This window comes from Gavia stellata, chromosome 3 (assembly GCF_030936135.1).
Source record: "Gavia stellata isolate bGavSte3 chromosome 3, bGavSte3.hap2, whole genome shotgun sequence".
Lineage (NCBI taxonomy): Eukaryota > Metazoa > Chordata > Aves > Gaviiformes > Gaviidae > Gavia > Gavia stellata.
The window spans coordinates 48,650,580-48,710,636 of NC_082596.1; the positions used below are offsets into that span (position 1 = coordinate 48,650,580).

General features: G+C 39.6%; 1 protein-coding gene across 1 annotated transcript; it reads left to right on the top strand.

Annotated features, from left to right (window-relative positions):
• Positions 1-4,653: 4,653 nt before the first annotated feature.
• Positions 4,654-29,503, top strand: LOC104254898 (opsin-5). Its single transcript, XM_059815875.1, has 5 exons — positions 4,654-4,741; positions 8,239-8,401; positions 10,032-10,159; positions 10,706-11,040; positions 28,892-29,503. The coding sequence occupies exons 1-5, from the start codon at positions 4,654-4,656 to the stop codon at positions 29,501-29,503; spliced, it is 1,326 nt and encodes a 441-aa protein (XP_059671858.1).
• The last annotated feature ends 30,554 nt before the right edge of the window (positions 29,504-60,057 follow it).

Consider the following 60,057-nt stretch of genomic DNA (forward strand, 5'->3'; position numbering starts at 1 on the left):
GGAGTCTTTCATGCATTGTGAAATCATCAAAATTGCTGTGTGTATCTTCTGTTGGCTTAAATTTTTTTGTCACTGTTACTGAGGAGTAAACCTTTTTTAAAAAAGGGAAGATTTCTAAGTTTTTTTTTAACTGGGGCATAGTAGTTTGGCTTTATATCCCATATTTAATGGACAGAGGCAATTAAGAAGAGTGCAGAACCCATTTCAAAAAAGCTTCATATAGGACTAAATACAATCCTTCTTTAGTATAAAAATATAATTATATTTGAAAGTGCAATTGGAAATTATTCTGCTTCTAGTTCCTTAGTCATATGTTGATGTCACTAACCTGATTTGAAGTGAAATAGTATCTACCAGTTATCACAAATACTTTACATTTAATGTTGAGTTATTAGACTGTATTCATTTATTGGTTTTACCTCCTTCTACCCTGCTGCTCCATCTGCTGCATGCTTTTCCTACTAGGCTATTTTCTACCTCCCTTTTCAAGCTAATATATACAGAGTAGGGAAAGAGCAAAGCATTGAATACTAGGGGAAATGTTATTTGGGGAAGATGGAAGAACTGAAGTCAGTAGAAGACTATCTGAAGGGAGAAAATGAGAGATTTATGACATATATTCACAGTGACCGTAATTTAACTAAGAGAGTGGCTTTTAAACCAATTTATTGAAACTGATACCTTGAATGTAGATGTCCAGACAAAAAAAAAAAAGTCAGTGCAACTTGTAGCTATTTGCCATGTTAGAGAGCATTTAGTGGTTTTTGAAACATCAACATGCAGTTCTTTTCTATTCCAGTTCCTCTTTGAAGATGGCTTTATTCATCTTTTCTAAAAGTGATGCTTTTGAATCATAAATCAATTAAATATTGTTTGTTTTTAAAGCTGCTCTTTATGTAACCCACTCAGAGCTGTTGACTACTGATGTGCAAAATTAATCACTGTACTTAACTCTAAAATTACTACAAATGTCTGCAAAAAGGAAGATACTTGGAAACTGCTTAGGTGGCAGGTTTCTGGGAACTCATGATTAAAATGGCTTCACTGGTCCTGAGAAGGCACAATTTTAGTTAAAAATTACTGTAAAAGAATAGCAAGAAATATTTACAGTGCTCAGAAAAATGTGTATTTCCAAACACTGCAAATACGAACTATTGGAACTGGCTGTTCAGGTGATTATCAAAATGTTGTTTAATGGAGGCATTTATTATTATTATTAACAAGGTTAGGGTTATTATTACTTGATCATGACTTCCCTTATCTGTTTTTATTTTATTGTTTTGATAACACACAGAAGGCTGAAACACTTATTCTTACAATTCCTGTTAGAGCACAGAGCTGGTACACTGGCTTGACACATGCGCTGGTGCTGGAGATATGTCAGAGAGGAGCTGAGTAGAGTGGGCTCTAGGGACTACAGTTTCCATAACAGAAAGAGTGAAATAGGCTATGACAACCTTGAAGTGATTTACATTTACAGTGGCAGGTGAAAACTGTGGTATTACTGGAACAGGGGTAAAGTAAATGAGACAAGCAAGAACCACATTGTCAGTGGCACAAAAAAACATCTTGACATTTCTGAGTGAGACCTGTTTTATCTACTCAGAAAAGTGGGGGCCACTCTTATCAAAACCAAATTAGGAGCAGGGTTGGATGCTTTTTGGATGAGGGACACTGCATATATTGGGAACATCAGCCCAGTTTTGTCATGTCTGAACAACTCTTTTGAAGTATGGAAGTTGTGGCTTAAATGCTTCTCTGCCTGAGTCCAGCCAGGACTGGGCACTTGGAATAAAACTCCCCTTTATCTCAGCATGGGATTTCATTCTCCAAAATTTATTCCAAAGACCATAAGGATGAAACTCAAGAGAGTCTACCTCTGGCAAGTGAGCAGACAGCTTTGGAAAAGCAGGAGCTCAAGTAGATTTTCAGAACTCATGGCCAGCTGAAGAACTGCATTTTCTAGGGTAAAATGTTTCTCCTTTTAGCAAATATGAAATTTGCTTTTGATAGGAGACGGCACTGAAAATGGAGCACTAACATCTCAAATGAGCTCAGTCTTTCCTTGTGAATAGATTGCCTCAGGGAAAAAACAGATGAATGTCCTGTCACTATTTTTGTTGCAGTCTCTTGAGGGCACTCACATGCTGCAGCACTGGCCTGCAGCAGGAAAATGCTAGAGCTGAGGCTTCTGATGTGAAATCCTGCTATTACTGCTTCTGCTTAATGAATAGAACACGTACTGGGAAAAGGATTAAAACATAAATACTATTAGTGCTATGCACCGGGCTTGAAATTCCTCCTGAGAGAACACCTGGTGATCAAACATGTAGCTCCTTTGGTTTCAGTGGAGGTGTCCTCGATTATAGCAGCTGAGGAAAGAGGGTTTTATGTAGAAACAACTGATGGACCACTGGGAGAATAAGCAGTTTATAGGAAGCTGTAGGGAAAACGGACAAGCTGAATTTAGATACTCTGCCTCATTACACCGAAAGAAAGAAATGCAGCTACTAGATTATTATTTAATGTGGATACACACCAGTTAGCTAAAACGCAGTGGATTTAAGTGCTACGTCAGCTGGCAACTTTAGCTGTTTGCTAAGGTGACTTCATTTCTCTGGGTGCTTTTTCTTTGACATTTCCCGTGTTGCCCCCAAGCCAAACATCTAAGGCTGTGCTGCTGCTTCATTGTGAGCTGCTGTTGTGCTGGGGATGGAGCGAGAGCCTGTTGCTGTCTGCAGCGATCAAGCAGGAGACAGGAGCTTTCCCTTTGCAAAAAGAAACTCAATGGAAGCAAAGAGAAAATGAGAAATGACTGGCAGTGGAAATGTATTTACCATTATCCAAGACAAAGGCCTGTGAATATATCTGGGGGATTTTGCTGAGCTTTTGCCATCATATTTTTGAGGTAACTTCAGTTTGCCAAGAACAGCTCCAGATAAGCTCTCTAATACTGGTTAAGAAAATGCAGCAACAGCATCTGTGAGAGGAGGAAAAACAAACAAACAAAAAGATTAGCCTTAGCTAGATTGATTTCTTTCTTTCTGACTATGCTAGAAGACAGCTCCACCTGAAGTCTTTGCCCTTAAATTGTATGATGCGTTAAACCTTGTATGTTAGAGCGTCTATGTATCTGGGTTTGGTTCTAGCAGGTGTATTGCAATTTTACCACATGTTACTGTCCTCACTTTGATCCTGTACTCATCCACGTGGGCAGTAAGGTCTGGATTGCGTCACAGGGCTGGCCCCATAGCAGGCTCCTTGAATACAGGAATGATAGAGGACAGTAAGTGGTAACTCTATCATTTTTCTGAGTTACATCAGTATGTATCTCAGACCAACATGAAGACAGTTGACAGAAGCTCTTTTTCATTAATGTAACTCTCTTCACAAAGGATTTTGCTAGGAAAAGCTGAGCAATATTGCATTGACTTGACTTGTCACACAGTTTGTCTCCTTGCTGAAGACTTTATACTAATACCAGTAGTTATGTTCAGAGTTGACACATAGGATACCTGAAATACAGACCTTTTTAAATTTAATAACCCACTTCCTGAAATTTCAGAGTTCAATCTGTTGTAGTTTAAGGGAATTGGCAGGTACTATACACTAAAGGAAGGACTGTTGATTTACTCTCAGCCCTTTACTCTCTTATATACTTTGCCAATTTCTGGGCTGGAGAAATGCAAATTTCTATAGACAGGTTTACAAATACGCTCAGTGAGACAGATTCAGAAAGGGGGATGGTGGGGATGGGAAATACAAGTTGAATGCTTGTGGAAGGCAGAAAGAAAGAGAGAATTTATTTGGCTCACCCCTATGTAAAGTTACGAGTTCAATGGTATAAATAAATTTTAGAATTAAGTGCACATACATTATTGTCTACACTTAATAGTTATTCTGATGCTCTTACTACATTTCTCTCAATTTTTTTGGTTTGTTTTAGGTTTATATTTGCAGTTCTGTGTCCCTTGTTTTTAAGATTTCCTACCTTGGTTCCTCTGGTTGTTGTAAAGTGGTGATGAGTAATATTCTGGAACCAAACCTTATTGAACAAAGTCAAGTTTTCAAAATTTAATGCACCCTTGCTCACCAATTGCATTTGTAATGTTGTGACATTCTCATATTTGGATGAGTCCCTCAAATTAATAGAAATTGGTTTACCTCAGCATCAGCTCTAGGTTGCAATTTCATCTGTATATTACACAGAATCATAGAATGGTTGAGCTTGGAAGGGACCTCTGGTCCAACTCCCCTCCTCAAGCAAGGCCACTGCGAGACAGTTGCCCAGGACCGTGTCAAGATGTTTTTTAATATATCTAAGGATGGAGACTCCATAACCTCCCTGGGCAACATGTACCAGGGCTTGGTCACCCTTATGGTGAAAAAGTTTCCTGATGTTCAGAGGGAATCTCCTGTATTTCAGTTTGTGTCCATTGTCTCTGGTCATGGCACTGGGCACCGCTGAAAAGAGCCTAGCTCCATCCTCTGTGCATCTTCTGTTCAGATAAATGAATTGTTAATTCAGAAAATAAAATAAAATTAAATTCTCCCTGTCCTTTCCCCACAGAACAGCTTATAGCCTTGCAGAGAGCTCACAGATATCTGCTTGGATACTGAATTTCTAATACCATGTCCTGTTTTGTTTTTCAGATGGGCCCATCTTTTGGTAACTCAACATTCCAGTCCAAAATAACAGAATCAGCTGATATTGTTGTTGGAATATGTTATATGGTATTTGGTAAGTATGATTTTATGGTACGTATATTTATAGAGCTTTGGCCATATTTGATGTGGTAAGGAGACTCCACTGTAAAAGTCAAGTTTGTTTCTGACACAGCTGAACTTCTGTATATTCATAAATAAGGGGAAAAAAGCACAAGTTTTTTAACTTGTGATTTACGTTAGGTACAAAAACTTTATTCAGTATTAGGAATATAAAGCTGGGTGGGAATGCTGTTTTTTGAGGCCCTGGCAATTCTTGGCACCCACATGATCGTGATCATTGTTAAGTCTAAACAGGAAAGCATCTCTTCCATACATCATTGCAAACCATAAAACAACATATCCTGACCAAAAACATATCCTACCAAAAGCCAAAATTATAACATGTCTGGGAAAGGTGCTGAAAAGATCAGGTTTAAGTCCAAAGTCCAGTCACTGTCCTAGAAAGTTGGATTTCTGGGAAGGGGGCTATGCTGTTAGAGAGGAGGCAAATTTATCCTCCCTAGTCCTGGTATGACTGAGGAGAAATATCCCTGTCCAGTCTAAAGGTACTAGTCAGTGTAACCATGAGCCAGACATCTGCGAGAGCAATGGCCACCCTGGCTAAGTGCAGTCAGTAGGTACAACTGATGTCTGGTACTTCAGAAGATGGTGAAAAAGAAAAATGTAGAAGCCAAATGCATGTCCTAACAGAAATTTTCCTTCCCTAAGGCAACCAATACTAGCCCTGAAGTATGGGATTAATGCAAAATAAATATAGCACCAACAAAGAGTGAACCCGTGTCTTTAGTCCTGTCAATGAATATTTGCATCCTAATGGATTCAAAGACTAACATGTATTTCAACATGTTTTCTCAATGTTTTGATTGAAAAATTTAAATGAATGTAAGCCCTATTTATTTTAGAATGTAGCTGTATATGGGTAGCTGAGTTTGAGAGGAGACTTATAGCCTGGCTGGACAATGCATATCAATTTAGAGACAAGTCCTTGCAGTATTTGTGCTCCTGAATTCGCAGAGCTGGTTCAGCTAACAATAAGGTAATTTCTCATCAGAAACCTCATGCTGTTTTTCTACTGCCAGATGGACTTGAAATTTTCTGGTGTAGCTTTATTTCTGGTTTTGGTGTTTTCTGTATGTTATCAACAACAAATAAGACATAGACCTCTTTACTGACAACACTGCTGATAAAATAGTGAAAATTGCATCTGTGTCTGTCCCATGTTCTCCTCTCCCATCTTTGTTCAGCTAGTCATACAGCATAGTGTTGCGTCATAACTGCCTTTTTAACTTTCTCTTCCTGGATCCCATGATAATCAGTTGTGCTCGGATCACTGAGTCTCTTTTCAAGGATGTATCCTCAGTATCTACTGTGTCAGTCATGCCAATGCTGTTGAAGAGCCCTGCTTAGAAAACAGATGCAGTATGTTCACAAGGCCATAGAAAACCGAGCTTAGAGTGATCCTGATAGAGCATGTAGTCCATTTGCTGACCCCTTATACCATTCCTGACCAAAATTTGTCAAGCCTCCTCTGAAAAACTTTCCATGAACTCACTAAGCAGTTTATTCCAGTGTTTGCTAATATGAGGAGGAATGTGAAACATGGAAAAGAGGTTTCCAGTAAGTGGCATTTTGTAAAAGTTGCACAAAGTATTTGAAAGAAAAATTATATGCTTAAAAAGGAAAAAAAATTGTTTTAGATGAAACCTCCTTCCATCTCTTCCTCCAGGAATTTCACAATGGAAATATATGTGAACAAGGATGGCTTTGACCATACAGTCAAACAGATCCCAAAGTGACTATGATGTCAATTGGTGCATGCTAAAAAACTGTATATGGACTGTATATTCCAGACAAGAATAGACACCATAGGAAATAAAAGCAAAAAATAAAATTGAGTTTTTGCTAAGGAAAAGTGTGATGATTGATTCTCCTGTAGTATAAGCACTGAAGATATTTGGTATAACTGATATCTCTGATGTGGCTACAATTTTTATGTTCTGGTTAAAATTATATCTTACTAGGAACAGTTAGAGAGCATATTCTGATAGTCGGATAATCTGTGCTCCTTGACCTCAGCCAGCCTGATTCTGCTTGGATAATGTTCATTTTAGAAATACCAAGTGATAATCAGATTGAAATGTAATTGAAACATTGAAAAACATTAAAATGCGGAAAGAAAATGGAAATTATAATTTTAAACAAAATTATTGCTTTTTATTGTGTTTCATTGTTGTATTTTTGAAGTCTTGGAAGAAAAATGTTTGGAACAAAATTGTTGCACATTTGCAGGAGCGGAATTCAAGGAGAATATCTTTTTTCTCTCCAGAAGTTTTTAAATTACAAAGATCTTAAAAGTCCTTAAGGAGATCAGTGATGGAAAGGAATTCAGTATCATGCTAGTCTGCCATTTCCTTATGAGAAAATACCGTAATCTGTAGAACATTTGAGAAAATTATGTATGTTTTTTCCCTATGAGAGTGTGACTAAATAAAGCATATTCTCTTACGGGTATAAATCAAAGCCTATGTTGGTTTGCAGCCTCTATGCAACTTGTTAACCTCAATTTCTATATCAATATTTACCTATATTCTATAGGTAAAGTGTCGCTTTTTCCAAAGCTATGCAGGAACAGGCAGTGAGGTCCACAAAAGCACTTGGTCTTTCTTCAACAGCCTGATTTCACACGTTGTTAATTAAGGGATCCTCCCATTCATTAGTCATTCTCATGTCCATGGCCCTCTGAAGCTTTTATGTTTGAAGGTGTTGTTCCTGTGTGTCTATAAAAGGCTGCCTAAAACTCTGGTTTTTGATTGTTGTCTGACCTTCTAAAATGATGGTCACCTAACTCTTATCTAACTTTGTGTATCCATCATAGGTTTTGATCCTGTTAGTTTAAAGGTAGAGAGCAAATTGCTTGTCTTCTACTAGACTACTTGCAGCCTTCTTAAGTTTCTTGGCAGGTCTCATAGTAAAACCAGCATTCCCAGACAAAATAGTTTTATCTACATGCAGTAGAGACGTTACTTAAATACATTTTTCTCTTTCATGCATAATTCAACGTTCTTGCTATATTGCCTATTATTACTAGGAACTATAACAGGCATCTCAGAAAATGCCTCAAAGGGAAAGGAAGAAGGGTTAGTGAATGGAGAGCTCTAGATTGGGAACTGGGAAAACGTGTGCAGTGCCAGACAGATATTGTCTCTGGTTTAATTAATGCCAGCTTCCTACAGGAAAGATTTTTTGGCAGGTCAGTTAATTTAATGGATAAAATTATTCATTAGATCTTTGTAGATAGTTTGACGGACAAAAAAGGAAGAAACCAGGAAAAATGATAAAAAATTAAAAAAAAAAGAAATATAAAGAAGAGAAACCTACAAATATAAAAAAGAGACAAGTTTATCTGATAAATGCTAGCTATGATGATGGCACATTATTCCTGTGCAGGAAAAAAAATTTTAAAAAGGATGGCTGACAGTAACTGTTTCTTTGTATTGTGTTTCTCTGCAGGAATATGCTCCTTGTGTGGGAACGGTGTTCTCCTATATGTCTCCTACAAGAAAAAGAATTTGTTGAAACCAGCAGAATACTTCATTATTAACCTTGCCATCAGTGACCTTGGTATGACTCTGACATTGTACCCTGTAGCTGTAACCTCCAGCCTTTCACACAGGTTTGTTCACTATGCACACCATATTTAACATCCTCTGCAGGCTCTGTAGGTCTGTGTCAGTGATGAAGACCAAATTACTCTGCCACTTTGCTTGCCATAAAAGTGGGAATTAATTAGGGGGATTGAGAGAAGTATGCTCTGTAACAGCAGCTTTATGGACTGCTGGTGTTAATTAGCATCTGTGTCTATTTGAGGTCACTATCTTTTTGATTTCTGCAGGGCTGAGAAGATTTTTTTCCAAACATCCACTTCCTACTGCATTTATTCTCTGTGGCTAGTATTATTCAGGTGATGGTGAAATGTTTCATTTTTTAGCGGATGGACAGTGAAATTTGGTACCATGAAAAGAAAGTCCTGAATTTACTTATGATCTCCAAAAGTATTGGTAGTAATGATGCATAGAAATGTAATGTCTGGATTAATTTTTAAGCCAACACTCTGAATTTAGAGCTTCTTTCTTCCTTCCCCACTTCTCTCCTCTTTATCCACCTGAATTCAATCTCATATCATTGTGCAAGATCTATTTTTTGTGATCTTCTTTTAAAGTTTGGGAGGCTTGGCAGGCTCATTACTAGACCTCAGACAGTATTTGTGCAACCCAGGCAGTATGAAAGTGTTTGAGAGAAGGGAACTAGATAGAAAAGGTGAAGGAAGATCAGAACTGGCTGTCAGGAGCTGTTCTGCATGATTTGGGATAGGATGGTATTTGTAATGTTTTGGTCTATCCCAGTTATTGCAGAATGTCCCACAACTGCACAGATGTGAATATGCAGTGCTGATTTGGCTTCCCAAAACACTTTACTGAGAAACCTAGGAATGTGTGTTTAATAACGTAATTAAGTAGAATATATTTAACAAAAGAGACGGAGAGCACCTCACCCAATATAACCCCTGGGTAATTTTTTCTTTTTCAGTTAACCAAAATGAAAAAAATGTATTTGGTTTGATGTGAAAAAATCTCTCTCTGTCCTTCTCCCATCTATTTTTCTCTCATTTTGGCATCAAAATAAAAAATAAGAGAAAAAAATAGAGTAATTACTCAGTTTTTACCACATTAGTTTCTGTGTTAAAATATTCCTAAATATATTGACGAACGGAGATGATGTCTTCAAAATCTAGAATAGGGCTTTTGATAACTGCTACTGCAAATACTGCCGGTGTCTGAATAGAAAGGGAGGAGGTATAGTGATTCACATCATGTTTTTGTTCTTCTGGAAAACCTTCATAAGAGAACGTGTTGATTTTGATGAAAACTAGTTTTAAAAATATACATAAAGATAGCAGAAATAATAATAAGCTGTACTATTTTATGACCCTGGCCTACTAGTGGCAAGCATTTCAATTTTTCTTTTCAGAATGATTGTCATTAAGATATACTGCTTTGTTTTATAAAAATAAAAAGGCTTAAATGTGAAATCATAAAAATAAAGCAGGACATGATTACTTTACTGGCTGTAAGGTTTTCAAACAAGAATATCTTTTGTAGTTGATCATTAACCACCAAATAATTTAATCATGCAGTATTATTGAATTTTTAAGGCTACAACTGTAAAACTATTTTTACCATTTAGTATTACATTTAAGAAAGAAGGATGGCATCTAAGAATTAACTGTCTTGGTTATTTGCCAGGTGGCTGTATGGGAAACAGATTTGCTTGTTCTATGCATTTTGTGGGGTGCTGTTTGGGATCTGCAGTCTCTCAACACTGACATTAAAGAGCACCGTGTGCTGCCTCAAAATTTGTTTTCCAGCTTATGGTAAGCTAATGGTTCTGTCTTAAATGACTCCATTTTTCATGTGAACATGGACCACCATTTCTGGGTTGCATATCCTAGAGAGTATTTTTGTAGAAGAGATCTTTTACATCCAGTCAAACAATTCTTATTTCTGTGATCATTGATAATTAACTATAGGGCTAGATATATGCAATTGATTATTTTTAAGCTCTTTTAAGTCAGGGTGATAATTTGGAAACACGGAATAAGAGTTCTGATCTGAAAGCAAGGCTGGCCTGAATAAACTATTTTTTTCAGAGTTTATTGCTACATTTTGATAGAGATTTCTTCATAGAAATTTATGTTGTGCTAAGTATCCTACATGTATCAGAGAATTCAGCTACCTAATTTTTTTGCAAATCATTGCGAACCATGTCCTATTCTTACAAACGTTCAATATGATATAATATTTTGAACACCTATTAAAGTTGTTCTTCTTAATTACCCTTCTCAGCTGCCTGAATATGGGAAACTCCATGCACACATGGTGACCGTGCTGATCTTCACTGATTGTTTTGTGTCTTCCAGGGAACAGGTTCAAGAGAGAACATGGACAAATCTTGATAGCCTGTGCTTGGACTTATGCAGCAATTTTTGCCTTTTCTCCCCTAGCTCACTGGGGAGAATATGGAGTGGAGCCCTATGGCACAGCCTGCTGCATTGACTGGCATTCCACCAACGTAAATGCCGTGGCCATGTCTTACACTGTAGTCCTCTTCGTTTTCTGTTTTATTGTCCCTTGTGGAGTAATTGTCACTTCCTACTCTCTTATTCTGATAACTGTGAAAGAATCCAGGAAAGCAGTGGAACAGCACGTCTCTGGCCCCACCAGGATGAGCAATGCGCAAACCATTACTGTCAAGGTATTTGAAAGTTAGCCTTTGGCAAGCTGTTTTTGGCACAGCTGGGCAGCACCATTTAAGGACGAAGAAAGTTCCTGAGAAGGGAATAAAGATGGAAAAGAAAATTGGTCCTTACTGCATTTTTATTTCAGACAACAGTATTGTCTTGTGCAGGTTTGCTCCATGGCAATGAATTGCTAAGCATACAAATTGTAGCTGTGTTGTTTCCGGAGGGTGATAATTACACTGACAGAGCTTCATTACTTGTGAAAATTAAAATTTCAGACTTCTGATCAAAAGGAAGGTTAAAAATTGGAGAACTACATACAAGTGAGTTTGTGTCTCATGCTCTTGAGCCATTGCTTATGAAAGCCAGTTTGGTTTTGAGTGAGTGAATTCTGTTTGCCCAGCTACAGACATCTGAGGAGATCCAGGCTTAAGCTTTGTATCATTAAAGATTTTAAATAGTCGTGTAGAGATCAAATTCTCTTGTTTATAACTGAACAAAGGACAAAAGTCACAGAAAAGTGTTTTTCTGTAAATACGTTTTGAACCAAAACTTCTAAGGGTTTGTGCTTATACAGTAAAAATAAACCTGTGGTCACAGTATTTGTTGTGGAAATTGTTTTCTGCTGCCAATTATGTCCCTGTCCTTTCCAGAAGATCAGCATCTATTTTTTTAATATACCAAAAAGTAAAAAGAGGAACTTCGCAGCTAACATTAGGTGTGCTTCACTCCTTAGATAACGTACCTCTTGGAAGACGTGAGTGTTACCTCTTGACTCTGTTAATTATCTCCAGTGAGAAAATCTTTGTTTTTTCTGGATTTCAATGAATGCTTCTCTCATTTCTCTAGTTATTTGTTTGACATGTCCTTCTAAGCATCTTCCTCACCACCCTTCAATTTTCTGCTTGGAGTCATCTTTGGTCCTTATCTTCTCTCTCTCTGTTCAGGAATATAGACACTCTCATTTGCAAATACAATTGGATATCTCACAGATCTGCTTCTGTATAGATGATCTGCTTTCTCTTTTTCATGCTAACAAAATTGGTCTCTCTCTGACATCTCTCTTCAGATTACCAAGTGCAGAGTAGCTGTAGTAGACATCTTAATCTGCCCTGTCTCTCCGTCTGAGTATCTTGGTTTTGACCACCATGGGAAACACCATCCTCCTGTCTACTGCATGGTCTTGTAACCTAAATATCTTCCTCATCCAAACAGTTTAAGAACTAAAGACTGATGTCCACATCTTACCTACCCCTTCTTTGTAATAACTCTTAGATGGAATATTTCCCAACTAACGCTCTTAAGTATATTCCTGCCCCACTCCTGGATATTCAGTAGACATTCATTTTCTTAAGTCTTTCATTTGACTACAGGATACTATCCTTTAACTCTTTAATTAATTTTTAAGACTCTTCATAGCTTATCCTAATTGACTTCTATACTCCAGCAAGACCAAGATGCTGGTTACACTGTATGCTTAAAACACTCAGAAATGTGCATGCATGTTAAATGCTACTTGTCATTCTTATGAGTTCCTTCTAATAAACACTGGCAAAATGAAAATAATATCTCCTTCAAAAATTCCTTTGTGATGTTAATACAAAAAGTCATGCTGGTATATCATAGAGATTGATATTGGTTGGGCTGCTGGAACACTAGCAGAACTGCTTATCATGTTCTGACAAGTATTTCTTCTTTTTGTTCTCTGATTTTTTTCCCCTCAAAATTGCTCTGATCATCACTGTTACATTGTAAACTCGTTGAGTTACTCTGAGACTACTTATCTGCAGAGAATATCACCCTGGAGTAATAATACAAACAACAACTAGTTATACATGATAATCCCTTGGAGATACCTGCTAAGAGGATGGCTTAAGTCAAACTCATAAAAGCAGAGAGGAGAGAAGAGACATTTTTGTTGTTTTTTTTTTTTTTTCTTAAGAAACTCTGCTAAGACAATTCAACCCAAATATGTCAATTTTGTGGTGTACTTGGAATGATTATTTGTTGAACTGTAGTTCTTCCTGCTGGATTTGAGCTGCAATACAGCCTACCTTGTAGCGCCTGTCAAATTAGAGACAATTTATAGCCTGTTCTTCCTCCGGCCTTTTCCATCCTACCTCTGATATCAGGTCACTGTAACTTAGGAGTCCTGGTCAGTTTTGAACTATGCCTCTATCGTCTAATCCAGCTTCAGCTGAAGTGCTTGGACATTGCTTCCATCTTGAAAAGCTAAATCTGGAAAATGACTTGGGCACTTAAAGTGGCACTTAGACACTTAAGAATCCAGCTAAGCCCAGAAGTATGGTTATGGAAGCTCTTACTTGGCAGCTGCCTATGCCTCGAGGCTCCAAGAAAATGCCACAGGTTGTTCTGTAAGCGTAAGGGTTTCCCAAGTTCCTGCAGTTTGCTTTACTCTGTACTGCCCTGCACACTAAGCGGCTATCTCTTTCCTAAACCATATTAACATAACCAGGCCATAGTGTTCAATTCAGGCTCACTTTAGTCTATTTGTTTATTAGTAATTGAATATTTTTATAAAAAAACCCCAATAAAATACAGATAACATTTGCTATCACTAATCTACTTCCCATATTAAAAGATCTGTCTGTAGTGTTTTTTCCTGTGCTATTTTAGAATGACAATAGCAAGACTTTTAGAAAATGTAATGGGAGCTGTATAGTGCTATTAGTGCTTTTGCACTTGTGAATTTGCAAGGTTGGCTAACTACTGATATTGCTTTTATTATTATATAGTGCCATAAAAATCAATTATAATGCATACAGAGGACACCATTGTTCTCATGTGATCTCTTCACATGTGCATGGGTTTGCCAGTTTCTGGAGAAAACATGCTCTGAGCATATAGATAAGACAGATAAATATTATGAATGCAAGTGGAGATGTAGAAAATTGTCTTTTCTCAGGAGTTCCTTGGAATTAAGCCATTTCAGAAATGCATCCTAGTTCCCCCTAGATGTTGCAGGACCAAAACCACCATGAGTGTAACTTCATGTCTCATCAAATATTTGTCCAAATACCATCTCTGAATTGTCTGCAGTACATTCAATTTAAATCATGAGGGGTAAGCCTTTGGCCTGGGAGATTGTGTTCAGTTTTTGTTCTGATTCAGACTTCGTGTATGACCTTGGACACAAATCCTGGTACTCAACTTGTATTTCTTTGTGGCTGTAATTGCGGTACCTCTCAAGTACCTGATTTAAAACACTGAGGTATCATTTTGCTGAAAATGAGAAGGTTGAGTAATTCACATCTCTCTTCTAATACTGTTTATTGAAGAAACTGATTTTGTTCTTAGTATGGAATGGAATAATTTCCAAATCTGCACACTATGGAGGTTAATTGGTCTTAAATTGGGTTTCTACAATGCATGGACATAGTGCTTGGGTTTTTTTAATCCTCATTAAATTGTTTTGTGTTAAATGAATAAGAATTTTACCACCAACATTAATCGAGGATGTCGCACTGCTCTGAAACTGGAAGTATTATATATCCACTGGTACAAGCAATATTGAAAGCTGTGGCTAATTACAGGTGAGAAGATCTATGAGCATAATAGGAAATATAATGGAAATCAAATTGGATAAAGGTTACTCTTCAAAGACGACCTACAGTTTAGAATACAAGATGCTAAATCTGAATAATTCATTGTGATCGGTAAATCTACTCCTGAAGTGAAAGAAGAATTACAGCTGTTCAATGCTTTTCTTGATTTTGTCCACTTTAAACAGATGCTTCAGTTGTAAGGCACAGCAACATTGCCATTTGCTGCAGGCATTTCAAAGCCATTTGGAGACTAGTGGTCCATGTGCTGTTTCTAAATGCGTGTGAAGGGAGAGAATCTGCATGAAGACACAGTCAATGCCAAACTTACATTACTTACTTATACTGTTGACTGTATGAGATGTATTGATTTGAGGTGGAGGCAATCAGCTTTTTGGCAAGTGTGGAAGAATCTGGTTGACTGATAAAGAACATGTTGGACATGTCTTACTTGCTGTGGAAGAATACAGACATTTCATTTGGGGCAAATGTGAAATTGAGATTCTGTTACTTTAATACAGATGATCACATTTATGGTTGGCTTTTACTTTTGTGCAGCATAAACATTTAGAATAGTGAAAAGTGAAAGAAGAATTGTTTTTAGATTCCTGTGTGAGCATGGCTTAGACCAGAAAAACTCTTCCATAATGCTTTAGACCTTTCAGTAAAGTTGCATTCATTTTTGTGTGGTCTCATTTGACTAGCTGATTGATAGTCATCATCGCTACATCCTAGGCTGTCCAGATGTGCAGGTCCTACAAAGTTGCCAGGCATCTTGGACAAAAATACATTTTTTTTTTTTTTAATCTGGAAAAGGTTTACAGAGGAAAAAGAGGACAGATCAAGGGTATGAGGTAACCTCTAGCCATCCCAAGTTCATCAGACTTCTGTTACAGCCTGATGCATACCATTTTAATTCCTTCCCTCCTGGTGTAGGAATAATAGCATCAGTTCTTGTCTGTTGCTTTTCAGACTTTGCCAATATTGCTTTGGAATATTTTGCAAGATACAATTGCAACATGCCTTGGCTTTACAGGTCAGTAAACTACCAGTCTGCAGGGTGTTTAGCTGGCTCGTTTCATGATTTCTATGTACAGTAAAACTCTGCAAGAGGGGAAATTATGGCCAATATTTCCCTTACCAATGAGAACCAGAGCAAGGTTAAACTACCAAACTAAGGCCACCAGTGTAGTCATAATGAGTTGCAAGACTCAAATTCAGGAATCACTCTTGCTTTGCCTGGTGCTTAGCCCATTAGCCTCTGCTTCTTGCATATTTCTGTCTCCAGGCTTTGGTATGGTACTTATGGTGACCTGAATACTCAGCAAAGTTTGCACAGACAGTCTGCAGTTCTCTGATAGAGGCTTCTGCTCTTGCAGGCTTTTGAAAAAAGAGCTAGATGAGCCTTGCCAGAGGCTGGTCCCTGAGATCGGGTGTGTGAGTCTTGCAGTCTTCAAGGATCCAGAAGCTGAGTTTGGGGTCCATGTTACTTGACTTTAACATAAATTCAGTAAGGAGAACGGATAGGTGATTTGTAGGAACCTGTCTTCATCTTTGTGAGCCACTGTGGGGGACAGGCAGCATCTTGGCAGATGGTGGTGGATGAACTAGCAGATCTTAGGTGATGAAGGGCTGCATCAAGGGACACGAGCCATTTCTTCCATCATGCTCCATGCCAACTGAGCTAGTTGGCTCAGAGGGGTAGCATCCTCAGTCTTGTTCAGACATTACTGTAGTGACTGTGCTTCTCAGAAACTTTGGAGTAGCAGTGGTTTCTCTATGGCACAATGTTTATTAGACCTTGCTCTGGGGTGAACAGCTCCCTGGTGTCCTAGGAGGACACTAAAGAAAACAATGGTGGCCTCTTAGTACTGGTTTCTATATTTTGATGAAAAATGGTCTTCGAAAAGGAGACTGAAACCATAGTATCAGAATAAAAGAGGTAAAACTATCAAACCATGGAAACACTAACAATATGTTTATGTTCTCCTACTATCATATCAGTGACCCAGATCAATGAGAAGGCTTTGTTCCCAGCTTTCATAATTGCACTGGGTTCTCCTTGGTTTCTGAGAATGAAGCTGTGATAGCTGTTTGTGCAGGCCTCTGGCCTAAGATACACTGATGAGATCCTCAGTGAAATTTAGGAACTCCTCTGGCACTTCAGCAGAGAGGGGTGGGTGCTGGGCACTCCTGGGATGGGCTGGCTCCCATGGGTCATTGAGGTTTACTGGGATTTTGCCCCATGTGTGATGCATGTGTACTTGTGGATGCTGACTGTGAACAAAACTTTGCTTTTGCAAATCATGACACATCATAGAAAAAGTTGTGCTGACGATACAAGGGAGGGCAGAAAACAGCTTTGAATACACTCTGTAGGTGTAAACCCCCACAAGGAAATCTGACCCTAAATCTAGCACTGGAATTCTTCCTCCAAGGGAGCCTGTGTGCTTTAGGTGGCCCGAGGGTGGGACAAGGGGAGGTTGTGTTTAGTTTTGTAAGTATTATTTCATTCATCAGGATGCATATAATGATCCCATTTACATGACAACCAAGGTAGTCCATGATGCAAGGAGAATGGATTGCACTAAAGATACATAGCGGATGTACACATTTTAAATAAAATGTTTATGCTACCTTAGAGCATTGTTTCTACTTAGACCTACAGGCAATATATAGTAGTGCCCGAGTACAGGAGAGGGCATATCCATTTATGCATACTTTTTGTAAGCTGTGCGCTAATCATGGGACTCACTTTAAAATAAATAGGCAGCTACCAAAAAATTTTGGACAGTAGCAATTAGATAGCATTAAAAATATTTTTTGCCATATTTTAGCAAGACAGCTGAAGAAGAATTACCTTTATCTTGCACAACTCAGCACCATTAAGCTGAGCAGATACAAAGAGATGCTGTGTCTAAGTATGTAGAAAAGAATGTTAACAAAATAATGCCAGATTGCTTAAAAAATGCTCCCAAAGTCTATTCCAAAGTCTTGAGAGCAGAGTAATCATTAGAAATAGGCCCATTGACCTGTTTTAGAGCAGACACCAATATGAATCAGGTGTTTTTTCTGAACCACAGTACTGTAACTGTAGTTTACTGGTTTTACTTTTTTTACTCTTTTGTGCTTTGTTGAATGAAAGGAGGAGTAAATTTCATGACATGAATTTTCAAAGCTTAGCTTGTGAATTTGTAATTTCTTTTACTTCTTCCTCTGTTTTAGCAATGCATTGGTTCACTGGCTTATTATTTTGCAGAAGAACAAAGTAGAGGTTGTAATAGTCCCTTAAGGCATAAAAAAATCAGTGGAATTAATTTGCTGCTTATAACCATGCATTTGGACTAAGTCTCACAGATTTTGAAAATAGTTGCATTTACCCTGTCAGAGACAATCTGTAGGAAAAACTTTCTATTCTCAGCAGAATAGCTTCACCCACAGCAATTCCTTTAAAAGTGAAAGGAAAGAAGAAAGTATCATTTTATTGGCTTTGTCATAGCTTTATCTAATTACCTTCTCAGAGCCCATTTCTCCTTCTTTGCAGCCTCTGGGAACTGAGAATCCGTTAAGACTGCTGCAATAAGCATATTGCATAAATAAATGGAGAAAAGTTAAGCACTTGCTGCAAATATTCTTTTCTGTTTTGCAGACAAAAATGAATTTGGCTGCCAAAGTAAGCAAAAGGTTCTACAGAAGAGATAAATGATGGACCATATATGATTCACAGGAAGGACAACATGCAGTCATCTCAATTTAAATGACATTGTCTCAGGAAGGCTTGATTCCTCTAATTCATTAATGCTGAAGACATCCTATTCAAAAACTTTTCGCAATATATTTCTTAAGCAGCAGCAAATGTAATTCTAACTTTCTATTCTAAACTCTCTTTATTATTACAGTGAAGTATCCTTTATTAATAATTTTGTACCAGGAACATCCGTCTGCCGGCAAGGTTCTGTGTTGTACATAGAGATACTTCAAGTCCAGATATGCAAGATGCTGAATACACTGAAATGCTGCTTCCCTGCCTGTTCCTAGCATTGGCCTCATGTATGTTGGGTGGACTTGCCCTGACAGCATGCAGGTTTACCTCATCTGTGCCTACAGGCTACAATCATTCTGCTCTTTGTAAAAGATCTGCAGGGACACAGGGTTTTGTAAGTCCATGGCGTAACTCAAAAGTATCTTTCTTGAACTTGACCAGCAACTCTCTTTTTCATGCCTTCTGTACATTGTTCCTTCTTACTGATACTCTTGATAATCCTGACAATCTTAAGCAATAATGTTGTAGTCTCCATACAGGTATATAATGATCAGTTGAAAGTGAGTATTTTTTAGTCAGTTTATTATCTAGATAGAAGAATTTGCTAAATCTTCTTTCCTATAGCGAACGTGTTGATATAGCAAACATTCATCCAAGTCCCAAGGGAGTTCATTGTAGTGAGGGTAAAGTCTAGTCAAAAAAATATTACACAACTCTCATAATATATTCTCAAATTCTGTGCATATTTCTGGACAATATTATTCTTCTGTAGATGAAATTTTTAAACATAGAGGTTGGCTGTTACATTGAGGCTACTGCATTATATTTGGAGACCTAAACAGGACTTCTTCAGGCTGGTTGAATATCTGCAGCTCGTACGATTTAGTGAAATTTGCAGATAATTGACACACTGTCAGCTGTCAAGTCTGAAATTGTAGGCAGGCAGAAAAAAAATAGTGACATATGCACTGTGCTGTAAATGGCAAGGACTGTATAATCTAAAGCATCTACATGGTCTCCATTAAAGCTTGCTGAAATTACACACTACATGACAGATATATAGATAATTCAGTATTTAAATATTTTCTAACTAAAAAGCAAGCCCACTATATAATTATCATACTGTTATCTAAACATGGTATCTATTAGAAGTTTGCAGTTATAGCTCTATGCTGGGCTATAACAAGGTAAGAAAATGATCAGCAATGACTCCTAATGTCTTAACATTCATAATTTTTTACCTATATTGAAATCTTCACTTGTTATTTGAAATACTGGTTGATGTAAACCAGTCTTGAATCCTTAGGACCGCCTAGTGTCACAGGTGTAAGGTACATATCTGTTTCCTTGAATTTTAGAGTATATGAAAATAATTTTGTTGTGGAAACAAATGTCACTAGAATGCAAAGGAACCGGTATTGTTAGATGCTGTAGGAGTGCAGGCCCAGAAAACTGGGAATCCAGATGTCTTCCTATCAAATTAGGAAGCAAAAGGCAGCAGATAAAAGCAGACGTATCTGAGGAGTTGTAGCAGGAAATGGTGGCAATTTCTATATTGTCAAAGAAAAGAAGGCCAAGGATCACAAGCACTGGCCCACTGGTTGACCTGTTGCTTAGTTGTTAGCATGCTCCCTTGTGTGGTTTTTACCCATGCCTGGGCATAGGCCAGGGGATTAGTGGAAACCAGGGATTGTTCCTAAAAGGTGATATGGGCAAGACTGTGACATATTTGTCTTGTACCAGTTCCCTCTAACACAGTTGTGGTGGGTTGGCCCTGGCTGGACACCAGGTGCCCACCATAGCCGCTCTATCACTCCACTCCTCAGCGGGACAGGGGAGAGAAAATATAATGAAAGGCTCGTGGGTTGAGATAAGGACAGGGAGACCACTCTCCATTACCATCATGAGCAAAACAGACTTGACTTGGGGAAATTAGTTTAATTTATTATCAATCAAAATCAGAGTAAGATAATGAGAAATAAAACCAAATCTTAAAAACACCTTCTCCCCCACCCCTCCCTTCTTCTGAGGCTCAACTTCATTCCTGAATTCTCCACCTCCTCCTCTCCAGCAGCGCAGGGGGATGGGAAATGGGGGTTGCGGTCAGTTCATCACATGTTGTTTCTGCTGCTTCTTCCTCAGCGGAAGGACTCCTCACACTCTTCCCCTGCTCCAGCGTGGGGTCCCTCCCACAGGAGACAGTCCTCCTCGAAATTCTCCAATGTGAGTCCTTCCCACGGGCTGCAGTTCTCCAGGAACTGCTCCAGCATGGGTCCTTTCCACGGGGTGCAGTCCTTCAGGAACAGACTGCTCCAGCGCGGGCAAGTCCTGCCAGCAAACCTGCTCCAGTGTGGGCTCCTCTCTCCACGGGTCCACAGGTCCTGACAGGAGCCTGCTCCAACTTGGGCTTCCCACGGGGTCACAGCCTCCTTTGGGCATCCACCTGCTCCAGCGTGGGGTCCTCCACGGGCTGCAGGTGGATATCTGCTCCACTGTGGATCTCCATGGGCTGCAGGGGACAGCCTGCCTCACCATGGTCTTCACCATGGGCTGTGGGGGAATCTCTGCTCTGGTGCCTGGAGCACCTCCTCCCCCTCCTTCTTCACTGCCCTTGGTGTCTGCAGAGCTGTTTCTCTCACATATTCTCACTCCTCTCTTCTCTGGCTGCAAACGCGCAGTTGTTTTTCCGCCTTCTTAAATATGTTATCCCAGAGGCGCTGCCACTGTCGCTGATTAGCTCAGCCTTGGCCAGGGGCAGGTCCGTCCCGCAGGTGGCTGCCATTGGCTTTATCAGACATTGGGGAAGCTTCTAGCAGCTTCTCACAGAAGCCACCCCTGTAGCCCCCCTGCTACCAAAACCTTGCCACGCAAACCCAGTTTGCTAGTATTATCCCAGCAGCATCTGCACTCTAACACAATCCTAACACCTCTTGCTAGGGCATGCAACAAATACTATCCTTCATGCAATAAAACCACTTTGAACTGAAAAAAAGTACACCGCAATAATTATGTCTTAAGCCCACCAAGACACCACAAGGGAATGCTGGTGAGACCCAAGGCCCAACACTATGCAGTGTGGAGGTGACTAGTCTGTGCTAGATCCAGACAGTGGTCCCTGATTTTATTATATTTAGCAGTTTAGCCAATGAGACTATAAAACCCAGTCTTCGTGTCCTGGGTACTTCTTCTGGTACTGTGTGTTAGATACAGCCCCTTTTTAACATGGCTGGAGTGCTGGGGAGAGGTTCTGGGGGTCAATTTTTCTTTGCAAGCTGCTCCTGGCTGAGTAGCACTGTGCAGGAGAAAGTTTTATGTCTGCGTAGTTTAAGTAGGAAAATGAGTGCTAATACCTTCATTTTTCCTGTGAGAGAACTGCCAGAGTCAGGCAGCCTATTGGCCTGTTACCCCCCCTACCATGACAGTGCCCCATCCTGTCCCCAAGCCTGCAGTGCTCCTTTTGCTGCAGTCTGGTACTAAATGAATGATGATGACAGATTAGATTGACTTTTCGTATGCTGATGCTTTTATACCATGCTTAATAGGATCTTAACATGTTCTAGTGATTGTCAACCTTAATTCCTCTGTTCAGCGTCTGTGTTGTCAAATCTTTTTGCTTTACTAAGGACATAAATTTGCTCAGTGAGACTTCTGGCTTCTGATTAAATCTGGAGTAGTGGGCTGCAGTTTGGGATGAAAATTGCTCCAAAGAAGGGCAACGAAGCTGGTGAAGGGTCCAGAGAACAAGTCTTTTGAGGAGTAGCTGAGGGAACTGGGGTTCCTTAGCATGGAAAAAAGGATGCTCAGGGAAGACCTTATCGTTCTATACAGCTACCTGAAAGGAGGTTGTAGCGAGCTGGGTGTCGATCTCTTCTCCCAAGTAACAAACGATAGGACAAGAGGAAATGGCCTCAAGTTGCACCAGGGGTGGTTTAGATTGGATATTAGGAAAAATTTCTTCACTGAAAGGGTTTTCAAGCATTGGAACAGGCTGCCCAGGGAAGCGGTTGAATCACCATCCCTGGAGGTATTTGAAAGACATGTAAATGTGGCACTTAGGGACATGGTTTAGTAGTGGACTTGGCAGTGTTAGGTTAATGGTTGGATTTGATGATCTTAAAGGTCTTTTCCAACCTAAACGATTCTATGGTTCTAGGAAAGTATTATTTTGAAAACTCCTATGATTCACAACATTTCTAGATTTCATGTTATCTAATGCAAGCAGTCCAGCCTGCCAAGATAATTCCTCAGGATACAAAAATGCATGAGGCTCGGGGTGACACACTGATGCCATTTTTGCAGTAAGCATGCTCTGCATCTGTTTATACTGACCAGGACAAAGTGGATCCAACCTGTGGGAACTGTTCTCAGAAAGATGAGCAATGATTCAGACTTGCAGCACTGAGGACCAGAAGCTTACATGTTAGTTCACTTTTAGAAAATGCTGTTGAGGCGTATTATATGTTTGGGTTTTTTGAACATGGCTGACCAATTCATACTAGGACTACCTACAAAGCTTTTAAAATCCTTTCAGCCAAAATGAGTTGCTAGATACCTGCCCGGAACATGACTTCGCAATAATGCTTCACACCAGTTATTAAATGTATAAACAAATAGACTTTTTTGTAATGCATGTGCTCTCATTCTTCATGTACTTTCTCTTAACTATAATGAGTAATGCTTTACAATATGGGTAGTTTAATGCAAATTACCTTGGTGACTGTGTTAAGGGAAAGATGAGAGCAAAAAATGAGGAGAATGACTGGTGCATTCTGTGCTGGTTCCTGTAGAGTAGAAGTGCAAATCTGGAAATCTGTTTCTAGATGTTGGTAGTTCTCCATAGGCCAGAAGACACTGTTATTTGGAAGCAGATTGGAAGTGACAAATACTTTCCGTGTTGGGGGAGGTGGAAAAACGTGAGTAGTTTCAGAATTGGATTTGCTGAATGTATTAAGCATGGTTGGTGTGTTGTGTTTCTGTTCTAATTTTTATAAACTTGAGGGACAGATCGAGAAATCTGGACTGGACATGCAAAAATACACATTCCTTTGTGAGCATGATTAGAGATGCATGAGAAAAAGTAATTTTGTTGGTTTTTTTTAACAAGTTTAGATACTCCAGAGGATTTTGCATGTACAATTACATGGTATATATGCATAATTTTAGTATGCATGTACACAAATGCATATATGCTTTTGCATGTGGAAATGAGTAATTTTCTATTGAAAATATGGGGCAAAATAGCTCCTTAAGTTAGACATCTGCAAGTTAGAAATAGAAGTCAGACAACAAGGATTCAAATAAGATATTTCTGTTGCAATAATTTTTTGAATAAGAAACATAGTCATCAAGTGGTTCATGTTTTTCAACTAGTTTTCAAAATATATTATTTGATAAAAATCTGTTTTTCACTTACTTTAAGCCAGTATCTTTTCCAAGCATTGTGCGTTCTTACTAAAGAAACTTAAGGTAGTTCTAAGAGGGAAGTTGTGAAAGATTTGTACATGTGCATAGTTTCCACTTATTTCATGGGAACAGGTAACACGACTTTGTTTCTGGTAGGCTGACACCAAGCTACTGCTGCCTCTTTGTGCCTGGGTGATGGGCTGAGTGTCATTGCATGAGTGATATTCTCACCACTGGTTCAGTCCTGTAAAGCATCATTTACTTAAACGTGTCAACAAGCTGATTCACTCTGTCTTATTCAATACGTACTCCAATAAAGATCTAGTTTGAAATAGTCGAATCAGAGCCTTAGCTTGTGCCAACAGCCAGGGCTTGTTCCAGTCTGCATGGGTGAACTGACATACACCAGCTGAAGATCTAACTACAAAGATGACTTAATGGTGCAAGTGTAGAACATCTATCTTCTTTTTCTATTTTCCTGTAATGTAAAAATATCCTCTGTAACTTCTGTTCTTTATTGTGAAGCTCTTCTTATAAACCATAATATTTTCCCCACATTCCAGCTCAATTGTAATTCCCCAAGAGAGATTTTTGCCTGTAAATTTCTGAGCAGTGACACCTACTGTTATATTTGGTATGTGAACAATATCCTTGTGCTTGATTTACAGACACAAAGAATTTTTTTTCATTTGTAATTGTGTTTATTTGCTTCTCCAAAAGATATTTTTAAGAAGGTTTTTGTATGTAGGATTTGCCTACACACAAGGGCAAAGTCTAAAAAGATTGTTGAAAACTCCTCTGTGCCAAATCATATTGTTCACAAGCTATGATAGCGTCCTGTCTAAGCTAAGAGGCAGCGTAATGGTGAATCACTTCTTGCCTTACCTTGGGAAATTATTTTATCACTATATGCCTACATTTATATGAATTTTTTACATTTTATGAAATGACTTATACTTGTCAAACTATGTAAGTTATGTCAAACTTCCCAGTCAGAATGGGTGCTGGGTGTATAGGGGACACTATGTATCCTGTGATAGTATTTTTCTTATGTCCCTGTATGAAGGACAGGACTGTAGGGATTCTTCTGGTCAGTGAGATCTTTGAGTGGAAATACAAATAATTAAAATAAAAATCTGGCTTGCAAGATGTGGGAAGAAGGCATTGCCTTTTATTTATACTACTGGAGAGCAACAACAGGACACTTGATGGTCACTTTGGTAAGAAAATGTGTTAGAAATTTCCATGGATATGTGCAGTTATGAAAAGATAGCTCATAGAGCTGAAACTGTTTTTCTCTCTATTTCCATAATAAAATAAAGACATTACAGAGAGTCTATTATAGTTCATTAAAATCATCTTCCCATTAACACTAAGAGACTTTGGATTGTAAATCTTTGATCGTACTTGCTACAGACTGTAATGAGTTACGTAGTGCCTTTTGGAATAGTTTCCATAACAACTAAAATTTTTATGCTTTTACATGAGGCCTGCACCTATTTTCCTAAGTCACATTATCACACTGTTCCTTAATCAGCCACACAACTTTATACTGGATTTCCTTGTGTTCTGTACAGGCTCAGTTTGCTGTTACTGCAATTTTAGCAGCTGTGTATTATAGGCTAAGGCTAAAATTAGGCAATGTGCTCTTTTTTGCTTTAATGAGAGATGCTGGGCTCAAGTCTAGAGTGAAATTATGAAAGGGCTTGGCTGTAGTCCAGCATGCCTGTTGTCCTCCTTGGGTCTTACTGTGTAGTGATGCACAGGTCACTGCTGCCTCAGGTGGTATCACCTTCACAGGAGGAAATCCAAGGCCAGAACTGACATCTGTCCATCAAGTATCACATAAAGATAATTGAATCAATCACACAGTGATGTAATGAAATGGGGTAGTTGACCCATCTCATAGTGTGCAAGTCATATTCACTTATGAACAGTTCTCCTTGGTGTACATAGTTGATGTGTGTCCTTTGTGAGTTAATAAAATGAAATAGAAGAATGTATGTACAGATCAGTTATTCTGAAAAACGGTTTATGGGGTAAAATGAACTCATCATTGGAAATAACCTACCTGAGGCAGAAGTAAAGTTTTTTTCTGACATATTCACAGAATTCTAGTTGGTTATTGAGGCTTGAATTACAGAACCGATGTTGCTTAGTTGCTATCCTGCTACCTACATATTTAGGTAACCTTTGGCCACTGTATTTTGCACTGAATTAAGAAAGTTTTTTGGAAATCATCGGCAAAGTTGAAATACGAACCAGCAGGAAAAAAGGAATGTTCACTCACAAGCACTCTGTCCCTTACAGTGAAAGAGCTTGTGGAAAAGATTACCTTGCTTTCAAAACTTTTGTTACTATCTTTGACCAGTTTATATGGAGGCAATTGAAATCCCTTATTATGGCTGACTTGTTATGCTTTGTTGCCTATTTCCACTGGAACAGTGTACATTCAATAATCTTTTTCTGATCATTTTGGGAAAACTGACTACTGCAACTTGCATGTGTAGTATTTCAGAAGTAGCTAAGATACGGTTATACAAATACACCATGTCTCCAAGAATGTGTACTAATGGACATGTCTTTGAAGGCATAGTGTGTCTATGCAATGTTCTCCCATTTGTTGTCCTTATGCAGTTCTGCTGTTGTTCTTGTTTACCCACAAAAATGCAAAGGTGTCCTTTGGTTTGGCCCTTTGGTGAATTTCTTGTGAATGTTCACAAAGTTGCCCCATATCTGCCTCATTAAAATTCTCCTCTGTTGTTGTGCATATGAAAATCTTCATGTTCTTTGCCATCTTGTGTTGGCATCACTGATTAGCCCACTCCTCGTATCTGTCTTCTTGGAACCATGTTGGTAATTTTGTTGATCTTAAGGAGATGGATGTACTTCATCAAGCACCTGGCTTGAAACTTCTTACCATAGGCAGAGAGTGTTAAGTCCTTTCAAGCTCTGTTGTATTAAACTCCAGAATTCTCAATATGTGGCATGACAATATAAATAATAATAAAAAAAATAGTAAGTCTCTTTCTACATTCATGTATGTATATGTACAGTTCATATGCTTAAATATCTCAAAGGGGGTTCCTTTTGCTTGATTGTACTCCACTAAAAGTTATTTGTCTTAAGTACATCCTCAAAATTCTCAGTGACAAAGACCTGAGAACAATCCGTCACATCTATTTTAGACATAGATTTATGTATGATATCAATTACTTTCAGGAGATATGTCTCTCTTTCCTTTGACATTATAAAGAACCTAGAATGGCTTCGATTTAGCCTGTAAGTTTTTGGATAGCTCAAGTTATGCAAGATTAATCCCCTTCTTGCTCTAGAAACTGTGTTGATGCAGTTTGGGAAGTTGGCTGAGAGCTTCTTGAAAATATGTGCCAAATGTATTTCCATAGGAACAATGTAAAGCCTATCGCAATCCCAAAGATTAATTGCTACCATAAATAAGCCATCTGGGAAATGCACCAATTGATTCTAATGTCCATTTCCTCTTAATGTGATTCTAAATGGCCAAGGCATATTACTTGCCACAGAGACTGCTTTTAGTTTCAGTCCTGAATAATGGCCATGGACAGTTGAGGATTACAAAATCCATGCATATGGCAGAAGCATATCCATAGACAGAGCCAGACCTTCAGCTGACATACAGAAATAGAATGCTATGGAAACAAAGAAAAATTAACTTCACCTCATCTTGTGGATTTGCCTCTTCATCATTTCTTAACTAGTCTCACTCTGTCAAAATACCTTGTTTCTCAATTCTGTAAAAATACCTTGTATCTCAGTTCTGCCAAATGGCTTTAACTTTGGACTTCATGTGAGCTCTAACAGGTGAGAGCTCTAAATGGTTATCACCCATAAATGAGAAATTTCTCCTGTGCCACTATTATTATAGTGGATGGCTTTCTAAAGACATACACAAATTCCTAAACAGATTTTAGCCTAATAGAAAAAACAGTTAAATGCCACAGACATTCCTCATAAAACTCGTGGTATATATTTCTTGGCATTCACTGTGCATTTCTTCTTGCAAAATAAAATTTGTGAGACTATTAAACTTAGGGAGAAAATAATAGCATTTGGAGGAGCTCTCTATGCCTTGAAAGAGTCTAATGCATGTTCTTCTGGTGTTAGTGCTCAGGGCCTCTTTCATTCTCTCTCTGAACACAACAATGTCATCTCTCTTAATAAAAAACCCTATGATTTTTGCAACCCGGAATCTATAGCCAGAGCCTCACAGAGAGAAGTGGTGGATTTGCATTAACTGAGCTAGTTAGCAGCTCTGTACTCCCACTTGCAGAGGGCAGCTCAGGCAGGTGGCACAATTAGCAGCTGAAAACAAAAGTACTTTCCTTATATCTTTTCTTCTGTACCTTGGATACTACTCTAAATTGAATGGATTCTCTACTGTTTTCCTTATTTGGAAATACATAGTTTTGGCACGAAAGGACTTGCGAAGCTTATTCAAGAGCATGAATGCATTTTATGTATCTCTGTGATAATTTATACAAAAAATCTGGTTTTGTTTGTGTTTGTTTGTTTTGGTTTTTTTTAAAGGTCTATCAAAGCTTTCTTCATAGAGTTTGTTAGGACAAACAATTGTGCAGTAGGAGTTAACTTAAATTCATTAATTTGATTCACCTTCAGGATTAATCTGGTTTTCTACTGTCAGATGCCCGTGCGTGGCTCCAGTTGAGCACCAGCAGTAAAATCATAGAAAACATTCTGTAGCCAGGAAAACCAGTATTACTAATGAATTAGACAGTAGATAGGAATGGCTTTGCAATCCAGACAAGCGTTTCCCCAGAATGGTATCTTTTTCTTTAGGTTGGCTTCCTTTTTGGTCTAAGAAGAGTTTTCATAGCACTTTAGTGAAGAGGAGGAGAAATGTAGGAGCTGATACATTTTAACTCTGAAAGTTTCAGGTAGAAGTAAGTTTCAGACAGAATTAAGTTGCTAGGAAAATACGCATTTGGAGAGCAGTTGAGGTATGATGGAAGACTTAGGGAGACTTTTAACAAGGGGGTTTAATCAGGTGGTATTTTTATGCATATACTATTTTGATGGCTATTTTTCTCATGCATGCAATTTTTTAACTCACTGTTTTCTCTTTTTCTCTGCAAGCTGAGTGTTGCTGTGTGCATTGGATTTTTTGCTGCCTGGAGCCCTTACGCCATCATTGCCATGTGGGCAGCTTTTGGATCAATAGATAAGATTCCTCCATTAGCCTTTGCTGTGCCAGCTGTCTTTGCAAAGTCCTCCACGCTGTACAATCCAGTTATCTATCTCCTTCTGAAGCCCAATTTCAGAAACACCATCGCCAAAGATTTCACAGTTCTTCAACAGTTATGCATCAGGAGTTGTTTTTGTGTCAAGGCACCGCAGAACTACAGATCAACTTTGAACACCAGCCTGAGAACATTTAAGGGCAAAAATGAATCCAGCTGTAATTCTCTGCCAGCTGTGGAAGAATGTTCTTCTTTCCCCCGTGAAAAGCACAGTGATACTTTAGAGTGCTTTCAAAGCTATCCAAAATGCTGCCAGGAGAGGCTAAGCACTATGGACTGCCCTCCTCAAGAAACTGCGTCCTTGGAAAGCAACCCCCAAGCAAAAGTGAGGCAGGCCAGTAAGAAGTCAGTAAAGGTGGTTGTGCAGGGAGAAAAAAGCACTGAAATCAGTACATTGGAAATCACCTTGGAAGCAGTACCTGTGCATTGTACATTTACAGACCTCTAGAGCTGCTTGCATGAAGCCCTCTGACATTACTGTTGTTCTACTTGGTTTATGAATGTAACTTTTTCTAAAGAGTCCTGCTACTACCCCATTTTCTAGACTATTTTCCTGTTTTTTCTCATACTTTTTGATGGGACACGTGCTACAGCATGGACATGCTATAAATGCTGTATGACTCTTGCCATGCCAACTTAAGTACGTTGTGCGAACTGTGTTCACATTTTGAACTATGTCAGACAAATCCTCTCTGCATTTCATAACATCCTCTTATTCCGTTTTCAAGAAAATACACTAACCATTGAGAGGTTTTTCACAAAGCATTATTGTCCTTTCTAGACTAGGTACATTTTACATTTTGTCTGTTCAAAAGAAATAAGTCAATGTAGAGTTTGAAAAGGACAAGCTCATGCTGGTTTAATTGTTATAGCAACTGAAAAGGTAAATGCTAACCAAAATGCCAGTTTTCCAAGAAGCAATGATGAATGACCGCATATGTTGCATTTACTGGGAGGGATAGGTGATTTTGTTGCTTACTTTGAGATGAACAGGCATGTTCTCACCTCGTTCCACATGAATGAAATCAAAATATTTTTGGTAATTCAAGATAGTATGTAACTTTTGTTTACCTTTTGGTGTAATTTTAGACCTTGCCTGAGGACATTGTTTATTATTCCCAGTTTCCTGTATAGGACCTTGAATTAGGAAAGTGAAGAACTGGTCCAGAAATACCATAAGGGGCAAGAATCTCTGCTGGTGCAAACCACTGAAACCTGTGGTGAAAACTACCCCATGTCAAGATCCCAATCCTCCAAGAATTCTTGAATTTGGCTTACAAGGACAATGTTGTAGAGTAAGAATAGGTGCAGCTCTTCTTTCCCTTGTTCTTGGGCTCCTTTTTTCTCCCTTGGAAGAGGAAGGAAAAGAAAATGAAGGGGTATTGGAGAAAGGGCTTTTGAAATGGTTGCTTCTATTGATTAGGGAGGATTTGGTTAAACTGCTGCTCTGTTTCACAGCTTGCCAGCAAGAAGCACCACAGCCTCTGCTGCTGCCGTGAAAGCAAGGGTACACTGGAAGTGCCAGGCTCTCATTTTGTCCAGGCAACAGCCAAAATGACCATAGCTTTGTTACTAGAAGTAATCATAGCTTTGTTTTCCAGCTGGGGTTACTTTGGGTGATAAGGCAGTCCTCCTCCCAAGGACTTTGCCATCTGCAGAGCCAGTTCATCCTCCATTCTCCAGGAGACACTACTAAAGCCTCAGGGGAATACCTGTATCTTTATAATAATAATGATTCATCAGCAACGCATTTTGCTGCTGTTTCTGTGGTGACATGAACAAAATATACCTGGTTGCAAAAGGGACAGCTATGTTAAACTCTGTGAAAGTCTCCAGTTAGCCACTTGAAGGGATTTTCAGTTGCTATAGAGTGCATTTGGCATATTTACTCGGGACATAGAGTTTTCTATCCTGTTTTTAAACTGCTGTCACTGTCCCACACCCCACACCCCGCCCCGGCCAAGCCTCCTTATCCTCAATGTTTTTATATATGAACAATCATTAAGATACTTTTTATTGGATTTCCATGATGCATGTATGTTTAAAATACATGACCTAATGAAGAATACAAAACATTTACAGGGCATTACAGAAGAGAAACCTTCCCCAAGGTACAAGATACTGTGTCTCTTCAGGAACTCCAAAAAAGCAATCAGAAAAGGCAGCTGGACTTTGAATGCTCAGAAAGTCCTTCCGGTGCACGTTTTCTCCAAGACTTCCTGAGACACGTGGGTCAGCAGCACAGCATGAACAGGAACCTAGTTCTGCAGGGCTGCAATTACTGCGACTGCTGTCTCTGACTTCAGATGAGGTGGGATTAGGTTTTGAGGAACTTTAGGCAATGCTGACCTTTTCAGATGGTGAATCAGTGAAAAACAGGAGTGGAAGCTACGTTCAGAGGTTATCTGGTCCTTCCCGCTCCAGGTCCCATTGACATCAGTGCACAAAGCTGAGTATGGGAATAAATCTCTGGAGGACCCACTGACAAAGGCATGTGTTTGGGGTTTTTTAACCGGCGTATCATTGCAAAGCCTAAAAAAGTCACGCTAACAAAAGACAACAAATTATAATCTGCATCATGTGTCAGTGGCAGAAATGGTACGGAAAACTGGTGAGGTTGCTGGTGTAGCATAGCATGGAAGACATAGCAGGACCTGCTTGCCTGCTGTGCTTTTTGAAGGGGAAACAGCATTTCTCTAAAACTCAGTTGCTCAGAAAGGTCACTGATCTAAGCCTGCTCCTGACCAGAGGGGACCGAAAGTCGTTCCCACCTGGTGGGAGGGTTGGTGATGCAGATAGGCGCAGCTCACATGCTAACAGATAACTTGACTTCATTGCACACACATAGCTTAGCAAAGACCTAGCACTAAAAGTGTGCAAAAAAATCCTTCTTTGCTTGGACTGAAGGGATGAAGGGGCTCAGCTGGCTGAGCTGAGGAGAGCAGGGTAGAGCTGGTGGCTCTGGGCTGGGTATGGTTAATCCTTGGGCCAGAACAGCAGGAATTGGAAGTGTGTGTGCCTGCGCTCCTCAGTCACAGCACCCTCGCTCCCCTTCTGTATTTACCTCTTGCATTAATTTATGGCTTTGTCTTACAGAGGATGGTAAGTTTTGGGGTGGGAAATGCTTTCTCCTGTGCATGCAAAAAATTTCAAACCAGGTGGGAGACACCAAGTCTCACTGCCACAGGAGAGCTGAGGAGCTTGCCTGGAAGCAGTGTGGAGAGGCTCGTGCTGCTCTTGGCTTTGCTCTGTATCCACTGTGGACAGGCAATGTGTGCTGTAGGCAGTTGATACCATGTATTTTGGGAACATTATGCTTGCTGTTTAAGCCATTTCATGTGCTGGGCAGTGATGTCCTTGCAGTGGAACGAGAGTCTGTCAGAGGTTGTAGAAAGCAAGTGAACTAGCTGGCTACATCCCATCTCAGCCAGAAGAGCTGGAAATAGGTCTTCGTGACTTTTCTGCTATCTTCTTGCTCCTCCTGTGGCACTTTTCTTCCTTCACACTGTGTTCTTTCCTGCTGTGCTCTCTCATTCCTCTCTGCTGTGCTCTTTGCCTTCCCTCAGCTTTCTATTTCTTTTCCCAACCTTTCTTTCTCTCCTCCCCACTCCCCAGCACTCAGAGCACCTCTGGGGAGCTCTACAGTAGGTACCTGGCACTCTCATTACACCCAAAAGAGCAGTAAAAAGCTGTGAACTACCCAGTTTCTGTGTGCAATGTCAAACCTTTGTGATTGATGGCTTTTGCTTTTCCAGTCACTATCAGAATTGAGCTGGTCTGTGGAGGGCAGAAGCACATGCTACATGTTTCATTTTTTTCTTGTTGACTCTCTGGCTTTATTTTAGCAAGGTACCAAGAAAGCTTTTCTCCAGCACACCTGACAAGATGACATGTTCTTGCAATGGGTTTGGAAGGGAGACTGGGATATCCCCATTATTTTCTCCCCTTTAGACAAAAATACTATCTGTAGAGAGAAGCAGTAAAGCCATTACTGCAGTACATTCTTCTTATGCTGTGGTTCCCCTGTAAGAGAAATATGCCTTTTCCTAGAGATGGGCTTTTGACAAAGAACTCAGTGACATTCCTCCTGTCATGTCATGGGTAAAGGACACCTGGAAAGAAAAGCCAAGAAGAGACGCTCTTTGGATAGGAAAGCTATGATTGGCATGCTACAAGTTTAATGACCCTAGGAAGGCTAGAAATAGACTCTTCAGATACAATCAACTGCATAAGGAAGCAGGATCTGTATTTTGGACCAGTTCTATGTGCTTAGGCAGTGCAAGCAGTGCACTGATGAGACACAAAATCAAAGCATTACATCCCTGAAGGGGACTGCAGAAGGGCGCTTCACCCACCAAAAAAAGACCATAATGTGTGGGATATGATTTTCAGTGAATTGCAAAATGCAGCTGTGAGATAGGTGAGAGCATTGAATGGTTTTGGGTGGGTGGGTGGGTGGGTGGGGGGAAACACTGCTGGAAGTGTCAAAACTGTTTGATACAGCAATTTTGAAGTGAAAAGCTTCGATTTTCTTGGTCTGGAATCATAAGGGTGTTTTGGTACCATTCAGAAGGTGTCAAAGCAGATGAACCCTTCGTCCTTGGGTGATATCCGGCTGCCAAGGGCACCTGGGAGGGTGGTGGGGGCAGCCGCACGGTGGCCCTGCCAACCAGTGGCCCACAGCCTGTACCACCCTTGGGGAGGCTGGCAGGGGAAGGCTTAAAACTGCAGTATCTGCTGCATGCCCCCTCCTTGGCAGGACACCTCACAGGCCCTGAGACCACAGCTAGCCATAACCTTCCCCAGGGAGCTGAAGAATGCCCCAGTGCAGCCCTTCGGTAAGACCCACAGAGACCATTGGACTCCTGGAGATTTAGAGGTGATGCTCCTCTGCTGGAGAACCGCTCCTCTGCCAGCATGCCAGCCTTGAGGAGAAGCAGGCAGTTGCCCAGGCCAGCAGAGCTGAAGAGCCAGCTGGTGAGCTGGGCTTCTCCCTGGTCCATGGTCTTAGGGCAATCAATATATTTTGTTCCAGATGTAAAATATTTGGGATCAATCCTGTCCTTCTTGCACTGTGGTGATTGCATTGTTATTGCCAATTACACTTTTCAGTTACTCATGGATTTTAATCTTATTGTTTTATGAACTGCAACTAATTAATCCTCTCATTCCTCTCAGCTCAACAGACACTACTGAGAATTGTCTGCATTTTTGTTTCAGATGAAGGACCACAGCAGAGATTTCAGGAGACTTGTCAGTGTAATTAGAAGAGTCAAGGTGCTGGAAATTGGTCTCCCATCACTTGGAATCTGGGAACAGCTCTGGGTACGCATCTGTTATTTGGAGGAGTCACACCATAAAATTAATACGTGTGAGCTGAAATGAGGATGAGTCTTGTTGTCTTTTGTTTGATGTGTCTCACTTTCTGAAGAGGGTCAGGGCCAACCTATTCCATTGACAGAGAGACACTGGCAGACACTGTCTGCCAGTCAGTTGTTGAGATTTAGTTCAGAGAGACTGGCAGAAGTCATCCTGAGTGCTAAAACATTTTTCTTTTCAATTATCTTATTTCTCTGCTATGACACTCTGCTTCCTATCAGGCTTCATGCTGAGACAAGGCTGTTGCTGAATGCTGATTACCTGCTGTTCAGGGAAAATGATGTTTTTTCTACAGGCAATTTTTCCAATTCTGCATGCATGAACACAGACAGCTTCTCTATGGACTGTGGTCACAGTCAGTGTACTCTCTGATGTACAGAAGATGTACAACAGAAATTACTATGCTGGTTTAAAATACTAGCTAAGGCCACAGCTTAAAAATGCTTTGCTTTTTATTCACTGTCCAGTCCATGGTTCCCCCATTGCAGCTCACCATGGTTAGGTTTTAAACAGCTTTCTACGTCAAGCCAACCACAAATGGCCTGATTATCTGGGGAGGGGGTTCCTTCAATATGCCCTGGCTGTACCTCCAGTAGAGAGGCAGAGCCTTTCTTTCCAGAAAGCTGGAAGACAAAAAACCCATTTAAATACTTTTGTAGGGAAAGTTTGGTCCAGGCCCAAGGTATCAGGAAGCATTCTGCACAGCTTGACGTAGGTGATTTCTCATCCCAAAATATTTTATTCCTTTCAGTTCTTACCTGTGTTGGATTAAGTTCCACTCCTGATTGCAAGTGGATTTTCTCCCTTCATTTTTTCCTACAAAATCCACAGTCCTGAGTCAGGATATCTATGGTGGCAAAACTGCACAATGTTTTTTTTCAGTTTTCTTGAAGAAGTGATATTGCAACACCGTCTCTGAATGTGGATTTTCTGGGTGAATTTCACCTGCCTTGCCAGCTGGCCGCTTTGTGAGGCAGTGGGAATCCTACAGCAGCTTTACGCTCCCACAGTGCCCGCACCAGAGCGCTGCCTGCTTGGCAGATCAAAATAAACAACACTCCCAGCTAAACCCAATTTGACCAGGCCAATGAAACCAAGGTGTTAACCAAACCATAAGGCAGAGTGATTTCCCAGAAGGTACACTATTAGGTCCTATTTTCTTTTCAGTCTGGTCCCTGCCCAGCCCAGCTGAATGGGAGCTGATTTTTCTCTGCTTCTTTCATTTATTAGCTCCCTACCTACATTTGAGGTCTTGCTGTTGCAGCTCACTCTACACTGGCACACTGCTGTGTTGGCCCAAATGCATTTGTTGGTGCCAACTTCCTGGTATCAGTATTCAATGGATTTAGCTAAAAAAAGAAAAAACAGAACTGAAAGAAAGGAAGGATGTTGTGACTGTACAGACTGTACTGTCTGACACAGGACAGACTCATTGTGGCTTATGTTACAAAGCTTATTTCCCTTTCTTGTAACACTGTGCCTCTTCTGGATGTTTTCAGTGAATGTTTCCATAGTGAACATAATTATCACCTTATTTTAAAAAGCTGTATAGGCTACGATATATGAGGGTGGTGACAGCTGGTTAGAAAGGTGAAGCAAAATGTAGAGCTGCTGAGTGTAATACACTAAAAACTGCAACAAGACTGAAAAAAGGAAAACCGTTTTAGTTATGTATTCACTATTTATCTAGTCTTAAAAACAAAAGGTAAAAGAACATGTTTTTCCCTAGGGAATTGCTTTGGCAATACGACTTGCTATTCAGTGTTTGTTAGAGAAGTGAAGACAATGTCTTTTCTTTCAGCATGGATGGAGGATTTAAAACCTTCCTCCTGTTAGGTGGGCTGTCACATATAAAGAAGGAATATGTGAGATCTGCAAGGAGATCAACAGGAATTTTGTCTTGGCAAGGACTGCAGACTCTGCCTAAGCTGAGGACAAAAAAACCTCTGCCTTTATGATCTGCCACAAAAGCTTGATTCAACTCTTGTCTTTTCTAAGTCTTTAACAATGTGTTTCTGATTTGAAAGCCTGAGAGTTCTATGTGCCTAGACAATCCCAATATTTGCATGCTGGGAAGACTAGAAGACTTGGCTAGTTCATTTCAGTGGTAAAGAAGAGGAACGTGTCCTCATTCACTGCCCAGGTCTTACAGAGTGCAGATGAGGGCTGTTATCTGCACCTTGATGCCTGTACATTTACCCTGCCTCTGAGACATGTTCCTGAATTTGTTACCTTCTGTGGAGTGACTGTTTCAGGCCACTACGTTAAATAAACACGGATTTGGTGTGCAGTTCTTAGGTGTGTGAATAGATGTTGTGTATGGGGTGACTTAATTTACTCTGGAGATTTCAAAGCTTATTATCATAGGCCCATTGGAGTTTAAATCACCTACACAGTTCAGACCTCTGTAGAACCATATTTTCTGCATCATTCTGCCTACCACAATTAGTAATTGAGGGTTATACTGCAGAGAATCCAAAGAGGCTGAATTGTAAGTCATTAGCAATGTTAATTATTTTTATTTCCACTAGACTGCAAAGGATATGTTGACATTTTAGAAGCGAAGAAAGGGAAGGAACATTTTCCTCTATTATGCTGTACTGGCTTTAGGCCATCGTAATTCCTCTGGCAGTAAAGCAGGGTGGGAGAGAGGGCTCAGAGGTGTGCATTTTCACCGATCCATCACAGTCATTTAGTCTAGTACACAGGAATAGTGCAAGGCTCCAGCATCAGGATCTACTTAGCACAGGAAGGGAGGGCTGCCTTTTTGGCCCTCTGAGTATGCTGATCCTCCTTAGTTTGGAGAGAGCCTGGAGCATCTTGGCAGCTTGTCTGCATTATGTTGGCTGGCTCTGCCCCTTGCAGGACTCCTGGCCACTTGAAGATTGGCTTGAGTTGGCCAATGTTTAAAGCAACCAAATTATTTTGAAAACATTATTTTGAAAAATTAATGTCTTCAGTCATGCTTTTTATTGAAATATGAAAGTTAAAAAATTGGAAGTTTTCAGTTTCTAGTTGCCTGTAATCAAATCCTTAAGTATTTTCTAACATAGACATTTTAATAAAAAATTTGTATATATTGTTGCCAAAAGAGGAAAACTATTTTTCAAAATTTTAAGGTTTTTTTAGGAGTTAGAAATTTTTTCCTTGGACATTTTAAGCAGCTTTACAGAGGAAATTGCCTAAATGGACTCTAGAGACTCTCTCTGTTGTGAAAGCAGGTCCCCAACAGCCTGATGCCAGAGAGGAACTATGGTAATTCCATGCACAATGTGGCTTGCATGATGCAGAACAAAAAATTCTCCAGATAGTCTCCACCAGGTGAGCTATTAGTCTAGGTAGTATAGCTGAAGCCCAGCTGCTCTAAAAAACCACATTTTCCTTGGGAAAGCTGGTGGCCTCCCTCTGCCACTGCAGTGTGCCCTCAAGTAATAGCTTTTAATTGTCTTTGGAGCAAATAAAACCAATGACAATTATCTACCACAAACCTCATTCTCAAAATGCTTTGGAATCATGCTGAATTTTACTACCAGGTACTAAATTAGTATAATTAAAATACAGTTTAAAGTTCTTATTAAATAATTCACTACCTGTGTGAAACTGTTCACAGAACATACAGGTATTTGCATCTTCTGGGAAAACTTAACAGAGGGAGATGGAATAGAAATGTACACAACCTGAGCTGATGTGGTAGGGTGCTGCATGCACTGTAAAATGTAGAGTACCTAAGTTTGCTGAAACTGCAGCTGTTGAACCACTTCTGTGGCATAGACAATGTGTAACTCCACTCTTACTTCTTTGAAACCTTAATTTGGAATTTATTTGTGCTAGGTGACTTTGATGTCTCTTAAACCCTGCACTGAAGATTATCACTTGGAAGTCATGGGGTGGTTTTACTAGTACAAAATTCAGCTTTGCTGGTATAACAATGTCTGGCCTAGCAACACTTTGTGTACCGATACTACTGTAGAAGGAAATTGCCATTAGCATGGATACAGCCTCTGGCTGGAGGTCCAGTGAGTGCCTCTCTGCTACTATTCAGTGGCAGCCTTGGGAGTGCAAAGGATCACAATACGCTCTCAGATCCAGCTGTCATCTGCCCATATTTCTTTGATGGTTACTCACAGAAACGCCTGTGCAGAGCTTGCAGGCGGCCAAGCTGAGCGGTTCTGGGAGCATTCAGACTGTCTAGTACCCCACTACTGGTGCACCCTAATGCAAGAGCAAATGTTCCAACATGCAGCATTTTGCATGCTCTATGAGACACCATGCATCTAGGTTTCCCTTACACCTTGCTCAAAAAGCAATATGGGCATTCCCAGGGCACTAAGCTCTTTACAAAGCAGACTTTTCTCAATACACTGTTAAATGTGGAAGTTAGAAGCTAACGGATGTCCAGACTACTTTGTATGTTTAACATCTTGAACATTGGATGTTCTCTTGTAGTGAAAAAGAACCTCCTCAGACACTGTTTTTTCACTGTTAGCTATACAAGAATCTAGGCTAAAACACTGGGGGAAGGTTGGAGAGGGGAATGCATGCAGCTCCCCTGGTTCCCTCATGGGATAAATCCCTCATTCCTGTAAGAGGGTCAGGAGGAAAATAATGGGGCAGTGCACCATTTGAGATGCCTCTACACACACATGAGAAATGAGAAGAAACTGGAATGAAAGGCATGACATAACTGGATCACAGAGAGGCGGTACAATCAATCTGCAGGACTAGGTTATTGGCATAAAAAGCTGATGGTCTTTGAGGAAGGAATGACAGAAAAATAAGGGAGGAGAGTTATGCTTGCTCTATGTCAAGATTGAAAAGATCTAATTTGTATCTCAGAAAGAAAAGGCTTGTTGAACGGCATTGAATGAAGGTAAATGGAAAATGAACATGTATGAGATTGTGGTAAGCACCTGGCTACAAATCGCCTATTTGGGAAGAAGTGGAAGGTGTTTGATTTGGTTTGAACTCATAAACCCACAGCACTAAGTGAATTAAAGGACTTGAACTAGTTGAATAACTACTGCGAGATAAAGAGAGACAGGCAGACTTATTAAAAAATGTAATAGAACACAGTTTTCAGAACAATCTGAACATAAAGTCTTGTTCAAACTATGGAGGATATTGTATGAGGTTGAGCTATTTTCTTGAGTAATAAGCAGGAATTGATTAAGGTACCACAGTGGAAGGAAGTGTAGGTTAAAAATATCAATTTTTTTTTTTTTTTGTTACAAAATTTGACAGAGGAGTAGTAATAGAATAAGGAGAATGGATTTCAAAAAAGCAACACATCCATGAGGCTGGCAGGGATATTTTTGGGATAAATCTGAACCTGACAGACCTGAAAATTAAAAAGATATTGTTTCAGAAGTGAAAGCAAGCTGTGTTTATGAAGGAATAATTCAAGAATGTAAAGAAAGTGGAGATGCACAGTAGACCTCAGACAGTAAGACACAAACAAATACAAAAGATTCTGTCAGAAGTGGAAGAGAAACAAAGGAAGTACTGGTCCTCAGCAAAAAGAAAAGAACAGATAAGAGGGGAAGCAAAGAATGTGGAAGAATTCAATTATTTTTTCGCTTCAGTCTTCGCAAAAATTTAACGCAATCGAACACTTAACTAAATGGTTATAGAAGGGAGATATGTTCACAAGAGGCTGAAGAGCAGAATCAAGTACATTTAGCTAATGTAGATGTGGCACAGTTTATTGGCAAAAGAATATTAAAAAGCATCTTATAAGGGAACTAAAAGAAGCAGCCAATGTAGTTTGTGAACGACTAGCACTTATCTGGAGAATTAATAGAGGACAGGTGAAGTCTTGGAGGACTGGAAAAGGATCAACATTCTGCCTTTTTAAAAGACAGAAGGTCCATAGCTTTCTGGATTTTTAGGCAGCTGAACTTTGATCACTGGAAAGATTCTGCTTGTTATTAAGTTTGATTTGCAAGATGATAAAATGGGTTTACTGAGAACAGAACATAATAAAACAGTTTAACTTCTTGACAAGGTGTCTGGCCTGGTGAATTAGAAAAATGTGACTGATGGACTCTGACTTGACTTAGTAGAGTTTTTGGCAGTGTATTCCATGACATTCTTAAATGGAGGCATTCTTAAAAGCAGGCAATATAAATAAACATGGTAGTCACCAAAACTTATGATCACTGTACGGAAGAATATAGTTCTTAAAGAGAAATAGTGAATTTATGTCAAACTGGGAAGGTATTTCAAACATGGAAAGACCTGTCAAAATATTTTGACATTTTGAGTATTTTCGTAACCAGGTTGTACACCAGTTACGGATGACACGGTGTTGGGAAAGCTATCAGCCCTGTGGAGATGTTAACTGAGTTTGTGACTCCTCTGAAGTCTGACAAAAGAGTAAATTGGTAAGATGCCACCAGTAGGAGATGTTCTTTGCCAGTTAAATTGTCTCATTGCCTTTATAAAATATGTGCATTACAGCTTTGAAACATCACAGTTAAATCTAGATTAATTTCTATAGTCAAACTTGTACTTTTTTTCCCCCAGAGAATGAAACACGCATTCTTCGATATCCTCTAAAACTTACTTTATCCAAAAGGTCAGTGGCCATGAATAAAGTTTCCGGCCCAGGACATTTGCTTATCAATCTGGACTGAATTTTGTCCTAATTGCTTTTTGCTAATTGTTCTACTTTTTCCTTATGCTCAATGTTCCCTTATAGCATGATTTTAATGGGCTGCTCTTCAAATGAAGAGCTATTTCATATGGGTTTTCTGATGGTTTTTATCCAACTACTTTACATTTAAATATATTATCAAGACCATGAAAACAGCCAATCTACCTCTTTAGCATTCTGCTAGGTAGTGTCAAACAGCTCATAGCTTGATAATTAATATTAATATGTAGGAGGGCTACAGGTGGCTTATTCAAGAACAGATATTCATACCAGAGATGAAAATGAATGACGGAGCAAGTAAGATGTTAATTTCCCTTCATGGTAGTTTTCCAGAATGCATTCCCAATAACTGTGTAATTCTCAGTGAAATAAAATGGCTTATTTTTACTGGAGTTGGGGACTAGAAAATTATGAGGACTTCAGGTCCAAGGCCATTCAAATAGTTGGTTTACCTGGAAATAAAAAATCGGAAAGCTTCCAGTCTCTCAGCAATTCAGTACCTTGCCAAGTACGTTGACAGGAAAGAAGGTGGAATACAAAAGATGTCTTGAAATCCCTTTTTCACTGGTAACCTGCCTGACTTTTAACCTTGAAGTTAATCAAAGTTGACAGTCCTCCATAAGGTACTTTTTGATTTTTAAAAAATACAGCTGTAGAATATTTAATTGGAATTTTGCAGAAGAGCAGTAGCTAGCAAGGAACATAGGAAGTCATCTCATTTCCACTGTGTTCATTGCACTACGCCTTTGTCTGAGACTTCTGATGTACAAGCTGAAGTGAATAGAGAATCAGTTCATCTGAAAGTCCCATTGCCCTGTTCCAGGGGTGAGAAGATCTAGGACTCAGACTCTGCTAGAAGCATAATAAGCAGATACAGTACACAGACAAAAGTTCAAAAAATTGGGTGTAAAAGTGAGTCTTTCACAAGCAAGGGAATTATCAAACTAAATAGAGGTGCATTTTTTTCTTTCCCATGTCCCATATGAATTTTTGAGAATTTATTAAAAATAGGTGGTTGGATACTGCCTAGCTCTTCTTCTATACCAGAACTTTTAATGTGAGAAGAACAGCATACTCTACTGTAGTACCGCGGTGGCTGGTGTAAGGAAACAGGAGAGAGTAAATTCTCTGGGGCAAGGCAGACTTTATTTTATATGTACTGTCCATGGATTAACAAATCCAAAACATCTGAGTGCTGAAGAGGAAAGGAATTGTTCAGGTTGATTCAAGGCAGCGCATTTTACGTGAAAAGAGATTTTACTATGCTGTCTTGAAACACCCCTAACAGTGAGGTTGAGTGACTTAGCAGAAATGCATTTGAAGAAAACAGGCAGTTCTTTGCATGAATCTTTCCTAACTAATCAGAATACTTGCAAGTGAGCTGGAAGATTACATGTGGAAAGCTTAGCTAGGTAGGATTTTATTCAACTATAGCAAGCTGGAAAAGACAAGAAAAGTGTAACCAACTCTCTTTTCCCTCCCTCTCGCCTCAGATTTTTTATGAGGCTGAGGGGTCAGAGCAAGGCCAGTTCGGCAGACTACACCTTCCCAAACTCCAATTTCCCTGATCTAACTAACAGATTAAAAAGGATGGTGGTGTTTTGTGTGAAAGCTTATTTTCCTCCTGGTTTTTCCTTTCTCTTTTTCCATCTGATTCCTTAAGAGATTAAAAAACCATCAAACCACCCCTCAAGATCGATTCGGCATAACAGATTCTGTGCGTTAGCTCAGGTTTAAATTAAAACCTCTACAATACACGCGAAAGGATTTGCCAAGGTTGCACAAACTCACCTTTGCATTTATGTACAGCACCTTCCAGTTTTAAAATGTGTCTGTTCCGTTATATGACTAAAGTGAACATGACCAAGGACACCCAATAATCTCCCAGTCCTTACTATTTCCTCACAAACTCTGTTCTTCACTTTTCTTATTAGATTTAAGGTAGCAACTTCCATGGCTGTCTTTCCCATCATTCTTTGATGACTGGGCTACTAGTTTTGCCCCAGAATAAACATATTCCTGGCTTGAAATAACAGGCTTCTTTCCTTAATGTCAATAAGAGACAGCTGTATTTGTCAATCAGGGCAAATGACTTCTGTCAGTACCCAAACACTGCTGTATTTGTATGGCTCTGTCACTTCTCAGTGTTTTACCAAACAAAAATTGCCTCCATTTTCTTGCATTTAAACGTTCCTTAGTGAATACTGGTAGCATAGCATTTGGACAACAGTGTGAAGTTTGAGAATATATCAAAAGCTATTCTTTTAATGAATAACCTTAAAATCTACAGGAAGTTATACATTCACAGGCAGGTGTTGTGATGGAGCACACATGCCTGGGAGCAAGGGACATACTCTTCAATTTTACTGCCATAGCATTTATCATGTGGTGTATCATATTGAGTGGCAGTGAGTTCTCAGAGTTAAAGCAAAACACTGCCATCCATTCCTCATTTGTCAGTGTCGTCTGTCATTCACACTGAAGACAAACAAGGTCTGTTTTGTCTCTTTAAAATTTTAAATAATTAAAAAATGTTCACAAGAATTTGTAGGGCAGAGCCTACTGAGTAATCACTTGGGGAGACATCAGTCTCTAATCAAGTACAAGGCTTCACAGAGCCTCTGGAATATGACTTCATAGTAATATGAAAGAACATGTTTGTATTCGCAAAATGGAGTAATTAGGACTGATTTCCCCAGTGCCCTGTAGCCTACAAACACAGTAACACATTTTCCATAGTCAAATTCATAAAGATTCAAGTCTGAGAGTTGCTTCTGGAGGCAGGGACATTGGCTATTGCAAGAAGAATTCTCCTGAGGGCCTTGGAGGCTTCTCCAGGCTGAGGGAAATAAGCAGTGAGAGGAAGGGTTGCTGGCACAGACAAGTGAGGTGTTGGTCTCTGAGACAGGACGGAGGTGTCCTTTCACAAAACAGGAACTGAACATCGGTCGGTCTTTTGGATGTTTAATGCATCACAAAAGTGTGGTAATAAGATATTTCCCTTACTAGCAGCAGCTTAAGGGCTCTGGTGTCATGAGCACTTGCAGATTTCACTGTGCTGCTCTGAGATGTTATTCTCCCTACCTGGAAGGAACTTCTGGAAAAGGTGTGGGGAAGCCGCACTGAAACGAGCTCCAGCGGGAGGTCTTGGACAAACCTACTGAAGTCAGTGATTATGGTAAGCACTCTTTCAGCCTCAGCAGAGGAAATACCTAAGGTCCTTTTGCCTTAAAACGCTGGCTGCGTCTCTTAGTAATGGCTAGCAACTTGGCCCAATCTGGCTACTTAGCTAGGGGAACATTTAGGCAACTGTAGTTGTATTAAATTCTCAAGTGTTTCTTTCCTGCTAGTTTTACATTCAAATGGTGATACTCTTGTAGATAACATTGGCAAGAAGGAAAGAACACCACTTAAGAATGGCACTTCTGATTGCTATTTTGGGACAGGGAACATGAGAAAATCACAACTCTGCAGGCCTGGTTCATCTGCCTGAGGACTGAGTGGGGTCAGCAATGGACTCTAGCTGCCTAATGCACGCACTGCTCTGCTGAGGATGGAAATCGGCATGTCAGCTTTACAAAGGGATGTTTTCTCAAAGAAATATGAAGTCCTGAGTCCAGCCTTTCTTTTCCTTTCTTTAGAAGGATTTTAGTCACCTTAACAGACAGGTGCAATAATGTAGTAATAATACAATAAATAGGAAAATAATGTAGGAACCCTGACCGGGACAGACATAAGCTTTTGTGTATGTAAGCAAATATATATTTCTGAGAATGAAGATGCATATGGGTGTTCAGATACCTGAAAGCCTGCTGGAAATGCTTTCCTGGCTCTTGGATGTATTCACTATTGGCTCTGTGCTTTTCCATTTGAAATATCAAGTCAACCTTATGAAATTCAACAAAGGCAAGTGTAGGGTACTGCACCTGGGGCAGTACAGGTTAGGGGCTGACCTGCTGGAGGGCAGCTCTGTAGAAAGGGACCTGGGGGTCCTGGTGGACAACAGGATGACCATGAGCCAGTGATGTGCCCTTGTGGCCAAGAAGGCCAATGGCATCCTGGGGTGCATCAAGAAGAGTGTGGCTAGCAGGTCGATGGAGGTTATCCTCCCCCTCGACTCTGCCCTGGTGAGGCTGAATCTGGAGTGCTGTGTCCAGTTCTGGGCTCCCCGGTTCAAGAAGGACCGGGAGCTGCTGGAGAGGGTACAGCAAAGGGCTACGAGGATGATTAGGGGACTGGAACATCTTTCTTATGAGGAAAGGCTGAGGGACTTGGGTCTTTTTAGTGTGGAGAAGAGAAGACTGAGGGGGGATCTTATTAATGCTTAGAAATACTGAAGGGGTGGATGCCAGGAGGATGGAGCCAGTCTTTTTTCAGTGGTGCCCAGTGACAGGACAAGAGGTAATGGGCACACACTTGGTTATAGGAAGTTCCACCTAAACATGAGGAGGAACTTCTTTATTTTGAGGATGGCAGAGCACTGGAACAAGCTGCCCAGAGAGGCTGTGGAGTCTCCTTCTCTGGAGCTATTAAAAACTCACCTGGACACATTCCTGTGCAATCTGCTCTAGATGAACCTGCTCTGGTGGGGGGCGGGGTTGGACTAGATGATCTCCAGAGGTCCCTTCCAACCCCTATCATTCTGTGATTCTATGATTTGGTGAGATTTTAATTCTGGTATTTTAAAAGTGAAATTTATTTATTAATGCAGAACAGCAGTGAGGAGAAGAAGGAAAAAGATGTGGGAGAGAAGATACACAGGAAGAATATGTTGTTTGGTCCACATCTTCATGTACCAATGTGAAGTAGCTCTCGTCTGATGCTGAGTTGGATGCTCTGAAGCTGAAGAGTGGATGAAGTATTTGAGATCTGTGTGTATCCACTATGTGTGACATAACTGTTTCATGATTATGCCACTGTATCATACTAGTAAGCCAATTTTTATGATGTGTTGATGTTAATAATCATGCCTGCCAGAACCAACATACTGTGACTAAGCCTCCAACCAAACTCCTAGAGCAAGCACCCATGCATGTAATGACTTCCTACGACATCAGTCATCCTGAAACAAAGAGTCTCTCCAACAGTTATTCAAGTGGAAGCTGGCAGAGATGACAGGATGAGATACACTCTTCAAACTTGCAGAGACACAACTGCAGTCTTAGTTTCAGTTAAAGGTGACAGAATGATCCATAATGCTTTGCTGCCAACCAAAAGCATTAGTCTGTGCAAAAGCACACTTCCAGCAAATCAAGTTAGTCCAGCCAGAATGTCCCAATGTTGTTACTGTACAATGTCTGTAATTACACAGAGCTCCTAGGGACCTATGCTTGATCCACAGAAATTCTTGGGAGACATTTCTCTGGGAGATACTGTGCTATCTTAAGCAGTAAACCTACCTGCGACATTCGTCAAATGCTATAGTGACTGATTCAGAAAGGGAGGCAGGTGTAGAAACGATGCTGCTTTGTTCCATTTTACTACATGAAATTCAGGTCAGAAAATATAGCGGTTTTCTTCCACATGAGTGCACGCTCACTTCCACAGTTGCATGGAAAATGGTGGTTACAAAAGCCAACAGACTTGGTACTTCTTCCTTTCTCCATTCGTCAGAGTTTGATTCCACCTTGAATACTACAAAAGTTTTAGGAAACTAGCAAGTCTTGATATACAAAATCTTGGAGTGCCAGAAACACTATCAAGAATGCCAGAGCACAGTAGTGAAGTATTTCCACTGAATTAATTAAGTTTTATGTATGATTAGAATCATATCTAATACCTTCTGATAACCTCAAGAAAAGCCTACAGTAGTGATATGATTAAAGAAGTGATGGGAAAATCAAGTGATGCAATTTGTTACTACTGAAGTTTTAAAATCAGATGGAATCTAATTAGTTCTTCATTGAATGAAAGTGATGAATTACATATTCTGCTTGATTACTTGTATTAGAAACAATGAGAAGTAAGGAAGGATGTTATCTGCTTTGTCCTGCAGCATTGATAACCTTTTTCTTAAGCAATAACAAAAACTAGCTAGTCTCTTTGGTAATCAGTAATTTGTTTTGTAATGTTGTCAAGGTAGTCTTGGCACATCAGTTTCAGTATTTTATAATGTGTTGACCTTTCTCTTCAAGGAAGATGAACTCATATTTTTTCTTCTCGTTTATAACAACATGTTTTAGAACATACAGTACTTGCAAGGTGTTTGACAGGGGACCAACTTTTTCTTCCGCACTCATTTGGTCTTTAGTTAAAATGGGGGGCGATCCAGCTGCTACAGAAATATAGATCCATAATGATAATGGATTTTTTATTTTCTCCAGTGTTATGAAGATTCATGGTAAATCCTTTTAAACTGAAGCAGTGTTACAGGAGGTGACTGTCTGGGCTCAGTTCCAGCAGCTTAGACTCTTAACTCCCTGCTAAAGCTGCTCAGCTGGTAAAACTAGTTATTACTGTGCTCTGTTCTAGTGAGTGACACCAGATTAAATATTCGTTAGAAACTCAGTAGTATCCTTACAGCTTTGCTGACCTGAGAGACTGCAAGCTGGTATGAGCCTGCTCTGCCTGCAGGATGCACCACAAGGATGCCAGCCAGCTCTAATCTACAACGCAAGTGGCCGTGATACCCTGGTATTGAGCCTGAGCTGCTAACTCCATGCAAGGCTTATAATGTCAAGCTGGGTGCTGTATTACCACCATGGGTTTGTTCATCCTAGAGAAAAGACGACTAAGGAGAGGTGGTTTTAAGTGCAGTCTTCAGTGACCTAATGAGGGGCTATAGTGAAGACAGACTCTTCTTGGAAGTATAAAATGAAAGGACAAGGGGCAATGAGCACGTATTGCAGCCAGGTGCAAGGGAAATTCCAGTTGGACATACAGAAAAAAATTCTTCAGCATTAAAGGGGTTCAGCACTCCAAAAGGTTGACCAGAAGGTCCTTGGAATCTCCACCCTTGGAGACTTTCAAAGCTAGACTGGACAAGGTGTGAGCAGCCTGCTCTAACTTTGAAGTTGGCCCTGTTTGAAACAGGGGGTTGGACTAGAGGACCTCAGAGGTCTCTTCCAATCTCAATAGCTCAGTGGGAAGGGGGCACATCCTGCAGATCCTGATATTATACATATTCCCTCTTCCTCTGTCTCCCTCTGATGTACTGATTTTTATGTAAAATACATTTTTCAGCATTGCAGGATTTAATTTAGAAATTGTTTTATAATGGTAACTTGCTTCTTAAGGGTTGTAACAGTATGAGTGCAAAATGCCCTAATCCTAGTGTCCCTAATCCTCAAGGAAACAAATTTGGGAGGAAAAAAATGTTCTTGACCCTCCTGTCATGCCACAAAATTTTGAGCTGGACAGCAAAATAATAAATGGGGTTGCTCTGCTGCATATAGAGCACAGAAGAAGGATGGCTGAAGCTGGTACAAGCTGGGACAGAAATCTATCAATCAAAAATAATGCACTCCTAATTTACACTGGCTAATGCATGCTGATATACATGGAGTAAAATTATGCATCTAAAATAGGCGTGTCCCCAAGGGAAGAGATGTAAACAGGGACAGCCAAGTATAATGGGGGCTGCTTTTTTACTTGCCAAATTAATATTTAGCTGTTAGAAGACATTGGTCTTATCTAGAGCCAGTGAAATTAATGGCAAGACTTCAGTTGACTTCAGACAGTTTTGGATACAGACCCATGTGTTCTGTGATTCATGTATCATATTAAAGAATTATGTCAGGTTTTGGCACTTTTACCTCCACACACCTAAGACATTAAAACTGTACTTTGATTTCCAGGGTTTTTTTTTATTTATACTAGTTACACTTCTGTATCATATTAATAGACTGAACTAGCATAGCACTTGCATTCCTCAAAGCCTCTGCAACCCAAAAGTGGTGAAGAATATGCTTTTTACCTGATGCTTGGTCCTAGAGAGCTTTCAGAATGACAGCAAAATCGCTGAGAAATGTAATGTTGATCTTGAAATCTTAAACGCAGTATGTATGAACCATCCACCTTTTCATCTTTAGGAAGAAGTGTCCAAATTTCTGCAGTCCAACAGCACTTGGTTTTCAACTCCTTCACTGATGTCTTTGGGTACTGCCTCTAGCATTAGAGCACTGGTTGGCAATGAAGATAAATCCTTGAAGGTAGGCAGTGTCCTTTTCTGTGCACAGATTCACATTTTCCTATGAACACAGGTGGATTTTTTTTAAACTCCCATTTAGGCTTGACTCCACTTGCTCTGCCTTCATTGATCTACTGTGAAAATACTTCCTTTCTTTCTCCTTTCATTGGATTATTTTTCCTGTATTTCACTTCCCTCCCCCTTCAGTTGGTTAATTTACTACTATGACAATGATTTCACTGCAGTAGGACTTCATCCAACAAGCCGGTTGATGATACCATAGAAAATAGTGCCTATATGTGTACTGAAAAGTTGCACCTGCCCCAGAGAATTTTTAAAACTTGCATTAAATGGTAGGAGAGGAGGACAAATTGGTTTTATATTAAGCCCATATCTTTGGAAAGTTCTTATCCTAAACAGAGGCCACTATTCCTGCATGATACTTGGCTGTGACAACCCTTCTTGCTAAGTGTGTGACTCCACTACCTGAAGGATGAATTTCATACACATGTGCAGGAAATCCTTATGGTTGAAAGCCCTTGCTAAGAAGTTTTGCTATTGTGCCTGTGTACCCCCCATGTGTGACTGAGCTGGTATTTTCCTTGTATCTGACCTTAATGGTTAAAACTTAAACCAAAATTACCTTTCTCTGGGAGGCTAATCTTGACTGAAATGACCTGCAACACTTTCTTATCCTAGGTTTACATCAGTAAAGATTTCAGATTATAATCCAGTCTTATATATTCTTCTTCTAAATATAACACTGTGAACAATTACATTTCAATCAGAGTAAAACATCTCACTCCTTAATACTGTGCTCATTATTTACACACATGTTGACTCTTAATGAGGTTATTGGCAATTAATTAGCTAGCTGATTCAAGATGATTTGTTCATTTAAATTTTCACATTTTTTTGTGTATTTAATAACCTGTTCCTTTCAAGAAAAAGCACCAAAATTTGTTTCATTCTAAGCTATATAGGCAGCTGATAACCAAAGACAAGTACTACTAACATGAGTGCCAAATTGCAACAAGTTTTGATTGCTACAGCATAGACATTTACTGTAATTTTTTTTGCATTATATATAGTAATTTATGTGATTGAAGCTACTGTATACATAAATTTTCTCTGTTGGAGGATCAAAACATATATTTTCTTCACCTGATCAGACTTCTGAGAGCTCTGAGGTATTTCTGTGGATTTTCTCCAAACTTCTGCTAGTATATTCATATGGCTAGATTAATATACATATAAGTATGTGCGTGTTTGTGTGTGTACATATATGCATAAATATAGATACGAAAATACACACGTTCTTTACACAAGTTCTTTAATACACAAGTTCTTTAATGCAACTCAGGTGAATGGTCTCCTTACCGAAGTACCATGTTTTTGACAGTGATCAGGACCAGATACTTTGAGAAAAATATAGCAGGGCAAGTATATACTTCTGCTTTTCCACACCTACTTCCAGAGATGTGTCTCTAAGGCATTTCCAAAGCCAGAGTTTGCATTTATATCATAGAGTTTCACAGCTCTATGGATGGACTCATCATCCATGAACTGGTCCAGTCCCTCTGGGAACCTGTTCACACTGAGTCAGCAGAAGCAACATCCTGTAGTATGGAATCCTACAGGTAAAAATAATTTCTTTTAGTTTGTTTTAAATCCATTACCCAATAAAATGAGCTTCTGTGGTAAACTAATTTTTCAAAAAATTAATTTGGTTGCAAAAAGAGGTTCTATGTAGAGAGTATTTCATAACTGTCTCCTATGCAGGGAGAGGTTTTGGTTTTCCTAAATGAGTCACTGGACTTATCTGGGAAGGCAAACCCTAAGTTTCTCATTAAAATGACAAAACCAGACATTTCCAGTGCTCTTTTGTACCAGCAGTTCCATGGCAGAGTTTATATAACAATGCATTCTCTTAACACATGTTGAGATTTTCACTGTTTCTTGTTAGTCCACAGTGGTTTCTGGGATGAGTAGAACAATTATGCCAGTCCCAGATCACTTATACAGGTGAGAAATGCTTGAATTCTGCAGTATTTGGCTGAGTAGCTGTTAGTCTTAATTGACTTTCTGTTGAGAGAAGGTGTATCAATTCTTTGCACTTTCTATTCTTTCATCAAAATAGGTACCAAACTGGGGACTCCTTCTGTTCTTCTCAAACATGACCATCCTCCAAGGGAAATGCCAGAGCAATAATTTCAAATTTTTTTTCAACTTTCATGCCACAGTAGAAAAAAATTGCATGGCGAAAAGATCCTTGTATGTGCTAAGAAGAGAAAGATTCCTGTGAAGTCAGGGGGGCAATAAACTTCTAGAGACACATAAGGCTAAGTTCTGATAGAATAAATTTTTTTTTTTTTTGTAGATTCATGTCTTTTTCTTTTTCCCCACCTTGCTTCCTCTACTTCACCCATTTTTCTTCTTTCGTACACATTCTCCTCACTCTTGCAATTTTCACCAGCTCCAGTTCCCATGTTTCTCCTTTTTTCCTGCCTTTTTCCTAACTCTTTTTTTACCAGAAGCAGAGCTGTTGCTGACTAGATATCTTCTTATCCAAGAAATGCCCTTACTGGTTGCCCTAAGCAGTTGAATGCCTGCTCTAACAGACTGAAATGGCGAGCATGACTCTTTAAAAATTCCAGCACGTCACTGAGTACTTTAGATCATCTTTTTAGGCATACTTTTAAATTAATATTCATTTACTTGGCTCTGCCTCCTTGTATGGCTGCAACATATTCACAATGCAAGAATGAATGTGGTGACATCTTATGGCTGGCTAATACCAGGCCAATGCTTGTACGTACTGCTTTCCTTCTGACTCTCAAGCTTAATAAAAATGCTTGCATTATAACTCACCTCAGTGAAGTAATTATGTGTAATTGCATAATTACCCATTACAGCTGTTTGACTTACTGGCACTTATACTAATTAAGCTAATGTGATGCACAACCACAAGTTAATTTAAAAAAAGGAAACCATAGAATGATCCCTTCTCAAGGGTGTCTACACAGGCAGTGGTCCTGCAGTTGAACAGAAAGTGAAATGTTGATCCTACGTCTTTTCTTGACCCTATTACACAGTTTACTTCTAACAGGTGACAAGATACAGAATTAAATAATAAACTGTGCAACAAACCTAAACAAAACAAAATACAAGGCTCTGGAATGAAAATAAACTCTTGCTCAAGAATACTTGCCACACTGACTAGTAGGAAGTAAAAATTCTTGCAGGCAGATAATCGTACATTTTTTTATTATAAACATCTCTCAGTGGTGGCCAAAGCTAAACCTGGGTTTAGCTCAGTACCTGCTGGTATGTTTTATGTTCCTCTAGATTAAAATTCGGTATTTGAGTCTTGTGCTCAGTCAACTATTCTGATATGCAAATTACTTTAATGGATTGACTTTTTGCTTACACAGTGAACACCCAAATCATACCAACAGGAATAAGATTCAGAATATGAACTTAAATAAGGAAAACTGGAGGATTAACATAATGAATAGCAAACAGAATGCTGTCTTTAAATCTATGTTTTTGAAGACATTCATAATCCTACAGTTACTTTACCGAAAAGAATGTGCTACTTAGTTTTGACTTAGAAAAGCACAATTTATGTACTCGCCGTCTTCATTTGAAATTTGGTCTATGCATTTCTTCAATGAAAAATGTCAAAGCCACTCTTGCTGCAACAGATGAGCAAAACCTTCATTCTGTTTTCCTCTCAGTCTTTGCATACTATTGCATTTTATGACTATAAATAGAGGGTCTGTTTGCTATGATGCATTTTACTTGCAATATGGATAATCAGACAAGCACGTATCTGCTGTGTGATCTGAAAATCTGACAAACTTTCCTGTAGTGAACAATTTTGGAAGTCTAAATCCTTCTCGAAGGAGGAGAAAGCTTTTCTGAGTTCCTACAGACTTCTGCCTTCTGGAGTTGAGTCTGGTGTATGTTATCATTTCATACATCTAGGAAGCAGGGTGCCTGGGTAGAAGACACCTCTTTTGAGAAACCTGTGCAAAACAAACAGAAGCATTTGACTTTCTCAGGGGAGAAACTCTATGACATGTAGCAATATTGTCTGCCCTTTACAAGCCGCAGTTCAAACAGTTCACTTAAAAAGTAAAAAAATAGATAAATGTCCTTGTGACTGAAGCTGCTTATGCAAACTGAGAGTTGCTTGGAGAAGATGCCAGCCACAAGAAAGAGGAGGCACCTGCTATTTTATGATTCTTACATCTTATTTTATCTTGATTTATGCTTTTTTATATCTTAGAGCTTCTTTGCACGGAATTATCTGATAACCACCAGCGGGTCTAGTAATATAATAAGGTATTACAAATGTGCAGTATTTTTCTCCCAAGGTTTTACCCATTCTCCAAATTTTCTTTCACAGCCACTCTTTCTGAGGGGTAATTTGAGGCCTTCTGCTACACTTGTGTGCCTTGGATGACCAGAAGGTTTTAATGCTTCTTTTGGTGACAGAAAGTAAGTATTTTTATAGACTGCTTCGCTCTGCTGGTTAAAGCCGAAAAATTGTAAGATGCATACCAATGTCTTTTGACAGTTAACTGGCTAATGCTCTATCGATGAGACTTTTTATTAGCTAGGTGCTGATAGGGAAAGGAGAAAACTCCTGATTATAAACTTAAAAAAAAAAAAGTTGACACAATTCTGACTATGTTGCAACTTTTTGGTTTTTGATTTGGCCTTCAGAAATCAGCCAGCTTTTGCTAGAGGCCTTCAGATTCAACAAATAGCTGGGATGCTCTTAATATGCTTTTTAAATTAAATATGTGAGTCTACAGATACCAATCCTAAACTGTTCTCCAGCTTCTTTGCACTGAACTATTGCTGCCATAACAGACTGAGTTCACCCCAGTTTATGGTACACGTGGACTATTACAAATATTTGAACTCCTACTATCCTGGCTTTTAAAATGGAGAATTGTGCTGGTTTTGGCTGGGATGGAGTTAATTTTCTTCATAGTAGCTAGTATGGGGCCATGTTTTGGATTTGTGCTGGAAACAGTGTTGATACACAGGGATGTTTTAGTTACTGCTGAGCAGTGCTTGCACAGAGTCAAGGCCTTTTCTGCTTCTCACACCACCCCACCAGCGAGTAAGCTGGGGGTGCACAAGAAGTTGGGAGGGGACACAGCCGGGACAGCTGACCCCAACTGACCAAAGGGATATTCCATACCATATGAAGTCATGCTCAGTATATAAACTAGGGGGAAAGCTGGCCGGGGGACCGCTGCCTGGGCTGGGCATCGGTCGGAGGGTAGTGAGCAATTATTTTCATTTGCATCATTTGCCTTTCTTGTTTGTTGTTGTTGTTGTTGTTTTCCTTTTCATTACAATTTTTATTATTATTATAATTTTATTTTATTTCACTTCACTTATTAAACTGTTCTCATCTCAACCCACAAGCTTTCTCACTTTTACTTTTCCAGTTCTCTTCCCCCATCCTACTGGGGCAGGGGAGGAGTGAGCGAGTGGCTGTGTGGTGCTTAATTGCCAGCTGGGCTTAAACCACGATAAGAATCAATATTAATCCTTGCTGGCATCATGGTCTGCTGGGGCATATTAAAAGAGGCTCAGGGACTAGTCATGGGATTGCTGGGAGATCTAACCACAACAAAAGTACCTTACAGTTACTGACTGTACAGATCAACTCTGGACTCCACTGCACTGTGTTTCCTCATAGCTGATGGCTGGATTGGTGAATCAACTTACAAAGAGTATCTTAAAAATCTCCCCAAGAACGTGGTTTTGGCTGCTTCCATGCTGGGAAGTCTTCTCTAACTAGAGGTTGAAAGATGTGCTTGTATTGTGCAGATGACCTCTTCATCTTGATGTTGAGGAGACAGCTCAGAAAGTTCACAAAGGGAACCGTCTTCTTGTTCTTCCCGTCCATGACAGAACAGAGGAGAAAACTACTTTAAACCTAGAAGCTGCTTGAAGATGAAAAGAAGAGCTGCATACAAAGGATGAGAGGGTTTCTCTGGTCAAAGGGTTTCTTTTGCTACAAAGCTTCTCTTACTTCGGGATTTAAACACCATATGGGGCCCTAACCAGCTTCTTTACTGATGTACATTCACTCACATTTTTGTTTGAATGCGTAACCATGATAAGTGTGGAAGAAAAGTTTCCATAAGCTTTGAGAAATTAACTCTTCTGAAACAACCCAGTGCTTGCTTCACACCATGTTATCAGCATGGATTCACCGCAGCTTGGCCACACTGAATGCAATTGCTGCTTCTTAGGCAACTGCCAACTCCCAGTTCCACCACTAATTCAGGTTATTTTATGCTGTGTGCAATTCCTGCATTAGGAAAAGATAAACATATCTCAGAAGATTAAACACATTGAAGAGTTGTCCCAATGGCCTATGTTCGTCCAAAATTATCGCCCTCTTGCTGCATGATTATTGCAAACAAGTTAGTGCAGCCCAGAGAACAATTAATGTTTTCCTGAGAAAATACTGACACCCAAAACCACTATATCACATCTAAACCTGAGGCAAGAACAACAAAATGTGTGAGTTTTTTGCAAAGTTCTCACTGCAGGTTTTGCATAAGAAGTTCCAGAGCTGGCACAGCTGTTTATTATAACTCCTCTTTTTACATATCCTTGATAAATAAACCCTTTGCTGGGAAACGGCAGAGTCTCAACTGGCTGTTACATTACTCCAGTGCTGCTCCAGAAGCTAAAACATAGGTTGGATCACCTTTATCGGAAACCCATAAAGGTAACAAGCAGTCAAATATGTTGAAATTGAACTTGCCAATGTTTTAAGCCAAGACCAAATATTTTAGCATCGTTAACAATATTTTATTACATAAATGCTGTTGGCAGAGCAGCTGTAAATCTAATGCAACCTTCTCCATAAGTATTCAGGACTGGATTTTTAAAATCTGAGCTAAGTAGACATTTTCTGTGTTGTAGGAATAGCATTGTCAAAGCAATGCAAAAATGATACTGAACCCTGCCACTTACATTGGTTTTAATAGCAATCATGCAGTTCATCTCATGATACAATATCAAAGTGTTTTACCCAGTTGGCTCATGATTTCAACTACGCAGTGCATTTTCCAGACCAGTGGGCAAAGGCCAGTACATTTTAAGTTAAAGTTGCTCCTTTGCATACAGTTAAGTTTAACAATACACATTGGAATTAAGTAATTAGCATTAAAGCATCAATTTATTCACATTAAAACCCTTATTAGCAATTAATTCCCATATAAACTAGGAATTTCCTTCTTGTCATTAAATTTCACATTACTGGTATCCTTTTATATTTTTCCTTAAATGATGTGAAACACATAGTTTTAATATAATTAGCCATTCTCACATGGCTTGAATTTAGTCATACATACTGAGAATGAATCTTTTCTACTGATGTGTAACTCTCTATAGTTTAACCAACACAGAAATCTTTTTTGCTTGAGAAACTACTAACCGCCAGCTTTTTAAAATCACCTCATACTTCTTTCTTTGAGTGACAGATTTACTTCTCAAAGCACTTCATTATGCATATAATGTTTAAGCACGAGAATCATTCTATTGAATTCATTACCTAAATTAGCACGTGCTCAAGTGTTTGTCTGAATGTCATTTTAATTAGGAGAGCAGTACATACAGGAAGTAAGTGACAGATGTAGTTTTCCTTGCTGCTAGCATCTCATTTCTTCCTCATCTCTGCATTAAGGACAGGGCTTTGAATTGGCCTACGGATGTTTAAAAAGTCTGACATTGCCTGGGTGTAATAAGTGCCAACACTCACGCAGTGAGGTTACTCTCCTTGTTGGCATCATATCTCCCAGACAGGGAGAGGATGTGAATGAACTTACTTTCCTTTTTCAGATGTGAAACTGCTGAAATTTCCAAATTTCTTGGAAATTAAATACCTTTAAGTGTTCTAGAGTAAATTCCTTTTACACCTATCACCTTTAGGTTTTACATGGACCTGAATATGCAGGATAACATTCTGGTCTCCTTACAAACAGTAGCAGATAGGTCAATGACTTCAAAAGGTCCAGGATCTCACCTGTACTACACACAATCCTGTTTAAACTGAAAGACTTCTGTGCTTCAATATTTAATGTATTGAAAATAGACTTCAGTAATAGCACATTAAAATTAAAATTAGTTTATCATCTTAGTTCTCTCTGTAGAAGAAATTCACTAAAAGAATAAAAAAAGCATGAGTTTTCACGTTTTTACACACAATTTTATATCAGTGGGAATCATAAAATAGCTTTTCTCATATTTGCAGATGTGCTATGAGCATGTGCTTTTCATGAGGGTCTATAGTAGGTATGGATTTTTTGTGGTTGCGTTTTTCTGTGGGGACCTACTCCTGAAGTTTTTATATATTACCAAACATACTCTTCCTCATGAAAACATCTTCAAGCTCCAGATGTCATGTGTGCCTATTGGCAAGCATTTCTTTTGTTATGCCCACCAACTGTAACAGGCTTATTTGTGGATTAGTTGTGTCGCAGCTGTAAAATTAATTCAGGAGCACAGCCTGCTGTTCCAAACAAAATTGCAACAGAAGGAAATGTTGTTTCCATGAGTTTGTCTTTTAAAGATTTGTATAATTGGTTAATGCTGTTTTGTCTTTTTGTTTTTTTGATCAATACTTTGTCATGTGTAACTTTTATTTTCTATTTTCAGTACATTGCGGTATACAAACAGCAAAGTCAGATGATCGTGTCCTCTAGTGCTCAAGGAACCACAGAGCCCTAATTAACTGATCTTATTGTAGTAGCAGTTTTAGCAATTAATTTTCAGCTACAGGCCCATGAACCAAAGCCTTCAGTTTTCAGCTTTCTGGATTTTTAAAAATTTAAATCAGTTTTTGCAGAATAAATGTATATTTTCACTCTTTTCCCACTCTCAGTTAAGTAGAAGACAAATGGCTCATTGCCTAAAAGCACTGCCTTTGCACTCAGGTGCTGCAGGCTTGGTTCCTTGGTCAGCCTTTCCGCCTGACTATAAGGAGACCCCACAACATGTGGGGAGACAGTTGAGACTTCCTTTATGGATTGCTTCTTAATGCACCAGAGATGACTTTTTGGACCTATCGAGTCTGCCCACAGGTTGTCAGGTATTGCTTTTAGCTGGAAAACACTCGTTCTCTGCCAAAGGCAGTGAGGGCCCTTTCAGCTGTAACTGAGTGTGGAAGTACCCTGAGCCAATTTCAGTGCAAAATCCAAGAGATGAGTTTAAAGCACTTTCGGCCTATATAGCTGAACAATTTGGTGCTCTGTGGACACCACCGGGCTCAAGCAACGTGTTGTAGCTGCAGCGTTGATGGCCTGTTCTGTCTGGAAGGAGATGCTATGAGTTAGCCTGTGTGCACACAGGGGTTTGCCTTCAGCTGGGTGAGACCAGGCTGCTCAGCTGCACAACATGACATGGTGACAGACAGCAAATGCTTTCCTCCAGCTGAAGCAGCAGAAAGCTATGCTTTTAAAATAAACAGGACTGATTTTTGTCTCTGTTGTCAGAGCCAATTTAGTGCTGAGTAATAGAAGCTGAAGTCTTTAGATGGCTGAAGATTACCACTGGGTAAACTGCTTCCTTCCTTTTTCTTTTGCCAGTGGTCAAATGAGTTTCTCATGCAAGTTTCTAGGAAAATAGAAGACAAGTGCATTGCAAAGGAAAGCAGCTGCACTATGAAGGCTCTTCCTTTCTCTTTGTTATGACAGGGATCATTTTTACGTACACAGAAGCCAAATGTATGATACTTGGTTTTAGAGGTACTTCCTCAGCTATCAAGTAGTTTTCCTTTGCCCAGTGAAGAAGTGTATTTTTTCCTACAATTCTTCCTCCATTTGTCATATAGCCTGTACTAGGACAGAGGCCCTGTACCAGCACACTACTGGAGTGAACCTCACCATCTAACGACTGCCCTGTTGTGATGTGGCAAGGTCCTTCCTAGCACACTGGGTCTTTGGCTTAAGCCAAAGAGTTACCATTTTTAGAAAAGCTGCTCACATTTTTAACCGATCCTGCCTGACAACTTTTATGGCTGCATAACCTTGAACAGTAATCTTAGCTCCATTAGGAATAACCTACATTGCTTTTTGCTGCTGTTCTAGGAAAAGGAAAAGCCACTGCATAGCTATTTTATGCCTTCTTTCACTGAGTCGCTACAAATAATCACTTGAAAGTGAGCAGGTGAACTTTTAGATTGTCTTCCAGAACCAGCTCACATAAAGTATGGAATTGTAGAAGGGAAGGCGGGAGAGAGGCTATATAGACTGTCTAATGTATGCATAGGGGGGCATATCCATCTGGTGGAGCTGAGGAGGTGGAGAATAATTATACAGAGAGACAGGGGACACTCAAAGCTCCTTGCATGAAGACTAAGTTGAGGGAGGACACAGGGGAGTGGAGGAAGGGGGAGATAAGGGACTTCCAGTAGGATGCAAAGGGGTGGAATGAGCTGCAGTGTTTAGTTTCTTATAAAAGCAACAAAAAGTGCATGGGCTGTTCAGGTGATAATTTAATGGAAGCTAGCCACTTAATGAAAAAAATCTTAACGGCGAAGCCAAAGTATGAGCTAAACTTCATCCCTGTCCTTGGCATTTTCCTCTTAGATGGCATTTTTTTCAGTCTCCTTATGTTCAGCAAAGGTACATTTACTGCTGTGAATCAAAAAACTGAAGACATAATCTGATACTCAAGTGAGCCCCATTCCCTTGGGCTGCAGCAATTATATAATGATCATCGGCAGCAGGGCTCAAGGTAATTTAACAACAGCACAGGGTACTCAGAGGTGACTTATTAGAACCAGCCATCTTTT

Bases quoted from the DNA above. Each gene is read 5' to 3' on its own strand.
- LOC104254898 (XM_059815875.1), top strand. From the start codon at position 4,654: ATGGGCCCATCTTTTGGTAACTCAACATTCCAGTCCAAAATAACAGAA. The intron at 8,402-10,031 runs GTTTGTTCACTA...GTTATTTGCCAG, and splicing joins ACCTCCAGCCTTTCACACAG to GTGGCTGTATGGGAAACAGA. The intron at 11,041-28,891 runs GTATTTGAAAGT...TTTCTCTGCAAG, and splicing joins CGCAAACCATTACTGTCAAG to CTGAGTGTTGCTGTGTGCAT.